The sequence below is a fragment of the Salmo salar genome, chromosome ssa19, assembly GCF_905237065.1.
Source record: "Salmo salar chromosome ssa19, Ssal_v3.1, whole genome shotgun sequence".
NCBI classification, from domain to species: Eukaryota; Metazoa; Chordata; class Actinopteri; order Salmoniformes; family Salmonidae; genus Salmo; species Salmo salar.
In genome coordinates this window covers 69,615,696-69,687,784 of record NC_059460.1, presented here as the reverse complement: position 1 = coordinate 69,687,784, position 72,089 = coordinate 69,615,696, and the positions used below count along the sequence as shown (strand labels likewise).

At 43.1% G+C, this 72,089-nt stretch overlaps 2 protein-coding genes across 2 annotated transcripts; both read left to right on the top strand.

Annotated features, from left to right (window-relative positions):
• The first annotated feature begins 4,145 nt into the window (after positions 1–4,145).
• Positions 4,146–10,199, top strand: chrnd (cholinergic receptor, nicotinic, delta (muscle)). The gene is made up of 12 exons (XM_014159423.2): positions 4,146–4,397; positions 5,096–5,241; positions 7,268–7,312; positions 7,439–7,548; positions 7,660–7,815; positions 7,912–8,021; positions 8,097–8,297; positions 8,405–8,516; positions 8,667–8,781; positions 8,934–9,144; positions 9,264–9,382; positions 9,648–10,199. Exons 1-12 carry the CDS (start codon positions 4,340–4,342, stop codon positions 9,828–9,830), a joined length of 1,566 nt encoding a protein of 521 aa, XP_014014898.1. The 5' UTR covers positions 4,146–4,339; the 3' UTR covers positions 9,831–10,199.
• Positions 10,200–58,075: 47,876 nt separating this feature from the next.
• LOC106579479 (gamma-aminobutyric acid receptor subunit rho-3) lies at positions 58,076–66,912 on the top strand. Its single transcript, XM_014159427.2, has 10 exons — positions 58,076–58,219; positions 60,943–61,010; positions 61,111–61,334; positions 61,426–61,508; positions 61,691–61,828; positions 63,828–63,980; positions 65,461–65,522; positions 65,761–65,892; positions 66,185–66,261; positions 66,304–66,912. The coding sequence occupies exons 1-10, from the start codon at positions 58,201–58,203 to the stop codon at positions 66,488–66,490; spliced, it is 1,143 nt and encodes a 380-aa protein (XP_014014902.1). The 5' UTR covers positions 58,076–58,200; the 3' UTR covers positions 66,491–66,912.
• The last annotated feature ends 5,177 nt before the right edge of the window (positions 66,913–72,089 follow it).

The following is a 72,089-nucleotide window of genomic DNA, read 5'->3' as shown; positions in this document are numbered from 1 at the left end:
ACTCTTGTAGTCTACATATGCCAATAAAAAAAAGATGACGTCAAATGAGAACCTCGGTAAATAACGGTAAATCTCTTATTTAGAAGTTATTTTCCCTGTAACAATTGCTTGTTTCTCCTTTCACATTTTTAAAACCCAAATCCTTCCATAGGCTTCCCTTACCCTAGGCCTACTATAATGAAGTCTGGTTTAACAGCAATACGTCATGTCTTTTTATCCTGGCGATTTTATTATATCATTACATTTTACGTGTATTTATTTATTGTTGTTGTTGATGGAAAAAAAGAACAGATTGCTTGTTTTTCGTCTATTAATAAAAATAAAACCAAACTGATTAGAATGATCCACACTGTCCTGGTTTTATGGTGAGAACGTCCATGGTACATATGCAATGCAACTTCTGGAGAAGTGGCAATGCGATCTCTACGATGGTTCCAATATATCATTGTTTTTATTTGGGAGCAGTATAAAGGTGAGTGGACATTCTCCCTTTCGCTTTATATTGGATCTGTCCAGCTACTGTGAAAAGTTTAGATGTGTTTAAAACCCTCCATGATGGCCCACAGGGAGCAGTTATGGTGCCAGTAAGTATATTTAGACAGCCTATTTAAAACAAGTTGTTTAGAATTTGATTAGAATGATTCTCTCTTTATCTTGCTTATTGACAATGTTTGGCATGTCCATGCTCAGCCATAATGTAATTTACAGTAGGCCTAGCCCCTATATCAGTGCTAATGCTATGTATATATTTCTACACTGAAGCCATGCAATTACTTCGAACAATATTGACTGCAAACAGGTTACATTTAACATATTTAGCAAAGATGGGATGGGTCTACATTTTTTAAAACTATAACAGAATAACATTGGAATTTGAGTTTGAGTTTTCCCAATACATAAAAGACCATAAATACACAACTTGAATCATCCACATGTACTGTATAGCTATGGAGCATGTTCTGATTGGCATGTGAGGGGCCAAGCCTCGACACACCCACAACTTGCTTATTCATCAAAACCCAGTCCTTTAGTGCCCCCCTGTGTAACAGTTGTTAAAATACTTTGTGAATTTCACCAGGTTCATATACACTGCCCAAAAAAATAAAGGCAACACTTAAACAACACATCCTAGATCTGAATGAAAGAAATAATCTTATTAAATACTTTTTTCTTTACATAGTTGAATGTGCTGACAACAAAATCACACAAAAATAATCAATGGAAATCCAATTTATCAACCCATGGAGGTCTGGATTTGGAGTCACACTCAAAATTAAAGTGGAAAACCACACTACAGGCTGATCCAACTTTGATGTAATGTCCTTAAAACAAGTGAAAATGAGGCTCAGTAGTGTGTGTGGCCTCCACGTGCCTGTATGACCTCCCTACAACGCCTGGGCATGCTCCTGATGAGGTGGCGGATGGTCTCCTGAGGGATCTCCTCCCAGACCTGGACTAAAGCATCCGCCAACTTCTGGACAGTCTGTGGTGCAACGTGGCGTTGGTGGATGGAGCGAGACATGATGTCCCAGATGTGCTCAATTGGATTCAGGTCTGGGGAACGGGCGGGCCAGTCCATAGCATCAATGCCTTCCTCTTGCAGGAACTGCTGACACACTCCAGCCACATGAGGTCTAGCATTGTCTTGCATTAGGAGGAACCCAGGGCCAACCGCACCAGCATATGGTCTCACAAGGGGTCTGAGGATCTCATCTCGGTACCTAATGGCAGTCAGGCTACCTCTGGCGAGCACATGGAGGGCTGTGTGGCCCCCCAAAGAAATGCCACCCCACACCATGACTGACCCACCGCCAAACCGGTCATGCTGGAGGATGTTGCAGGCAGCAGAACGTTCTCCACGGCGTCTCCAGACTGTCACATCTGTCACGTGCTCAGTGTGAACCTGCTTTCATCTGTGAAGAGCACAGGGCGCCGGTGGCGAATTTGACAATCTTGGTGTTCTCTGGCAAATGCCAAACGTCCTGCACGGTGTTGGGCTGTAAGCACAACCCCCACCTGTGGACGTCGGGCCCTCATACCACCCTCATGGAGTCTGTTTCTGACCGTTTGAGCAGACACATGCACACTTGTGGCCTGCTGGAGGTCATTTTGCAGGTCTCTGGCAGTGCTCCTCCTGCTCCTCCTTGCACAAAGGCGGAGGTAGCGGTCCTGCTGCTGGGTTGTTGCCCTCCTACGACCTCCTCCACGTCTCCTGATGTACTGGCCTGTCTCCTGGTAGCACCTCCATGCTCTGGACACTACGCTGACAGACACAGCAAACCTTCTTGCCACAGCTCGCATTGATGTGCCATCCTGGATGAGCTGCACTACCTGAGCCACTTGTGTGGGTTGTAGACTCCGTCTCATGCTACCACTAGAGTGAAAGCACCACCAGCATTCAAAAGTGACCAAAACATCAGCCAGGAAGCATAGGAACTGAGAAGTGGTCTGTGGTTACCACCTGCAGAACCACTCCTTTATTGGGGGTGTCTTGCTAATTGCCTATAATTTCCACCTCTTGTCTATTCCATTTGCACAACAGCATGTGAAATGTATTGTCAATCAGTGTTGCTTCCTAAGTGGACAGTTTGATTTCACAGAAGTGTGATTGACTTACATTGTGTTGTTTAAGTGTTCCCTTTATTTTTTTGAGCAGTGTATTAATATAGCATGTTGATTTGTTGTTACGCATGCCTGCATCCTGGGGAATAGGGGCGCGCGTACTTGCGTTTTGCCCTGTGTGCTCGGGTTCAAATCATTTTGATGCATTATGAGAGGTAGGCACGCTTTTTCTGTCTTCAGAAAAGTTAGATTTCTTTAAGCACAAAGTCATGACAGTGTTTTGTTCGTGAATTGTGTTGTACATTTAGTTTACTCATAAGGGGATGGTATTGTCAAGATTCAATTGTTATTGTACTTTTTAGGATGATATTGGCAGAATATATTTGTGCTCTACAAATGTTTCGTCATTTCGTTCGGAGGCTTTAGAGAGAACGCTGATACGTTAAAGCAACCTGATCTCCAAAGTCCACGTCTTTTGGTATCAATCACACACAAAGCAGAGCTACCGCGGTGCAGCACGGGTTACACCAGCACTGCGCTGATCATTATTGGTTGTGAAAATAGCTAAACATATTTCTGACACACCCCTAGCGCTACCGCCAGAGCTTAGATTTACTATTGCGTTAGGTTTGTTAATCGATTACAAATTACATGACCATCCAGTGGACTAAACAAAAAATACTAAACCATCCCCTGACTGAAATTTAAAAAAACATACATTTTCCTCTAGTAACAATTGTGTAAATTTCAACCACTCCCTGAATATCTTTGTTCAATGTCATGATTCCTCTCATCCCTCCCCAAATGTGTAGCTGTCTTTTTATTTATTTATTTTAAACTTTTGGGGGGATGGCCGTTAGGGGGCGATAACATCTTCTATGGGCAAGCACAGATTATTTTTCAGATCCCTCCTATGTACTTCACTCATTTTCAGTCACCCTTTTAGCCAATGGTGTTACATACCTTTTTTTCTTGTTGGGACAAGTGACTTCAGCTTTCGGCCAAGTAAAAAATCTGTCCTGCATGTCAGAGGGACAAGCGTCTAAAGAAGTTAATGTCAAGTCCTCCCACTGGGCACGGACATAAATTATATGTCTATTCCACTTTGGTTCAATGTAATTTCATTGGAATTACGTGGAAATAACATTGATTCAACCAGTGTGTGCCCAGTGGGCTGCCGCTGTTTTACTGTCCACTGTATTAATATTGACTGGTCAGATGATCAGTGTATTCATCATTTGATTGAAACTCCTACAGTCCTCCTGTAGTGGGAACAACTGGAGCGGGGTTTGAACCAGCAACCAGAACCTGACCCGTTATCCAAGTTCGAGACCTCTTTAGCAGAGTCTGTAGTAGACAAAGCTCACAGGGAGGTACATTAAAATGAGGGAGTTTTATACACATCCAACTTACCCATCCAAAACCTACAGTACTGTATAGGGACTCAGTAGGCCTGTAATTGCTCTTTATATTCTGCAGTCCTCAATGAATGTATCTGTAATGCAGGAACCATTTCTGTAAATGCATTGCCTGGAAGGCCACACATTAGTGAAGCAAAGCTCATACGTGTCCTGTGTCCCCTTACATACTTTCTGTCTCTCACACACCCTACCCCCTATCCTGTATCTCTGTGGCGGAAGTGGGGGATTGCGTGCCAATCCCGGCCTGTGTCTCCACCTGTTCCCGCCACTCACGGCTCCGGGGGTCACGTCACGAGCACAAGGAGAGAATGGATAACTTTTTCTAGGTTCCAGAGTCTGTCCGGTGCCGAACAGCCATGAACCGCCGTTTATTGGGACCGGGAGCTCTGGTTCTATTCGCGGTCCTTGTAACCGGTAAGTCCGTTGAAGTGTAACGTTTTATTTTTTTCTTGTGAGCATTTTGGATATATTGTTTTTGTTCAATTAGGACTATTTATTCCCAAAATAACGTTTATCCTCCAACATGTTCTATTGAAAGTAGACTATATTTTCTGTAGCCGATGCCTAATTGTAGCCTAAAAGTGAGTTATGACCAGTATTAGGCCAGTGATTTACTACACACACTGGTTCAATGCCCAAGACTTCTTAAAACCTTTTACTGCAGTGGGCTAAATCAGTCACAGTGTTTCTTGGTAGTATTAAACAAATCTACCATGAAACAAAAGTATACACCTCAAACACATGGTTATGGGCTTAAAAAAAAGAAGACACCTGTACCTTGTCAGATATACATTTTGAGTTTGCATCCCAATATTACACTTTATATACTGTATGTCACATAAGACTGAAATATAATAAAACTGACATAGAAACACTGGATTTTCATTATTTATTTGATTTATTTATGTTTATTAATTATGAAAAGTATGAATAACATTCGACCCATGAGGCCACTAGGTCATTTGACTGCAGGAAAGGGCTACTCGTCATTGGATTGAGGCTACTATGTGGGCTATTTAATACAAGTACCCTATTATTCAATCAAATGAATATTGCTGTTCGAAGCCTATAATGAATGTATCTGTGCATTGACTCCTGTGTGTGTGTGTCAGAGTGTTTGGCCAGGAATGAGGAAGAGCGGTTGATTCAACACCTGTTCAAGGAGAAGGCTTACAACAAGGACCTCCGGCCCGTAGAAAAACAGGGCGAAGCTGTCGTTGTGTACATCGCCCTCACACTCTCCAACCTCATCTCTCTGGTATGACCACTCTGTGTGTGTGTGTGTGTGTGTGTGTGTGTGTGTGTGTGTGTGTGTGTGTGTGTGTGTGTGTGTGTGTGTGTGTGTGTGTGTGTGTGTGTGTGTGTGTGTGTGTGTGTTATTAATAGCCCAGTCTGATCCTCAAGGATGTACAGTACCAGTCAAAAGTTTGGACATACCTACTCATTCAAGGGTTTTTTCTTTATTTTTACAATTTTCTACATTGTAGAATAATAGTGAAGACATCACAACTATGAAATAACTCATATAGAATCATGTAGTAACCAAAAAAGTGTTAAACAAATCAAAATATATTTTCTATTTTAGATTCTTCAAAGTAGCCACCCTTTGACTTGATGACAGCTTTGCACACTCTTGTCATTCTCTCAACCAGCTACACCCGGAATGCTTTTCCAACAGTCTTGAAGAAGTTCCCACTTATACCGAGCACTTGTTGGTTGCTTTTCCTTCGCTCTGCGGTCCAACTCATCCCAAACCATCTCAATTGGGTTGAGCTTGGGGGATTGCGGAGGCCAGGTCATCTGATGCAGCACTCCATCACTCTCCTTCTTGGTCAAATAGCCCTTACACGGCCTGGAGGTGTGTTGGGTCATTGTCCTGTTGAAAAATAAATGATAGTCCCACTAAGCGCAACCCAGATGGGATGGCGTATCGCTGCAGAATGCTGTAGTAGCCATGCTAGTTAAGAATGCCTTGAATTCTAAATAAACCACAGATAGTACATTTACATTTACATTTTAGTCATTTAGCAGACGCTCTTATCCAGAGAGACTTACAGTAGTGAATGCATACATTTCATACATTTTTTTTCTCCGTACTGTGTCTGTGTCACCAGCAAAGCACCCCCACACCATCACACCACCTCCTCCATGCTTCACGGTGGGAACCACATGTGCGGAGATCATCCGTTCACCTACTCTGCGTCTCACAAAGACACGGCAGTTGGAACCAGAAATCTCAAATTTGGACTCATCAGACCAAAGGAGAGATTTCCACCGGTCTAATGTCCATTGCTCGGGTTTCTTGGCCCAAGCAAGTCTCTTCTTCTTTTTGGTGTCCTTTAGCAGTGGTTTCTTTGCAGACATTTTACCATGAAGGCCTGATTCACACAGTCTCCTCTGAACAGTTGATGTTGAGATGTCTGTTACTTTTATTTCGGCTGCAATTTCTGAGGCTGGTAACTCTAATGAACTTATCCTCTGCAGCAGAGATAACTCTGGGTCTTCCTTTCCTGTGGCGGTCTTCATGAGAGCCAGTTTCATCATAGAGCTTGATGGTTTTTGCAACTGCACTTGAAGAAACCTTCAAAGTTCTTGAAATGCTCCGTATTGACTGGCCGTCATGTCTTAAAGTAATGATGGACTGTCGTTTCTCTTTGCCTATATAAGATGTTCTTGCCATAATATGTACTTGGTCTATTACCTATTAGGGCTATCTTCTGAAAACTACCCCTACCTTGTCACAACACAATTGATTGGCTCGAATGCATTGAGAAGGAAATAAATTCCACAAATTAACTTTTAGCAAGGCACATCTGTTATTTGAAATGCATTCCAGGTGACTACCTCATGAAGCTGGTTGAGAGAATGCCAAAGCTGTCATCAAGGCAAAGGGTGGCTACTTTGAGGAATCTCAAATATAAAATATATTTTGATTTGTTTAACACTTTCTTGGTTACTACATGATTCCATATGTGTTATTTCATAGTTTTGATGTCTTCACTATTATTCTACAATGTAGAAAATGGTAAAAAAGAAAGAAAAATCCTGTGTGTGTGTCCAAACTTTTGACTGGTACTGTGTGTCACAAAGAGGACCATGATGCAGTCAGCCTGAACAACCTGGAGAATGTAGAAAAACAGACACTGCCTGGTCTCTCTCTCGCACTCTCTCTCTCTCTCTCTCTCTCTCTCTCTCTCTCTCTCTCTCTCTCTCTCTCTCTCTCTCTCTCTCTCTCTCTCTCTCTCTCTCTCTCTCTCTCTCTCTCTCTCTCTCTCTCTCCGTAGAAAGAGGTAACTGAGACTCTGCTGACCAATGTGTGGATGGAACATGTAAGTATATTCTTCTGCTTTATATCATCCAGTTGGTCTTATCACTGTGTATCTTTATAAATATAATACATCTATAACAGTTTCCTATTCACATACACACTCACATTATTCACTGTGTGTGTCCAGGGCTGGTATGACACCAGGCTGTCTTGGAACACCACTGAGTTTGATGATATTGATGTCCTGCGCCTCCCACCCAGCATGGTGTGGCTGCCGGAGATCGTCCTAGAGAACAAGTAACACACACCCTCATCTTCTATGGGTCTGTTATCCTTTTCTCCCCTGTCTTACAATACCCAGTTCCAGACGGTTTCCTACTCTAATATATTTCTCTGGGTGTGTGTCAGTAACGATGCCCAGTTCCAGGTGGCGTACTACTGTAACGTGTTGATCTATCCGGATGGCTATGTGTACTGGCTGCCGCCAGCCATCTTCAGATCCTCCTGTGCCATCAACGTCAACTACTTCCCCTTCGACTGGCAGAACTGCACTCTCAAGTTCACGTAAGGAAGGGTCTGATCCCCTCCCCCCCCCACACACACACACACACAAATGCAGGCATGCACACCCACACATAAACTCTGTTTCCCATGATGCAGCTCCCTGACCTACAATGCTAAGGAGATCACCATGCAGCTGAAAGAGGAGCCAGAAAATGACAAGTCCTACAAGGTGGAGTGGATCATCATAGACCCTGCAGGGTTCACAGGTACTCTCTCTCTCTCTCTCTCTCTCTCTCTCTCTTTCACTACTCGCTCCCTCTCATCCCTCCCTCCCCTTATAGAGAATGGAGAGTGGGAGATCATCCATAAACCGGCCCGTAGGAACACCTATAAGAATATCCCTATAGAGAGCAACAAGCACCAGGACATCACCTTCTATCTCATCATCAAACGCAAACCTCTGTTCTATATCGTCAACATCATAATCCCCTCTGTCCTCATCTCCTTCATGGCTACACTGGTCTACTACTTACCAGCTGACAGTAAGTATACCCCTTAACCTCTTATCACTTACCTCTACCATGAACCCTGACCTTACTACCTAACTACCACACTACGTCCACAGTGATTACTGTGTGTGTGTGTCTAGGTGGGGAGAAGATGACTCTGTCCATCTCGGTGCTGCTGGCTCAGTCTGTGTTCCTGCTGCTGATCTCACAGAGACTGCCGGAGACCTCCATGGCTATACCACTTATTGTCAAGTAGGACACACACCCACCCTTTTGTATGTGTTTGTGTTTCATAGACACACTGTTTGTGTTGCAAACTGTCAGGTACCAGTTGTTTGATTTTGATAAGAATCCCCATGATGTTTGTGTCTGTGTCATTTGTCTGTGTGTGCATGCGTGTAGGTATCTGATGTTCATCATGGTTCTGGTTACGGTGGTGGTGTTGCACTGTGTGGTGGTCCTCAACCTGCACTTCAGGAGCCCCAGTACACACATCATGACAGAGTGGACTAGAGAGGTACACAGACTACACAAGGAGTAGAGCAGGCCTAATCGTTACTCCATGAATGCCTGCAACTGCAATTTAAACTAAAATGTGACATGGTTTTGTGTGTCTGTGTGTGTGTGTGTCTCTGTGTTCGTGTCTCTGTGTGTGTCTGTGTCCACTAGTTCTTCCTGGAGAGGTTGCCCCGCCTGCTGCGGATGTCCCGCCCTGCAGAGTCAGAGTCTAGCTGGGAGGGGGCGTTGCCAAGGCGATCTAGCTCCGTTGGTTACATTGCTAAGGCGGAGGAGTACTACAGTGTGAAGTCACGCAGCGAGCTGATGTTTGAGAAACAGTCTGAGAGACATGGGCTGGCCACACGGGCTACACCTGCAGCAGGTACACAGAGCAGACACACATATATAGGCACAGAGAACAGACACATGAAAATGCACAATCTTCTATAGTAAATGTTATGTACGGGAAGGTATATGATTCCTTACTTTGTGTGCGTATAGCTGTGAAGCCCCAGTCAGATGGAGAGGTGACAGAGCAGCTGTACTCTGAGATGAAGCCTGGTGTGGATGGAGCCAACTACATCGTCAAACACATGCATGACAAGAATGACTACAACGAGGTAAGACAGGAGGGGGGGAGATGGAGAGAAAGAGGGGGTGGGGGAGGGGCAGGGGAAAAGGAGGAGGGAGGCACAGAACATGAGCTATAATACAATATATTATCCTATTCATGTTAAACTCCCCAGTGGGACTTGGGTCTGTAACAAAGGCTTCAGTCACTAGTGTGTTAGTGTGTCATTACGGCTCAACAATGGTGATCATGACCTACATGAATGCACTGCTTGCTGACCCCCCCTCTCGCCTTCCCCCTGCTCCCCCCTGTAGGAGAAGGATAACTGGAGTGGTATAGCTCGTACGGTGGACCGTCTGTGTCTGTTCCTGGTCACCCCAGTCATGACAGCAGGCACCATCGTCATCTTCCTCATGGGTATCTACAACCACCCTCCGCCCCTGCCCTTCGAGGGAGACCCCTACAACTACCTGGAGGAGAACAAACGCTACGTCTGATACACACTAACGCTTACACACGCTCGCACACATGTGAAGTGCGGTTCTGCTGTTTGTTTACCTTCACTAACACATCCGCAACCGCCCAAATATAAAATCTGAGGCCTGCCCCCGACCCAACCCGCAAATATAGAAAATGCACTGTGGGCCTACAGTCATGTGGCGGAACTATTTTTGGACAGGCCTTTTTATATAGGCCTGTTTCTGCTTATCATTTCCAACATTTTGGTAGGTTATTTGTTAGTCAACTTGTTTGTAATTAGATAGGCCTATATGCAGCTTCTCTACTGTCATTACTAGTTGACCTAGAAGACTAAGTAAACCCTTTACCAAAATGTAATAAATCCATAGAATGAATGCTTCAATCTACTTGGCATCGGTAAAGTTTGTTTTGTCTTTCATCTCTGCTTCTTTCGCAGCAAAGACATTTAGGGCCAGGGGAGAAAATTCTATAACAAAAATAAAACTGGAAAGATTTTTTGCGAAAATTTCCAAATGACATCAGTTTGACCGGTTTTTAGAAAATTAAAAGCTATTAAAAAGACCCAACATGTTTTTGATAAGATTTCAGTTCGGCTTGGATGCATATTTTGTGATTGAAATGCTATCAGCTTTTATGATGCTGATAAAGATAGCACTGCCACCTTCACAGACGTTCCCTAACCGTGCATTTATTCTCTCAAGATCCTGAAAGAAATACAGTGCATTCGGAAAGTATTCTGACCCCTTGACTTTTTCCACATTTTGTTACAATACAGCCTTATTCTAAAATTGCTTAAATAGTTTTTTCCCTCATCAATCTACACAGACAATACCCTATAATGACAAAGCAAAAACAGGAAAAAAAATTATGAAATATCACATTTACATAAGTATTCAGACCTTTTACTCAGTACTTTGTTGAAGCACCTTTGGCAGCGATTACAGCCTCGAATCCTCTTGGGTATGACGGTACATGCTTGTCACACCTGTATTTGGAGAGTTTCTCCCATTCTTCTCTGCAGATCCGCTCAAGCTCTGTCAGGTTGGATGGGGTGCGTTGCTGGACAGCTATTTTACGGTCTCTCCAGAGGTTGAAGTCCGGGCTCTGGATAAGCCACTCAAAGACATTTAGAGACTTGTCCCAAAGCCACTCCTGCGTTGTCATGGCTGTGTGCTTAGGGTCATGGTCCTGTTTGAAGGTGAACCTTTGCCCCAGTCTGAGATCCTGAGAGCTCTGGAGCAGGTTTTCATCAAGGATCTCTCTGTACTTTGCTGCGTTCATCTTTGCCTCGATCCTGACTAGTCCCCCAGACCCTGCCCCTGAAAACAACAGTGGTATGCTTCACACACCATAGGGGGGGTGCCAGGTTTCCTACAGATGTGACGCTTGGCATTCAGGCCAAAGAGTTCAATCTTGGTTTCATCAGACCAGAGAATCTTGTTTCTCATGGTCTGTGAGTCCTTTAGGTGCCTTTTGGCAAACTCCAAGCGGCTGTCATGTGCCTTTTACTGAGGAGTGGCTTCCGTCTGGCCACTACCATAAAGGCCTGATTGGTGGAGTGTTGCAGAGGTGGCTGTTCTTCTGGAAGGTTCTCCCATCTCCACAGAGGTATTCTGGAGCTCTATCAGAGTGACCATTGGGTTCTTGGTCACCTCCTTGACCAAGGCCCTTCTCCCCCAATTGCTCAGTTTGGCCGGGTGGCCCGCTCTTGGTGGTTCCAAACTTCTACCATTTAATAATGACGGAGGCCACTGTGTTGTTGGGGACCTTCAATGCTGCAGACATTTTTTAATACCCTTCCCCAGATCGGTGCCTTGACACAATCCTGTCTCGGAGCTCTACAGACAATCCCTTCAATCTCATGTCTTGGTTTTTGCTCTGACATGCACTGTCAACTCTGGGACCTTATATAGACAGGTGTGTGTCTTTCCAAGTCATGTCCAATCAATTGAATTTACCTCAAGTGGACTCCAATCAAGTTGTAGAAACATCTCAAGGATGATCAATGGAAACAGCATGCACCTGAGCTCAATTTCGAGTCTCATAGCAAAGGGTCTGAATACTGAATGAATGAATGACAGGAATGAATGACATGAATGGATTACATTTTATTTTCGTGTCAAATCATCAGTTGGCAACCCATCCCTTATTGGATTAATTGACACAAACAAACATTACAATAATTCACTGAGATAATTCAGTGATAATCAGTGTGCATCGCATAAAGAGTGAAAAAATGTAAGATAGAAATCAATACATAATAGTAAATAAGGTTATCCAAACAATAATTATGTCCCTAGAGCAGTAAAAAATATATTGTACATACATACATACATACATACATACATACATACATACATACATACATAAAAAATACAGAAAATGAAACAGAAGGCATTTGAACGCAGTCAGGCACAAAGAGAAGATTCATGTGGGAGACAAGCCTATACACAATCTATATACACACGTGCCATTTACCACATAGAAGCTAAATATTTTTATCATTTAATTATAGATAGGCCTTTTTCTTTTATTCCAGGCTTTGTCTAAATATTCTGTAAAGTTAAATATACAACGGACAAAAACATTTCAATTTCTCCTCTTCACGCAGCCACATAATGCAAGGGTATATCTGGTGTGCTTTCTGGAATAAGATCAAGCATATATCGTGGTACAAAGGGCAATGGAGGATAAAATGAGTTTCATTCTCTATTTCTTCGAGGTCACAATAGTTACATTGTCTTTCCTCTTCCATTTCACCACAATACCGACATGTTTCAATATGCAGAGACAATATCCCTGATCTTACCTGTTTTAATATGCAGGGGCAATATCCCTGATCTTACCTGTTTTAATATGCAGGGGCAATATCCCTGATCTTACCTGTTTTAATATGCAGGGGCAATATCCCTGATCTTACCTGTTTTAATATGCAGGGGCAATATCCCTGATCTTACCTGTTTTAATATGCAGGGGCAATATCCCTGATCTTACCTGTGCACATAGCGAGCTCTTGCTTTTAGGTAGGTTATACATAATACATATCTCAGACACAAATTCACCCTTAAACAAAAGGTTCTCAATTTGGGTTTATGATTAATCTCCTCCACCCATTTTTTTCATATTGCATCAACAGTTTAAAAAAATAATATCTATATATAGGAAGCTGATGGGATCCTCACACAGTTGCATAGCTTATAGAAAGGTTGCGCAACATGAGCTCATGGGCTCTCATGAAGTGTTTGATTTGATTTTCAAAAATGTTTGCATTGATGTCAGAGTGATTAGAGAGACAACAGAGTGCTGAGTACCAGGCAGTTAGCAAGTTTGGTAGGCTACTAATGACCAGTAGCATCAGAGCTTGGAGAAGCCTAAACACCTTGACTAAACGGTCACGTGGAATTTGACTGCGGTCATGACTCGGGACCGCTGGTGTGCCGGAAATATGGTCACCATAACAGCCCTACTCCAGCCTCTGACCTGCTATCTCACCCTCTCACTTGTTGTGTTACTCTCTCTCTCTCTCTGACTGTCGCTCACTTGTTGTCTTCCCCAGAGAGAGCCTGTCTGGGAGTTCCAGATGGATCATGTTACATACAGGTATCTTTAGGTAGGCCTAGAGATGACGTGCGTTCAACAAGATGGTGTGATGGTACAGTAGATAAACTCGGTATCACAGTGTATTTATTATCAATTAGATTTCCTCACCTCCTGCGTCCTCTCAACACCAAATCTGATGGAAGAAGTTGGTGAATGACCTATGCTGCCCAGAGAGCAAAAGGTTATAAGCCAAGTAAAATAGTGTAACCACTTCCTGTAGAACACTGAGACACTTCCTCCCCAGTCATTCTCCATTTTCTGTCACTGCATCACCCTGCGCTACTTGTTGTCCCTCTGTCTTCCTCTCCTCCCCTCATTTATTCAGGGGCTCGTTGAGATGATTAACTTGATTATCTACACAAAGAGGGATTGTTAGTCAGTTACATGAACATGGTCTAATATATCACCCAAACAGATCTTAAAGTTGCACTATACAGAAATCGCTCCGCTATTTCCTGGTTTCTCAAACTAATATTTCACCCAATTTCAGTTTGTGACAAAATAAGCTAGTATAGTGTAGAGAATCATTGTACCATCTAAACCGCTATGAAATATATCTTCCATAACCAAAATTATTGTTGTTTCAGCTGTTTGAAACTGGTGTACAAAAGCAAAGTTAATAAAGAATCAAAAACAAAACTTAAGAATGGGAAGCATAGAAATAGCACACATAGAACATATATACTTGTTCTTAGACTTGCTTTCAAGTAGAATGATAAATCTATAACTCACATTTCTATGTGAATTTGGTTGGGTCGCCCAAAAAGTTACATATTGCCACTTGAAACTATCACTTGATGCAAATACACATAATAGTTAATCCTACTGTATCTGAAATGCCCTCTCCTTTTAAAGTCTCTTCCCAGCCTGCATAATACAATCAAATTCAACAATCACTGTCATCTCCTTGACTAGTACATACAGGATATGATGGTGTTAAATGGTTCAATAGAGGCTGATTATGGTGTCCATCTTACCTCTTTTTTTTAAGATACATGTATACCCCTGCTGCTGTTGCTACTGCTGCTATAGTGACCACCAACACTACAACAACGATGGTGCCTGAGACAGTGACAGGAGAGAGAATGTCTATCACTTTATTACAAATGATACTGTCAGTGCAAATGTATACCGATGACAACCATAAGCATGAGTATTTAGGGCTTGATTCAATCCGATCGCCCCTTTTCGCCTATGCACCTTTTAACAGCAATGTTTCTGCGTTCACAGAGACCACATTCACAGTAGATGCTGCATATTTCGGCTCAATCGGAAATTACCTTTAAATGTCAATCAAACTGTAATGCAAATCTTCTGTGGTAGGGTTCAAATCTAGCCCTTAGATAAATCAAGATGATATCAGGGCAGAACTGTAAGCAGAATCTGGTCTAAATGAATCTTATGTTTACAGTATATTACCAGCAGATAGTTTATCCGGTGTGATCTCTAGGTAAGTGAGGAACAGGTGTGTGTCTCTGGAAGTATAGAGTTCACAGCTGTAGATCCCCTGGTGGATCACGGTTAGCCTGTGGAGCTGAAGGCTGCCGGACTCTGACATGTCTTGAACCTGCTCCTTCCACTGGTCATTAATGTACATCTGAGGTGTGCCCTTGGTGTAGGTAGCAGTGAGGATATTGACTATCTGGTTAAACCTCCAGGTGAGGTTGAAGGTCAGGAGGTCAGACTGAGGGATCCTGCAGGGGATAGACACCTCACTGCTAGGAGAACACTGGACCGGATCTGAAATGATGTCATGAGAAAGTACCTTTTTAGCATGTTCTTTGTGTATACTGTCTCACAGTGTTTTTGTCAGTGGTGTAAAGTACTTAAGTAAAAATACTTTCAAGTATTACTTAAATCGTTTTTTGGGGGTATCCATACTTTACTTTACCATTTATATTTTTGACAACTTTTACTTCACTACATTCCTAAACAAAATAATGTACTTTTTACTCCACACATTTTCCCTGACACCCAGAAGTAGTCATTACATTTTGAATGCTTAGCAGGACAAAATAAATGTCAAATTCACGCACTTATCAAGAGAACAACCCTGGTCATCCCTACTGCCTCTGATCTGGCGGACTCTCTAAACACAAATGCTTAATTTGTAAATATGTCTGAGTGTTGGAGTGTGCCCCTGGCTATCTGTTAATTTAAAAAATCAAGAAAATGGTGTCATCTGGTTTACTTAATCTAAGGTTTTTTAATTGATTTATACTTTTACTTTTGATACTTAAGTATATTTTAAACCAAATACTTTTAGACTTTTACTCAAGTAGTATTTTACTGGGTGACTTTCACATTTACTTGAATCATTTTCTAATAAGGTATCTTTACTTTTACTCAAGTATGACAGTTGAGTACTTTTTCCACCACCGGTTTTTGTACAGTTCGCAGACAGATACATTTATGGAATTATTTTGTTGATTGATAAATTGTTTGATTAATTAGTTGATTGATTGATTGATTACCTTGCTGTCTCACGGTTGCTGTCTCCCCTCGTGTCCCAGAGGTCACAGTACAGATGTTGGTTCGGTCTCTGCTAAACTGTGTCGTGCTGGTGATGTCATAGAGGCCCCGGTCATCTACCTTGGTGTATATCAGGGGGGGCTTATCAGAGGGAAGGTTAGTGGACCAGGTGAGTTTAGGCTCGGGGTAGATACCTTTGGAACTGCAGGTGATGATGTCATCTGATAACTGTATGTTCACCAAGTGGACTGGAGCTGCAACAAAGTAGACATTACACATGGAGCAGCCATAAAGTGATCATCACAGACAGACAAACAGACAGACAGACAGACAGACAGACAGACAGACAGACAGACAGACAGACATTCCTTACCCTCCACTGATATGTTAATGAAGGACTCCTTGTTCCCTTTAATAGTGCTGGTGTAACACTTGTATCTACCCTGGTCCTGGAGTGTGATCGCGCTCAGCAGTAGTGATGCGTTTCCTTTGTGGATCTGGTCATTGAACAGGGCTGTTCTCCTTCTGTAACGCAGGCTCTGCTGTTGGAGCTGATCTGTACTGTAGTAGTAGGAGTGGACAGTCAGGTCCCCAACTGGTTTCAGCCAGTGGATGACTTCCTCTCTCCCAGGCTTAAAGCTGCAGGGCATGACACAATCCTCTGAGAACACACAGGTTACATAGACGTCTGTAAACAGAAACATACACACACAAGTTAAATGGGCATCTGAAGCAGAGTGGAACAAGCAGACCCACTTGTATACTGTAGTGTTTTTGTTGACTTTACTGTAGTATTCACTGCAGTGTACAGTAATATTTACTATAGTATAAGCGCTGTAGTAATATTAACTATAGTATAAACACTGTAGTAAAATAAAACTGTAGTATATACTATAGAGTGGTGAGGGAGAGGAGTCTATCTTGTCTGGAAACTACTTCACCATTCATTTTCTGGATTCAGGTTCACGCAAACGTCCATTTTAAGCTTTGTTTTATTATTGACACTTACAGCTGATTTCTGGATTGTAAATCGATTCGCTGTCCTTAAATATTTGTCATCTGATATATTCATTTCAGTCTCTGAATTGTTCAATCTAACTTTTCACCACCAGCTCCTTATATCAGGGCATTAAAACTACAATCTGTGTCCTGAATTAGCCTAGTGTGCATGTGTATAGGGCTGTTGCGGTGACTGTATTACCACCACACCTGCGGTCACGAGTCATGAAGGCAGTCAAATTCCACGTGACTGTTTAGTCATGTTAATTAGGCTTCTCCAAGCTCTGATGCTGCTGATGGTCACAGACTACAAAAGGAAAACCAGCTATGTCGCGGACACCAACGCCTTGCTTCCAGACAAGCTAAATACGTTCTTTGCCCTCTCTGAGGATAACACTGTGCAACCGACGTGGCCAGCTACCAAGGACTGTGGGCTCTCCTTCTCCGTGGCCAACGTGACTAAGAAATGTAAACGTGTTAACCCTCGCAAGGCTGCCGGCCCAGACGGCATCCCTAGCCGCGTCCTCAGAGCATGCGCAGACCAGCTGACTGGTGTGTTTAACGACATATTCAATCTCTCCCTATCCCAGTCTGCTGTCCCCACATGCTTCAAGATGGCCACCATTGTTCCTGTTCACAAGAATGCAAAGGTAACTGAACTAAATGACTATCGCCCGTAGCACTCGCTTCTGTCATCATGAAGTGCTTTGAGAGACTAGTCAAGGATCATATCACCTCCACCTTACCTGACACCCTAGACCCACTCCAATTTGCTTACCGCCCCAATAGGTCCACAGACGATGCAATCGCCATCACTCTGCACACTGCCCTATCCCATCTGGACAAGAGGAATACCTATGTAAGAATGCTGTTCATTGACTATAGCTCAGCATTCAACACCATAATACCCTCCAAGCTCATCATTAAGCTCGGGGCCCTGGGTCTAAACCTGTGCAATTGGGTCCTGGACATCCTGACGGGCCGCCCCCAGGTGGTGAAGGTAGGAAACAACACCTCCACTTCGCTGATCCTCAACACAGGGGCCCCACAATGGTGCGTGCTCAGCCCCCTCCTGTATTCCCTGTTCACCCATGACTGTGTGGCTATGCATGTCTCCAACTCAATCATCAAGTTTGCAGATGACACAACAGTAGTAGGCTTGATTACCAACAATGACAAGACAGCCTACAGGTGAGGGCTCTGGGAGTGTGGTGTAGGAAAATATCCTCTCACTCAACGTCAACAAAACAAAGGAGATGATCGTGGACTTCAGGAAACAGCAGAGGGAGCACCCCCCTATCCACATTGACAGGACACCAGTGGAGAAGGGCGAAAGTTTTAAGCTCCTCTGCGTACATATCACCGACAAACTGAAATGGTCCACCCACACAGACAGTGTGGTGAAGAAGGCGCAACAGCGCCTCTTCAACCTCAGGAGGCGGAAGAAATGTGGCTTTTATAGATGCACAATTGAGAGCATCCTGTCGGGCTGTATCACCGCCTGGTACTGCAATTGCACCGCCCACAACCGCAGGGCTCTCCAGAGGGTGGTGCGGTCTGCACAACGCATCACTCGGGGCAAACTACCTGCCCTCCAAGACACCTACACCACCCGATGTCACAGGAAGGCCAAAAAGATAATCAAGGACATCAACCACCTGAGCCATGGCCTGTTCACCCCGCTATCATCCAGAAGGCGAGGTCAGTACAGGTGCATCAAAGCTGGGACCGAGAGACTGAAAAACTGCTTCTATCTCAAGGCCATCAGACTGTTAAATAGCCATCACTAGCACAGAGAGGCTGCAGCGTACATACACAGACATGAAATCATTGAGACTTTAATAAATGGAACACTAGTCACTTTAATGTCACTTTAATAATTACATATCTTGCACTACTCATCTCATATGTATATACTGTATTCTATCCTATCAGCTGTATCTTAGTCTATGCCGCTCTGACATTGCTCATCCATATATTTATATATTCTTAATTGCATTCCTTTAACTTAGATTTGTGTGTATTAGGTATTTGTTGTGAAATTGTTAGATATTACTTGTTATATATTGCTGCACTGTCGGAACTAGGGGCGGCAGGTAGCCTAGTGGTTAGAGCGCTAGTAACCGATAGGTTGCAAGATCGAATCCCTGAGCTGACAAGGTAAAAATCTGTCGTTCTGCCCCTGAACAAGGCAGTTAACCCACTGTTCCTAGGCCGTCATTGTAAATAATACATTTGTTCTTAACTGACTTGCCTAGTTAAATAAAGGTAAAATAAATAAATTAGAAGCACAAGTATTTCACTACACCTGCAATAACACCTGCTAAACATGTGTATGTAACAAATAACATTTGATTTGATCATTAGTAGCCTAGCAAACTTGCTAACTGCCTGGTACTCAGCACTCTGTTGTCCCTCTAATCACTCTGACATCAATGCAAATATTATTGAAAATCTAATCTAACACTTAGGGGCGACAGCGTTGGGCCAGTAACCGAAAGGTTGCCGGATTGAATCCCTGAGCTGTCATTCTGTCATTCTGCCCCTGAACAAGGCAGTTAACCCGCTGTTCCCTGGATGCCGAAGATGTGGATGTTGATTAAGGCAGCCCCCCGCACCTCTCTGAATCAGAGGGGTTGGGATAAACGCGGAAGACACGTTTCAGTTGAAGGCATTCAGTTGTACAACTGACCCTTCAAGATGAGTAGGCCTAACATGTGAGCTCATGTTATCGTAACATTTCTATAGGCCATGCAATTGCGAGAGAAAACAGAGTGATAGCCTCTATTAAAAAGAGGAGGATCCAATCAGCTTTCTATAGGCTATGTCTACTAAATGTATCTATCAACTTTCCTAATATTAAGCACATTGCTTTGCTTTACAACAGGAGTATAGCCTACCTGGCTGGCATGAAAATGAACCACGAGTAAAGCGTTCTCTGCTATTCCCCCTGCCCCTGTTTCGAGACAGGTCCATGATAATGGTCCATTCTAAATAAAAACAAATGTCACATATATATATGCGTGACAATATTAGCCTATCACATGTGAAGTATATATTATCACTTGTGAATGATGCCCAGCATAAGGCAAGAAACAATGTCACTTTTTCTTGAATTTTTCAAATCTTAGTCGCACACCTCATGTAGCCGAGCCCATAGGAACAGTTGAAGTCGGAAGTTTACATACACCTTAGCCAAATACATTTAAACTAATTTTTTCACAATTCCTGACATTTAATCCTATGTAAATATTCCCTGTCTTAGGTCAGTTAGGATCACAACTTTATTTTAAGAATGTGAAATGTTAGAATAATAGTAGAGAGAAGGATTTATTTCAGCTTTTATTTCTTTCATCGCATTCCCAGTGGGTTAGAAGTTTACATACACTCAATTAGTATTTGGTAGCATTGCCTTTCAATTGTTTAACTTGGGTCAAACATTTCGGGTAGCCTTCCACAAGCTTCCCACAATAAGTTGGGTGAATTTTGGCCCATTCCTCCTGACAGAGCTGGTGTAACGGAGTCAGGTTTGTAGGCTTCTATGGGATTGAGGTCAGGTCTTTGTGATGGCCACGCCAATACCTTGACTTTGTTGTCCTTATGCCATTTTGCCACAACTTTGGAAGTATGCTTGGGGTCATTGTTCATTTGGAAGATCCATTTGTGACCAAGCTTTAACTTCCTGACTATTGTCTTGAGATGTTGCTTCAATATATCCACATCATTTTCCTCCCTCATGATGTCATCTATTTTGTGAAGTGCACCAGTCCCTCCTGCAGCAAAGCACCCCCACAACATGATGCTGCCAGCCCCGTGCTTCACAGTTGGCATGGTGTTCTTTGGCTTGCAAGCCTCCCACTTTTCCTCCAAACATAAAGATGGTCTTTATGGCAAAACAGTTCTATTTTTGTGCCATCAGACCAGAGGACATTTCTCCAAAAACTACGATCTTTGTCCCCATATGCAGATGCAAACTGTAGTCTGGCTATTTTATGTGGGTTTTGGAGCAGTGGCTTCTCCTTGCTGAGCGGCCTTTCAGGTTATGTCGATATAGGACTCATTTTACTGTGGATATAGATACTTTTGTACCTGTTTCCTCCAGCATCTTCACAAGGTCCTTTGCTGTTGTTCTGGGATTGATTTGCACTTTTCGCACCAAAGTACGTTAATCTCTAGGAGACAGAACGCGTCTCCTTCCTGAACAGTATGACAGCTGCGTGGTCCCATGGTGTTTATACTTGCATACCATTGTTTGTACAGATGAACGTGGTACCTTCAGGCATATGGAAATTGCTCCCAAGGATGATCCAGACTTGTGGAGGTCTACAATTCTTTTTCTGAGGTCTTGGCTGATTTCTTTTGATTTTCACATGATGTCAAGCAAAGAGGCACTGAGTTGGAAGGCAGGCCTTGAAATACATCCATAGGTACGCCTCCAATTGACTCAAATGATGTTAATTAGCCTATCAGAAGCTTCTAAAGCCATGCCATAATTTTCTGAAATTTTCCAAGCTGTTTAAGGCGCAGTCAACTTAGTGTATGTAAACTTCTGACCCACTGCAATTGTGATACAGTGAATTATAAGTAAAATAATCTGTCTGTAAACAATTGCTGGAACAATTACTTGTGTCATTCACAAAGTAGATGTCCTAACCGACTTGCCAAAACTATAGTTAGTTAACAAGAAATTTGTGGAGTGGTTGAAAATTTGTTTTAATGACTCCAACCTGAGTGTATGTAAACTTCCGACTTCAACTGTATATGCTTTGATAAGGTTTGTATCACAACTATAGTGGCCAATTAACTTCTTAAAATGAAACACATTCATCCGCTTTACAAGGGGTGTAGAGCCTAACTGGCATACATAAGCAGCGCGTGAGTTTCAAGTTTGGGGAAGTTCATTTTCACCATTTCAACCGGTTTTCCTTTGGGGTTTGTGGGTAGTTGTTTTCCGTTTTGTATACGTACCTGACAGAACTGTTGGCTGTCGTTTTGTTATTTTGTTGAAGTGTTATCATTAATAAAAGAAATATGAGCACTTTACACGCTGCGCCTTGGTCCCCTTTCAACGACCCCTGTGACAAATATAAAATAATGCCACAGAATTCTAACCAAATCTTGTCTGCTAAATTAACTAGTGTAGCCCATAGCTGTATGACATAGACAGATCAGGACATAACATAAGGACAACTCAGTGTATGCTATTCTGTTCTTCAGAAATAGACTACATTTTCTTCATATAATGTTTCTTTAGACATGTCTAAAATAAATAATGGTTTTATTGTGAATGTGTATACATTACATGGATTTATTTGACTTTTTAAAATGTAGATATTCCAAAGGTTTGCGTGTGTGGAAGCCAGGAAATGCTAAATGTGTTAATGTTAATTAACAGTCAATTACCGTGAGACTGACAGTCATTTGCTTGACAATCACAAGCTGACAAAATGTTGTGACTGCCACAGCCCTACATGTGCGCCCAGCTATATGCTGTCCCAAGCTTGTATTCCATGGCTTAACTAGCTGACTAGCTGAACTATGGTCATTTTCACCCTCATTGCCAAACTTCATAAATACTGCATCCTCAACTTCAAAACGCCTTCGCTAGTTATACAATCATGTAATCAAGAAATTCGCTGGAAAGAGACTTAGATGATTTATTGTTTCATTGAATAGTCATGGCTGGTTCGTTCCCTTACAAAAACGTACCATGGGAGTAAAATGAAAAAAATATCATGGCAGGAAAAAAACTGGTACTGGTGCAAATAGCATGGTATTTTCCTGCAATATTAACTACTCGCTCTGCAATGGCAAAGTGTAGGCCTAGTACCCTTTTAAACCCCTTAATCTCATAGTGAAAAACCACAACACAAATGGTCTAGTAGTGTACCCTCTAAAACCTTGGGACCCGGATAGGGTATGGTGAAAACAATGAAGGGAGTCTGAAACCTTGAAGATTTAAAATAGTTTATCTGGTGTGTCTCTCTTCAATACAGTTTGCAGCTGCCGCTCTCTCATTCGACTGACTTGGGTACTTTTATGGAATTCTAAATAGCCAACATACTTTTACTTTGTAAAAAGGTATTCAATATAATTTTTTCTCAGATACATTTTCATCATGTAAATCTCAACATATCCCTAAAAATAGCAAGTAACAATGTTTCCCTTTGTTTACACTCTGGGTGCGTTCGTAAATTCGCTCTGGCGATCTACTCTGATTTCAGAGCAAACTCGTCTGAATGTGCCAGAGCGCAGAATAACTGATGAATGTACGAACGCTCAACACCCGTTGAATATGGCCAGTGTCAGTAAACGTTGGCAAAAAAGCTTAATTAAAATGTTGCCAGCAGCACAGTTACAGTCACCAACGCTCTAGCTAACATGAAAACAGCCTAACCAGCTCTGCTAGGCCGAGTCAAATGGCCAGAGGGACGTGTTCTCTCAATTGTGTCTGGAAGTAGCTAGCAAGCTAGCCAATGTTAGCCAGTTAGCTTGGGTGCTTGACTGCCGTTGTGAGATCAGAACGCTCGGATCAACCCTGCTCCTTGGCCAGAGCATCATGTGTGCACTCTGAATTTATGAACGGACAATTTGACAGCGCTCTGGCACTCCAGATTAAATTTAGGAACACACCCTCTGTGTGAACATTCATTGGTCTTGTCGCCAAGACTACGACAGGCTAGCTTGACTGGAGCTAACTTTAGCCGACTTTAGCCGACTTTTAAATAATTTAATTAAACTATCAAAACATCATCAGAAAATAACAACAATTGTATAATTACACTCCGCTTAACTTGGTGTTTCATATCCTATGCTTTATAACTCGCTCACCGTGATGTTAACTTTTAAAATACTTAGTTTATCTGGTGCTTCTCTCTTCAGTTCTCAGTTAGCTTGGCTCTCTCATTCAACTGACAAGGTAGGCTAGAGCCACTGTAGAGTGAGAGCGTGTGAAACAACCACTAGTGACTAGAGCGAGCCAAAACAAGCACAACACCCCTTGACTATAAATACTGTAAATTATTTTCAAAATACCAAAGATTAGGCTACAATATACTGTATCTCAAATTCTCCCACATTTCAGGTTTGCAACACAGGGATCAGGTTTGCAACACAGGGAACCCAAGAATGAGCATTAAACGTTACTATTAATACAGAAAGTATTACCCTTTTTTCATAGTAACTATTTTCATTTTTCTTTGATGCTACAGACAAACTAGGGCCAACAATAGTACCCTGCCTCTGACTTTATCAGAAACTTGCCCATACTGGTATATAAATTCATCAATATAATACCAACCAACCTCTTTGATCTTGGGGGTTTATTTAATGCATTATGCTGCCATTGTACTATGGTAACGCACAATTAATAAAGTAGGTACCATATGATCATTTTTTGTACCATTTATCATAATTGTGCGTTATCATGGTAGAATGTATAATGCAGGTTAAAACCATGGTATTTCCATGATCTACATGTATACCATGGTAAAAATGATGCAATACCATGGTACTATTTAGTGGCATGACAGTACCATCATACTTCAAAGCTAAAACCATGGTCATTTCCATGATTCAGATCTATACCATGGTATAAATGATGCCACCGTGGTAATATTTAGGTACAAAGACAGTACCATGGTAGTACCATCATACTTCAAGGGCACAACCATGGTACATTTCCATGATTCAGATCTATACCATGGTGTAAGTGAAGTACCATAGTTGTACCATGGTATGAATGAAAGTACCATTGAGGTACCAGGTACATTTTTGTAATGGTAAGCAAAGGATATCATGCAACTTAACGTGGAACCAAGTTCAGTTTTGAGATCCACCGGTGGTCTTAACTGGTCTTGTAACTGTGACAATGGGCTATCTCTCTCCGCTTGGCTTGATGGAATATGTAGTGATTTTCACTTTTTTTTAAATTAAATGTATTTTGGCCAACAGATATTTACAACAAAATGCACAATGTGGACCTGAAAGTATTAATTAAAACGCTTATTTCCAAAGTGGTCCTCGATGGTAAAAATAAGTAACACATGATTAAAAGACAAGACAAAATTACAAACAACCATAAATACATTAATTTATATTGACATCCTAAAAAGTGCTCCTCGCAGTACTGTTTACTCTTTTGATTTTTTGCTCTGGTATTGCTACTGTGTTGGTTATAGACCATATCAATGTGGTTTTTCATGTAACGTGGGGCACGGTCATTTGAGATGTCAAACGTGATTAAGTTTAAGTTGGTCCACTCTGGACTTCAAAGGCAACAAACCCATCTCCCGGAACTCCTGTACACCTATGTGGGTCCTAGGGGGGACATTATTAAGCATATACCTGATAACATTATTTTGCATGACCTGCATTCTCCTTTTCAGCTTTTTTTTATAGCCCACTATACCAAGCAGAGCAGGCATAATCAAAATGGTTGAGACAAGTAATTTCTTAACTTTAATGTTAAAATATCTAGTGTTACGATATAAACATTTCAATTTGTTTGCCATTTTAGTGTCACGTCCTGACCAGTATAAGGGGTTTGTTGGGCTATGTTCATATTTAAGAGGGGTGTTTGTTTAGAGTGATTCGGGGTTTGTTGGGCTATGTTCTTTGTTAGTCTATTTCTATGTTAGTTCTAGTATATATATTTCTATGTGGTGTTTGTTGGGTTGACCTTCAATTGGAAGCAGCTGCTCCTAGTTGCTTCTAATTGAAGGTCCTATTTAAGAGGGGTGTTTTTCTATGGGATTTTGTGGGTAGTTGTTCCTTATTTAGTGTTTGTTGCACCTGACAGGACTGTTTCGGTTTGTTCTTTTTTGTATACGTATTTAGCTGTTTCTCCTTCAAATAAAAAGAAGATGAGTATACATATTCCCACTGCATTTTGGTCCAATCCTTACGACAACCGTGACATTTAGAAAGAATTTTAGCAGCAATCAGGTCTCCAGAAAGGGATTGATCTAGAGACACACCAAGATAAGATACACTTGTTTTAGATTCAATCTCCTTGCCTGCACAGTTTACTGTTATTTTGTCAGCGCTAAGCAATCTACATTTTGTTCCAAACAAAATCGATTCAGTTTTTCCCAAATGTAGTGACAATTTGTTATCAGATAACCAATCTCAAACAAAATGCAATTTCTTACTCAGGGTCTCCTCTATGTAAACTGTATCCTTCCCTGATACCAGTATGGCTGAATCATCAGCATAAAGCAAGAGTTTGCACTTTACTGTATCTGGCATATCATTAACATAATAAATAAGAGAGGCCCTAAAATGTATCCCTGCGGTACTCCACAGGATATTTCTTTGGCCTCTGACAGAACATCACCAACATTACATACTTGTGTTCACTTGGTCAGATAATACCTAAACCAATTCACTGCTACATCATTTAGACCCATGCATTTCAGTTTCATCAGGAGAATATCATGGTGCACAGTATCAAAAGCGTTCTGCAAGTCTAACATGACCATACCTGTATAGTTCCCCTTCTCACTTTCCTGCTTAATGTGGTAAAAAATGTGGTTAAGGCAAATATCAGTGGAATGAGCTGTTCTAAAGCCAGATTGTGGTTCATAAAGAAGTTTGTGCTCAAGAAGGTATCCCTCAAGTTGATTAAAAACGAATCTCTCAACTTTGGATAAGGTGCTGAGGATTGACACAGGCCTGTAGTTTCCTACATTTGTTTTACTTCTCTTCTTGTAGAGCGAAACCATACTGGGTGTTTTGAGATCCTTTAGAAATGTACCACTACTAATAGAAAGGTTTACAATATGTGTTATCATTTTAGCAGTGACACAAGCACTATCCTTTATGAATCTTGCAGGACGGTTATCCAGCCCAGTTGCTTTGTTTGTGCTCATTAAGCATAGTAGATTGTTTAACTTTGTCCTCTGTTACCATGCACAGCTCAAACAAATCATTTGTGATACCTGTGCTATGGTAAAAGTTGTTAATTTGTATTTTGACTCAGAAAGTGATCTTGAGGTCTGTTTCCTGTTTCCGGTCACAACTTGCAGACTTGTTTACGTGCTGCTGTGTGTTTTGTTGCCAATCTTACTTTGCTACCTGACAACTTCACGGTTTTTACTTTTTGATTACCGTATATTTTTAGTTTTCCCTCACTCAACTTTTTTCATTCAACTTTTTCACTCCGGAGGATTTATCTGGACATGGTTCGTCATGAGATCCAACAGCCGAAGCTAAGTAGTAACATTAACATGATGCCTTCTAATTGCAGCCGTTGTACTCATAATATACAGGAAAACGATCGCCTTATGGCGAGGATAGCTGTGCTGCAAGCCCAGCTTCAGACGCAATCGTTAGGCAAGGGCAATTTCAGTGTAGGAAAGGATGAAACAGCGTCTGTGCCACCAGTAAGTACAGATAGTAACGTTAGTATAAACCCCCTTGCACGGTCCCCGCAGCAGGACAACTTTCTCATGGCTTCTGGAGGGAAACGCTGTAGGAATGCTCAACCGGTGTCGCTTATTCAGCCGACAGAAACTTTCAATCGGTTCTCCCCATCAAGCGAGTCGGAGTCAGAGGCTGAGACTTCTCTGGTCTCTACTCCTCCCGTTATGGGGTCTGAGACGCCGAAGCCTCCCACCATTAGCTCTGACAAATTGAAAACCCTAGTCATTGGCGACTCCATTATCCGTAGTATTAGACTTAAAACGAATCATCCAGCGGTCATACACTGTTTACCAGGGGGCAGGGCTACCGACGTTAAGGCTAATCTGAAGATGGTGCTGGCTAAAGCTAAAACTGGCGAGTGTAGAGAGTATAACATGTCCAACATGTCCAACATGTCTCTGTACCTACTCACTGCCACAGTCATACTCTGGACCTAGTTTTGTCCCATGGAATAAATGTTGTGGATCTTAATGTTTTTCCTCATAATCCTGGACTATCGGACCACCATGTTATTACGTTTGTAATCGCAACAAATAATCTGCTCAGACCCCAACCAAGGAGCATTAAAAGTCGTGCTATAAATTCTCAGACAACCCAAAGATTCCTTGATGCCCTTCCAGGCTCCCTCTGCCTACCCAAGGACGTCAGAGGACAAAAATCAGTTAACCACCTAACTGAGGAACTCAATTTAATCTTGCGCAATACCCTAGATGCAGTTGCACCCCTAAAAACTAAAAACATTTGTCTTAAGAAACTAGCTCCCTGGTATACAGAAAATACACAAGCTCTGAAGCAAGCTTCCAGAAAATTGGAACGGAAATGGCGCCACACCAAACTGGAAGTCTTCCGACTAGCTTGGAAAGACAGTACCTTGCAGTATCGAAGAGCCCTCACTGCTGCTCGATCATCCTATTTTTCCAACTTAATTGAGGAAAATAAGAACAATCCGAAATTTCTTTTTGATACTGTCGCAAAGCTAACTAAAAAGCAGCATTCCCCAAGAGAGGATGGCTTTCACTTCAGCAGTAATGAATTCATGAACTTCTTTGAGGCTAAAGATCATGATCATTAGAAAGCAAATTACGGACTCCTCTTTAAATCTGCGTATTCCTCCAAAGCTCCGTTGTCCTGAGTCTGCACAACTCTGCCAGGACCTAGGATCAAGGGAGACACTAAAGTGTTTTAGTACTATATCTCTTGACACAATGATGAAAATAATCATGGCCTCTAAACCTTCAAGCTGCTTACTGGACCCTATTCCAACTAAACTATTGAAAGAGCTGCTTCCTGTGCTTGGCCCTCCTATGTTGAACATAATAAACGGCTTCCTATCCACCGGATGTGTACCAAACTCACTAAAAGTGGTAGTAATATAGCCTCTCTTGAAAAAGCCAAATCTTGACCCAGAAATTATAAAAAACTATCAGCCTATATCGAATCTTCCATTCCTCTCAAAAGTTTTAGAAAAAGCTGTTGCGCAGCAACTCACTGCCTTCCTGAAGACAAACAATCTATACGAAACGCTTCAGTCTGGTTTTAGACCCCATCATAGCACTGAGACTGCACTTGTGAAGGTGGTAAATGACCTTTTAATGACGTTAGACCGAGGCTCTGCATCTGTCCTCGTGCTCCTAGATCTTAGTGCTGCTTTTGATATCATCGATCACCACATTCTTTTGGAGAGATTGGAAACCCAAATTGGTCTACATGGACAAGTTCTGGCCTGGTTTAGATCTTATCTGTCGGAAAGATATCAGTTTGTCTCTGTGAATGGTTTGCCCTCTGACAAATCAACTGTAAATTTCGGTGTTCCTCAAGGTTCCGTTTTAGGACCACTATTGTTTTCACTATATATTTTACCTCTTGGGGATGTCATTCGAAAACATAATGTTAAATTTCACTGCTATGCATATGACACACAGCTGTACATTTCAATGAAACATGGTGAAGCCCCAAAATTGCCCTCGCTAGAAGCCTGTGTTTCAGACATAAGGAAGTGGATGGCTGCAAACTTTCAACTTTTAAACTCGGACAAAACAGAGATGCTTGTTCTAGGTCCCAAGAAACAAAGAGATCTTCTGTTGAATCTGACAATTAATCTGGATGGTTGTACAGTCGTCTCAAATAAAACTGTGAAGGACCTCGGCGTTACTCTCGGCCCTGATCTCTCTTTTGAAGAACATATCAAGACTGTTTCAAGGACAGATTTTTTCCATCTAAGTAACATTGCAAAAATCAGAAACCTTCTGTCCAAAAATTATGCAGAAAAATTAATCCATGCTTTTGTTACTTCTAAGTTGGACTACTGCAATGCTCTACTTTCCGGCTATCCGGATAAAGCACTAAATAAACTTCAGTTAGTGCTAAATACGGCTGCTAGAATCCTGACTAGAACCCAAAAATGTGATCATATTACTCCAGTGCTAGCCTCCCTACACTGCCTTCCTGTTAAGGCAAGGGCTGATTTCAAGGTATTACTGCTAACCTACAAAGCATTACATGGGCTTGCTCCTACCTATCTTTCCGATTTGGTCCTGCCGTACATACCTACACGTACGCTACGGTCACAAGACGCAGGCCTCCTAATTGTCCCTAGAATTTCTAAGCAAACAGCTGGAGGCAGGGCTTTCTCCTATAGAGCTCAATTTTTATGGAATGGTCTGCCTACCCATGTGAGAGACGCAGACTCAGTCTCAACCTTTAAGTCTTTACTGAAGACTCATCTCTTCAGTAGGTCCTATGATTAAGTGTAGTCTGGCCCAGGGGTGTGAAGGTGAACGGAAAGGCTGGAGCAACGAACCGCCCTTGCTGTCTCTGCCTGGCCGGTTCCACTCTCTCCACTGGGATTCTCTGCCTCTAACCCTATTACAGGGGCTGAGTCACTGGCTTACTGGTGTTCTTCCATGCCGTCCCTGGGAGGGGTGCGTCACTTGAGTGGGTTGAGTCACTGACGTGGTCTTCCTGTCTGGGTTGGCGCCCCCCCTTGGGTTGTGCCGTGGCGGAGATCTTTGTGGGCTATACTCGGCCTTGTCTCAGGATGGTAAGTTGGTGGTTGGAGATATCCCTCCAGTGGTGTGGGGGCTGTGCTTTGGTAAAGTGGGTGGAGTTGTATCCTGCCTGTTTGGCCCTGTCCGGGGGTTTCATCGGATGGGGCCACAGTGTCTCCTGACCCCTCCTGTCTCAGCCTCCAGTATTTATGCTGCAGTAGTTTATGTGTCGGGGGGCTAGGGTCAGTCTGTTGCATCTGGAGTATTTCTCTTGTCTTATCCGGTGTCCTGTGTGAATTTAAATATGCTCTCTCTAATTCTCTCTTTCTCTCTTTCTTTCTTTCTCTCTCTCAGAGGACCTGAGCCCTAGGACCATGCCTCAGGACTACCTGGCATGATGACTCCTTGCTGTCCCCAGTCCACCTGGCCGTGCTGCTGCTCCAGTTTCAACTGTTCTGCCTGCGGCTATGGAACCCTGACCTGTTCACCGGACGTGCTACCTGTCCCCGACCTGCTGTTCTCAACTCTCTAGAGACAGCAGGAGCGGTAGAGAAACTCTCAAAGATCGGCTATGAAAAAGCCAACTGACACTTACTCTTGAGTTGCTGACTTGTTGCACCCTCGACAACTACTATGATTATTATTATTTGACCATGCTGGTCATTTATGAACATTTTAACATCTTGACCATGTTCTGTTATAATATCCACCCGGCACAGCCAGAAGAGGACTGGCCACCCCTCATAGCCTGGTTCCTCTCTAGGTTTCTTCCTAGGTTTTGGCCTTTCTAGGGAGTTTTTCCTAGGGAGTTTTTCCTAGCCACCGTGCTTCTTTCACATGCATTGCTTGCTATTTGGGGTTTTAGGCTGGGTTTCTGTACAGCACTTTGAGATATCAGCTGATGTACGAAGGGCTATATAAATACATTTGATTTGATTTGATTCTGGAAACATTTTATGAGAACGTTGCAAGAACACATGCTAAACGCGGAACTAGAAAGAGCTCGGTTTGTTGTTTTTGTAAAGTTTCTGAAAACGTTTTTTCTTGGTTCTTGCTGGGACCGCTAAACCCTAAAGTCTGAAGAGCAGCTAGTCTAGCTGTTAGCTATCAAGCTAAACAGGTTTCCGCGACGCGGTTAGCCCTTGTGGCGGGACTGCGGATAGTCCCGGGATTGTGGCTGTTTAAATCTATACTGTTTGTTGCTGTTTCCATCGGCCCTGCAAGCTATGCTGGTTGGAATTGCATGGAGTTGAAAAGTGTTGTTTCTAAATACTGGTGGAGTCAATTAATAAAAGAATGGACAATCTGACCAGAGAAGTTCTCCCAGTGTCAGCTGGCTCGATAAGTTTAAACAGGAGAACAGCAAGATGACAGCAATCTGTAAGTCATTGAAAGAGGACATCAGTTCTGCATGTGAATCCATGATAACAATGATTGAGAAATCAGATTATGTCGAGGGACAATCAAGGCGGAACAACATTGTTGTGGAAGGAATTGCAGAATTTCCACATGACACCTGGATGGAGTCTGAGGACATAGTGAGGGAAATGATCACTGAGAAACTGAAGATGGACCACAAGACGATTGAGGTAGAGAGTGCGTCCACTGGACTGGAAACCCAACACCGGCCCAGGTGACAGGCCCAGGCCGATAGTGGTCAAGTTCCTAAGGTTCAAGGACAAGGTAGCTGTTCTGGACAGAGCCAAGAACTTAAGAGAAACGTACATCTTCCTCAACAAGGACTATCCTGAAGCTGTGCGCCAGAAGAGGAAAGAACTTATCCCAGCCATGAAAGCTGCCAGAGCATGTGGGGACCTTGCTTACATCTGCTATGATAGGCTCATTGTCCACCCTACCTCCCAAAAGCCTGGAAGAGATGAGAGAGCCAAGCCTGTGGGTTTTTAGCTTCAACCCCACAGCACACACACACACACACACACCAACTGGTTGCTGGACTGCCGAATAATGTTGTTTTTGTTAGTTTTCTCTTGTTTTGTTTGTTCTTTTCCATAGTATGTCTATCTCTGATAAGCTACCCAGGAAATGGCAAAAAAATCCCATATTAATATATGCAGCCTTAGAAATAAGGTTTATGAAAACAATAGCATGTTAACTAACATGAGATAACATTGATATATTAACCATTTCTTTGACTCACTTAGATAATTCATTTGATGACACCGCATTAGCAATACAAGGATATAACATCTACAGAAGAGACAGGAATGCCTATGGGGAGGTGTTGCTGTACATATTCAGAGTCATATCCCTGTAATGCCTAGAGAAGATCTCATGTCAAGTGTTACAAGTATTGTGGTTGCAGGTTTACCTGCCAAATCTAAAGCCTATTACTTTAGGGTGTTGCTATAGGTCACCAAGTGCAGACAGTCAATATCTAGATAATGTGTGTGAAATGCTTGATAGTGTGTGTGATGTTAATAACGTAGGTCTATTTCCTGGGTGACCTGAACATTGACTGGTTAGCAACTAGCTGTCCTCTCAAGAGGAAGCTTCTAACTGTGGCTAATGCCTGTAATATGACCCAGGTTATCACTCAACCAACTAAAGTGTATACCAATAATGTTGGATCTGTGACATCCACTTGTATTGATCATATCTTCACTAATGCTGCAGAGCTTTGCTCCAAAGCAATATCAGTTCCCATTGGCTGTAGTGACCATAACATTGTGACAATAACAAGGAAAGCCAAAGTGGCAAAGGTTGGGCCTAAATGTTTTCTCAGGGCTCTTCTGTTGAAGATGTAAAAATAAACATATTTATACTGAACAAAAACATAAATGCAAAATGTAAAGTGTTGGTCCCATGTTTCATGAGCTGAAATAAAAGATCCCAGAAATGTTCCAAATGTACAAAAAGTGTATTTCAAAAATTGTCTGTGAACAAATTTGTTTACATTCCTGTTAGTGAGCATTTCTCCTTTGCTAAATAATCCATCCACCTGACAGGTGTGGCATATCAAGAAGCTGATTAAACAGCATGATCATTACAAAGGTGCACCTTGTGCTGGGGACAATAAAAGGCCACTGTAAAATGTGCAGTTTTGTCATACAACACAATGCCACAGATGTTTTGAGAGAGTGTGCAATTGGCATGCTGACCTCTGGAATGTCCACCAGAGCTGTTGACAGAGAATTGAATGTTAATTTCTCTACCATAAACTGCCTCCAACATTGTTTTATAGAATTTGGTAGTACATCCAACCAGCCTCACAACCGCAGACCACGTGTATGACATTGTGTGGGCAAGCGGTTTGCTGATGTCAACATTGTGAACAGAGTGCCCCATTGGTGGAGGTGGGGTTATGATATGGGCAGGCATAAGAATTTTATCGATGGCAATTTGAATTCACATAGATACCGTGATGAGATCCTGAGACGCATTGTTATGCCATTCATCCGCCGACATCATCTGTACACAATTCTTGGAAGCTGAAAATGTCCCAGTTCTTCCATGGCCTGCATACTCACCAGACATGTCTCCACCCATTGAGCATGTTTGGGGTGCTCTGGATTGACGTGTATGACAGCGTGTTCCAGTTCTTGCCAATATCCAGAAACTTCGCACAGCCATTGAAGAGGAGTGGCACAACATTCCACAGGCTACAATCAACAGCCTGATCAACTTTATGCGAAGGAGATGTGTCGCGCGGCATAAGGCAAAATAGTGGTCACACCAGATACTGACTGCTTTTCTGATCCATGCCCGTACCTTTTTTTTTATAGGTATCTGTGACCAAGAGATGCATATCTGTATTCCCAGTCATGTAAATGCATAGATTAGGGCCTAATGAATTTATTTCAATTGACTGATTTCATTATATCAACTGTAACGCAGTAAAATCTTTGAAATTGTTGCATGTTGTGTTTTATATTTTTATTCAGTATATAAACATGATTACATACTGTATTATAGTCAACTATTGCTGTACATATACTATTCTATCCTACGTATTCTTCAGATATAAAACATATTCTATCCACATACGCTCTATAATGTCTATACATCCCATCACATACAGCATCAGTCAAAAGTTTGGACACACCTACTCATTCAAGTGTTTTTCTTTATTTTCACTATATTCTACATTGTAGAATATAATATGGACTTGGTCTTTTATCAAATATCTTCTGTATACCAACCCTACCTTGTCACAACACAACTAATTGTCTCAAACGCATTGGCTCCACAAATGAACGTTTAACAAGGCACACCTGTTAATTGAAATGCATTCCAGGTGACTACCTTATGAAGCTGGTTGAGAGAATGCCAAGAGTGTGCAAAGCTGTCATAAAGGCAAAGAGTGGCTACTTTGAAGAATCTCAAATACAACATATATTTTGATTTGTTTAACACTTTTTTGGTTACTACATGATTCCATTGTTATTTCATAGTTTTGATGTCTTCACTGTTATTCTGCAAATAAAGAAAAACCCTGGAATGAGTAGGTGTGTCCAACCTTTTGACTGGTACTGTATGTGATGGGATGTATAGACATTGTAGACCATATGTGGATAGAATATGCTTTATATCTGAAGAGTACATAGGATAGAATAGTATATGTACAGCAATAGCTGTTTCTAGGCCGTCATTGAAAATAAGAATTTGTTCTTAAATGACTTGCCTAGTTAAATAAAGGTAAAATAAAAATGTTAAATAAAAATAGTTGCCTAGAATACACTATGTAATAATGTTTACATACTGGAAAAAACAGTATGCAAACATTATTAAAGTGACCAGTGTTTCATGATTAAAGTAACCAGTGTACATAGGGCAGTAGCCTCTAAGGTGCAGGGTTGAATAACCGGGTGGTAGCCAGCTAGTGACAGTGACTAAGTTCAGGGCAGTGTACTGGATGGAGTCCGGCTATAGAGTATCACAGTATGAGTCATAATACCCATAAAACCTAGATGTCAAACAGGAAAATAGTTCAAATTGTTTTTCCCCCATTCATTTTTCCCAAACTTTTTTTTTAAACTTAAAATGGCGTTTTGATAACCATGTAAATCTCTTTAGGACAAGGTGACTTTTATCAATATATTCACCTGTATTTATCCCCCAGCAGCCCAACCTTAATGAGCTTTGTGGGTATTATGGTGTTGAAGGCTGAGCTGTAGTCAATGAAAAGCATTCTTACGTAGGTATTCCTCTTGTCAAGATGGGATAGGGCAGTGTGCAGTGCGATGGCGAATGCATCATCCATGGATCTATTGGGCCATATGCAAATTGCAGTGTCGGGTAAGGGTGTCGGGTAAGTTGGCAGTGATATGATCTTTAACTAGCCTCTCAAAGTACTTCATGATGACAGAAGTGAATGCTAAGGGACAACAGGTATTTAGTTCAGTTACCTTTGCTTTCCTTGTTACAGTAAGAATGGTGGACATCTTGAAGTAAGTGGGGACAGCAGACTAGGATAGGGAGAGATTGAAAATGTCCTAAAACACTCCAGCCAGCTGGTCTGTGCATGCTCTGAGGACGCGGCTAGGGATGCCGTCTGGGCCTGCATCCTTGTGAGGGTTAACACGTTTAAATGTCTAACTTCGGCCACGGAGAATGACAGCCCACATTCCTTAGGAGCCGGCCGCGTCGGTGGCACTTTGTTATCCTCAAAGCGGGCGAAGAAGGTGTTTAGCTTGTCTGGGAGCAAGACGACCCCTGTTCGCTATGTGGCTGGTTTTCCCTTTGTAATCCGTGACCGTCTGTAGACCCTGCCACATACGTCTCGTGTCTGAGCCGTTCAATTGCGACTCCACTTTGTACTGATGTTTTGCCTGTTTGATTGCCTTATGGAGGGAATAACTACACTGTTTGTATTAAACCATATTCCCAGTCACCTTGCCATGGTTAAATGCGGTGGTTCGCGCTTTCAGTTTTGTGCGAATGCTGCCATCTATCCACGGTTTCTGATTTGGGTAGGTTTTAATAGTCACAGTGGGAACAACAACTCAGTCACCGTGTCAGTGTATACGTCGATGTTATTCTCAGAGGCTAACTAGTCCGCGTGATCAAAACAATCTTGAAACATGGATTCCGATTGGTCAGACCAGCGTTGAATAGACCCTAGCATGGGTACTTCCTGTTTGAGTTTCTGCCTATAGGAAGGGATGAAAGTCATAATCTAATTTGCCGAAGGCAGGGTGGGGAGGGCCTTGTAGGCATCCCGGAAGTTGGAGTAGCAGTGGTCGATTGTTTTAGCAGCGCGAGTACGACAGTCAATGTGTTGATAGAACTTTGGTAGCGTTTTCCTCCAATTTGCTTTGTTAAAATCCCCAGCTACAATAAATGTGGCCTCAGGATATGTGGTTTCCAGTTTGCACAAAGTCCAGTGTAGTTCCTTGAGGGCTGTCGTGGTGTCAGCTTGAGGGGGAATATACATGGCTGTGACTATAACCGAAGAGAATTCTCTTGGGAGGTAATATGGTCTGCATTTGATTGTGAGGTATTCCAGGTCGGGTGAACTAAAGGACTTGAGTTTCTGTATGTTATCATAATCACACCATGAGTAGTTAATCATGAAATACACCACCCCCCCTTTCTTCTTCACGGAGAGTTCTTCATTCCTGTCTGTGCGATGTACTGAACCCAGCTGGCTGTATGGATGGAGACACTATATCCGGAGAGAGCCATGATTCTGTGAAACAGAGTATTTTACAATGAATCCTCGCCCTGAGCTCGTCTACTTTATTGTCCAGAGACTGAACATTAGCGAGTAATATACTCGGAAGCGGTGGGTGGTGTGCACCACCTCCTGAGTTGGACTAGACTAGTTCCACTCCGAATACCTTTTCTCCGCCAGCGGCATTTTGGAGCAGCCTCCAAAAGTTCAACAAAGGATCCAATTTGAGGAAAGTCGTATTCCTGGTCGTAATGCTAATGAGTTACTGCCGCTCTGATATCCAAAAGTTATTTCCGGCTGTATGTAATAACACAAAAAACTTTCTGGGCTAATAATGTAAGAAATAACACACAAAAAAACTAAATACTGCAAAGTTTCTTAGGAGCTAGAAGCAGAGCTGCCATGTCTGTCGGTGCCATCTTTGTCCTTAACTGCACATACAGATCTAACATAAACAACATACATTCCAGTCTTTCCTGGTTGAGGGCTGACAAGAGATTACTGCATCAATTCTTGTTTTTGTGAGAAATATTATTGTGGAAATTTCCAAATTGTCTGTATAATCAACTTACATATAGCTCTAACAGACTTTTTCCACATTTTGTTTACGTTATAGCCTTATTCTAAAATGTATTAAATATTTTATTCCTGATCAATCTACACACAATACCCCATAGTGACAAACAGGTTTTCAGAAATGTTTGTAAATTTATACAATTTTTAAAATGAAAATACCTTATTTATATAAGTATTCAGACTCTTTGCTATGAGGCTCGAAATTGAGCTCAGGTGAATCCTGTTTCCATTGATCAATCTTGAGATGTTTCTACAACTTGATTGGAGTCCACCTGTGGTAAATTCAATTGATTGCACATGTTTTGGGAAGGCACACACCTGTCTATATAAGGTCCCACAGTTGACAGTGCATGTCAGAGCAAACACCAAGCCATAAGGTCGTATTGTCCATAGAGCTCCGAGACAGGATTGTGTCGAGGCACAGATCTGGGGAAGGGTACTGAAACATTTCTGCATCATTGAAGGTCCCCAAGAACACAGTGGACTCCATCATTCTTAAATGGAAGTTTGGAACCACCAAGACTCTTCCTTAAGTTGGTCGCCCGGCCAAACTGAGCAATTGGGGGAGAAGGGCCTTGGTAAGGGAGGTGACCATGAACCCGATGGTCATTCTGACAGAGCTCCAGAGTTCCTCTGTGGAGATGGGAGAACCTTACAGATGGATAACCATCTCTGCAGAACTCCACCAATCAGGCCTTTATGGTAGAGTTGCCAGACGGAAGCCACTCCTCAGTAAAAGACACATGACAGCCCGCGTGGAGTTTGCTTAAAACCTCTTTGGGCTAGGTGGGATGCTAGCACGAAATACAAAATACAAAAATCGTAATATTAAACATTCATGAAAATACAAGTGTCTTACATCGTTTAAAAGCTTAACTTCTTGTTAATCCAACCGCGTTGTAAGATTTAAAAAAGGCTTTACGGCAAAAGCATACCATGTGATTATCTCAGGACAGTGCCCCATATACACCAGCATTAAAAACATTTTCCCAAACCAGCAGAGGTGTCACAAAAATCATAAATAGCAATAAAATAAATCACTTACCTTTGAAGATCTCCCTCTGTTTGCAATCCCAAGGTTCCCAGCTCACAACAAATGGTCGTTTTGTTCGATAAAGTCCTTCTTTATATCCCCAAAAAATCAGTTTAGTTGGCACGTTTGATTCAGTAATCCACCCATTTCACTCGTTCAACATGCAGACAAAGGAATACCAAAGTTACTGGTAAACTTCGTCCAAACAAGTCAAACAACGTTTCTAATCAATCCTGAGGTACCCTAATATGTAAATAAACGATTAAATTTAAGACACAATGTAGTATGTTCAATACCTGAGATAAATAACGAAGTGCGCGCCACAAGACTACAGTCCTAATAAGAGACACCTTGAAAAACTACTAGCTCAAAAAACAAGCCTGAAACCCTTTCTAAAGACTGTTGAAATCTAATGGAAGCCATAGGAACTGCAATCTGGGAGGAATTCCTTTGAATATCCCATAGACAAGCATTGGAATGGCCTGTGACCTCAAAAATAAAGAATTCCGGATGGATTCTCCTCATGTTGTCACCTGCCATATCAGTTCTGTTATACTCACAGACATTATTTCAACGGTTTTAGAAACTTCAGGGTGTTTTCTATCCAATGCTACCAATTATATGCATATCCTAGCTTCTGAGCCTGAGTAACAGGCAGTTTACTTTGGGCATGTCAGTCATCTGAACTTCCGAATACTGCCCCCTAGCCTTAAGAAGTTGAGAGCACCTAAAGGACTCTCAGACCATGAGAAACAAGATTCTCTGGTCTGATGTAACCAAGATTGAACTCTTTGGCCTGATTGCCAAGCGTCACATCTGGAGGAAACCTGGCACCATCCCTACGGTGAAGCATGGTGGTGGCGGCATTATGCTGTGGGGATGTTTTTCAGCATCAAGGACTAGGAGACTAGTCAATTTCGATGGAAAGATGAACGGAGCAAAGTACAGAGAGATCCTTGATGAAAACCTGCTCCAGAGCACTCAGGACCTGAGACTCGGGCGAGAGTTCACCTTCCAATAGGACAACGACCCTAAACACACAGCCAAAACAACTTAGGGGTGGCTTCGGGACAAGTCTTTGAATGTCCTTGAGTGGCCCAGCCAGAGACTTGAACTCGATCGAACATCTCTGGAGAAACCTGAAAATAGCTGTGCAGCGACGCTCCCCATCCAACGTGACAGAGCTTGAGAGGATCTGCTGAACAGAATTGGAGAAACACCCCAAATACAGGTGTGCCAGGTGTGTGTAGCGTCATACCCAAGAAGACTTGAGGCTGTAATTAGGGAGTTTTTCCTAGCCACCGTGCTTCTACACCTGCATTGCTTGCTGTTTGGGGTTTTAGGCTGGGTTTCTGTACAGCACTTTGAGATATCAGCTGATGTAAGAAGGGCTATATAAATACATTTGATTTGATTTGATTTGTAATTGCTACCAAAGGTGCTTCAACAAAGTACTCAGTAAAGGGTCTGAATACTTATGTAAATGTGATATTTAAGTTTTTTTTGTATCAATTTGCTAAAACTTCAATAAATATGTTTTTGCTTCGTCATTATGGGGTATTGTGTGTAGATTGATGAGAGGGGGAAATAAGGCTGTAACGTAACAAAATGTGGAAAAAGTCAAGGGGTCTGAATATTTTCCGAATGCACTGTACGTACCCCACCAGACATGCCACCAGGGTTCTCTTCACAGTCCCCAAATCCAGAACAAATTCAGTATAATAGTTTTATTACAGTTTTATATAGAGCCATGATCACTTTGTACTCCCTTCTCAAATTACTCAAGCAAACAGCAAAGTGAGCTTTAAAAAAACAAATAAAACAATAACGCCTCTCTCCTATCTGACTTAGACATTACAACTATGTTAATATTTTTAAATTTATGTAAATTGTAAAGTATTTTTGTCTGGAATGTATTTTTCGTTATGTGTCGGGCCCCAGGAAGATTAATTGTTGCCATTGGATCCCAACAACAAAAAACATTCCTGTGTCCAGTTTTCTTAGGGTTAGGAGAATATTCCATCAATGTCACTACACAGAACATGGTTGCCATGTTCTCAGAAAATGTGATATTAACATTCAAAACACGTTTCATGGAACGTTGCAAGAAAATGTATGTGTCCAGTTTCCTTAGGATTAGGAGAATATTCCATCAACGTTCCACCAAACATACAGACATGGATATAGAACTAGACCATAATGTTCTAGACACGTTTCATGGGAACATTGTAAGAACATTTCTGTGTATCAGTTATCAGGACGTCGCCTGATGATTCTAAAGAAACGTTGCACCCCCATTTTTTTTAATTACACCTTGTTAGTTGCCAAGCCCATGACTGGTGAACAGCTGATGCCTTCACAGCTCTTTTTTGTTTGTTGGCAAGGTTACACGCACACAGTGCTTTTAACATGTTTTCAACTTACATATTTAACACATGTGATTACATCGGGCATGTTAATTTATACAGTAATTATTATTCAACATGTCATCACCTGGGATTTGAACTCACAACCTTTTGGTTCACTGCATTCAGATATTCATTCTACACTACCATGTGTGTGGTAGTTATCAGTTACTTTGACTATTCTCTCATCATTGCTTTGATAGTTGTCTAATGTTTGTGGGGCATATTTAACCTTTTTTAATGATACTCCTGAATCACTACGATCAATAAAGTTTTTCTTGAGTGTACTTTTACCAGAGCTGATAGTTACTTCAAAGTGCATTGACCCTATTGCTTACACCTATCAAGTTGTTTCAGATCTACACAAGTGCCTAGGGAGGAGGGGGTTAGGGTTTCTTCTGGACAGAGCCTAACTACACTGGTCAAATATGAACAAGCACTAGAGATATCCCTTATTTGGACAGTGGTTAGGGTGTTTGTCATTGGTGCTGGTGGCCTGGGTTTGAGACGTGCTAGTGGAGTCACCATGCTCTCACATTCCTACTCTCCCCTATCGGGTCTCAAGCCCAGATCACCAGCACCAATGACTAACTCCGATATCACTGTCCCATAAGGGATATCTCTAGGGCATGTGCTTATTGGACCAGTATAGTATAGGGTGAATGCACTTTGAACTAAATCTCAGCTCTGTTAAAGGTAGGCTCAAGAAAATATTTTATTGATCATGGTGATTCAGGAGTATCATTAAAAAAGGTTAATATGCCCCACCAACATTAGTCAACTATACAGAAAGCCCTTAAGTTGCTGAAATACGTGAAGAAAATCAATGATGAGAGAATAGTCAGATAAACTGATACCTGACATGGTGGCGTAGCAGGAAGATTGGAGTACCGTGAACCAAGAGGTTGGACTTCAAAATCCCAGGTTAGGACACGTTGAATAATAATTACTGCAACGTTCTAATTTAACGTGTGTAGAACATTAATAGTGTATATTCTGAGAACATGGTCAGGACGTGTGTTGTTGGTGGGACATTGATGGAATATTCTCCTAAACCATAGAAAACTGGACACGAATGTTCTTGCACCATTCTCTTTAACGCGTCTAGAACATTAATATTTTATGTTCTCAGAACATGGTAACCACATTCTGGGTATGTTTTATTTAACATTACGAGAATGGTCTCTTGGTGATGGGTTCTGACTTCTAAACTTGAAATATGAAATATCCTTGTTCATGGTACGGAGGGAGTGAGGTGAATGCGAGGGGAATGTGTTCTGTCAGAACACATTATTGTTAGACATCAGGTATCCTATGGAAAGGAGAAGGGCCACAGTCTGGTTGCTACACAAGAAGTTCATGATTATCTGTAGGAGGAATTTATATGGTGGAGTCAATGTGCATATGTGCCATGGGCTCGGAATGTTACTGAGTAAGGGAAAGTCAATCCCATGGTTGCTGTCACTGATAAGGGTGGTGTCACGTCCTGACCAGTAAAAGGGGTTATTTGTCATTGTAGTTTGGTCAGGGCGTGGCAGGGGGTGTTTGTTTTGTGTGTTTCGGTGTTTTTGGTTTAGGTTCTATGTTTTCTATTTCTATGTTTAAATCTAGTTCTATTTCTATGTTGGGTTTTTGGTAGGACCTCCAATTAAAGGCAGCTGGTTGTCGTTGCCTCTAATTGGAGGCCATATTTAGTTGAGGTTTGTTTCACTTGTGTTTTGTGGGTGGTTATTTTCTGTATAGCCTGGGAGCCTTATGGAACTGTTTTTCGTCGCTTGTTTATTTTGCTGCGCCTTGGTCCAATCCTCACGATGTCCATGACAGAACCACCCACCAAACAAGGACCAAGCGGCGGGGATTGGAGCACCGAGGAGAAGGATGGACGTGGGAGGCAGAACGACGTTTCTGGGAGAGGAAATTAAGGGAGCTACATGAGGCCGAGAGACATCCCCCCCCAAAAAATGGGGGGGGCACACGGGGAGTTGGGCAGAGTCTGGATGGAGTCCTGAACCAACTCCCCGTGCTTACCGTGGGGAGCGGGTGACAAGGAGAGCACCGAGCTATGCAGAAATGCGCACGGTGTCGCCCATATGCACGCACAGTCCGGTGCGGCCAGTAAGGGCTCCGCAGCATTGCCGGGCGAGAGTTGGCCGGCAGCCAGGGAGAAGTGCGCCGGCGCAGCGCATCTGGCCACCAGTGCGTCTCCTCGGTCCAGCTTACCCTGCGCCTGCTCTACTCACGGCAGCCCTCATTCTCCAGCATAGCCCAGTTCGCCCTGTGCCAGCGCTCCGCCTGTGCCGGGCTACAGTGACCACTCAGCCAGGACGGGGTGTGCCAGCCCTGAGTTCCAGACCGCTGGTGCACCTCCACGGCCCAGTGTGCCCCGTGCCCGCTCTGCGCACCCAATCTCCTGTAAGTCTCACCAGTCCGGGGAGACCGGTACCAGCTCCACGCAGGAGGCCTCCAGCGACGCTCCTCAGCCCTGAACCTCCAGCGACGCTCCTCAGCCCTGAGCCTCCAGCGACGCTCCCCAGCCCGGAGCCTCCAGCGACGCTCCCCAGCCCGGAGCCTCCAGCGACGCTCCCCAGCCCGGAGCCTCCAGCGACGCTCCCCAGCCCGGAGTCTCCAGCGACGCTCCCCAGCCCGGAGCCTCCAGCGACGCTCCCCAGCCAGGAGGCTCCAGCGACGCTCCCCAGCCAGTAGGCTCCAGCGACGCTCCCCAGCCTAGAGTCTCCTGAACGGGAGCTACGCCCAGGGCCAGAGCCACCTCCGAAGTGGGAGGATTGGGAAGGGGGGGTGTAGCACAGGGACAGTCATTGACGGTGGCCACCCTCCCTTCACTCCCTTTAAGTTTGGGGTTGTTTTTGTGGGGTTTTTGTTTTTGAGGTGCATTCGGGGTCTGCACCTTTGGGGGGGGGGGGTACTGTCACGTCCTGACCAGTAAAAGGGGTTATTTGTCATTGTAGATTGGTCAGGGCGTGGCAGGGGATGTTTGTTTTGTGTGTTTTTGGTTTAGGTTCTATGTTTTCTATTTCTATGTTTAAATCTAGTTTTCTATTTCTATGTTGGGTTTTTGGTAGGACCTTCAATTAGAGGCAGCTGGTTGTCGTTGTCTCTAATTGGAGGCCATATTTAGTTGAGGTTTGTTTCACTTGTGTTTTGTGGTGGTTATTTTCTGTATAGCCTGGGAGCCTTATGGAACTGTTTTTCGTTGTTTGTTTATTTTGTTTAAGTGTTTTCTTTAAATAAATTAAGAAGATGAGCACTTTACCCGCTGCGCCTTGGTCCAATCCTTATGACGTCCATGACAGGTGGATAGCGGTGGATTAGTGAGGAATGGGGGCCGAGGAGGAGACTCAACATAGGAGGAAGGTTTAAATACCAGTGCTTGTATCAACATGTCTTTGTCTGTTCTGTTGTCTGACCCATTGGGTGAACAAGCTTTTCATAGTTGTCAGCCAGTTTTTACCCTGTTATTTAGAACCTAACATTGGAAACAGGAACATTCCTATTAAAACGTTATTTAATTACCTAATGAGACTCTTGGGTGGGGAATAGGCAGGGTGTATGCTAATTAAATACTGTAGCATTTACTATAGTTAACAAAAATTACTTTTGTGCTTTTGCGGACATTACTGCAGTATTTAGTAGAGTTCTGTTATACAGTGAGGGAAAAAAGTATTTGATCCCCTGCTGATTTTGTATGTTTGCCCACTGACAAAGACATGATCAGTCTATAATTTTAATGGTAGGTTTATTTGAACAGTGAGAGACAGAATAACAACAAAAAAATCCAGAAAAACGCATGTCAAATGTTATAAATTGATTTGCATTTTAATGAGGGAAATAAGTATTTGACCCCCTCTCAATCAGAAAGATTTCTGGCTCCCAGGTGTCTTTTAAACAAGTAACGAGCTGAGATTAGGAGCACACTCTTAAAGGGAGTGCTCCAAATCTCAGCTTGTTACCTGTATAAAAGACACCTGTCCACAGAAGCAATCAATCAATCAGATTCCAAACTCTCCACCATGGCCAAGACCAAAGAGCTCTCCAAGGATGTCAGGGACAAGATTGTAGACCTACACAAGGCTGAAATGGGCTACAAGACCATTGCCAAGCAGCTTGGTGAGAAGGTGACAACAGTTGGTGCGATTATTCGCAAATGGAAGAAACACAAAAGAACTGTCAATCTCCCTCGGCCTGGGGCTCCATGCAAGATCTCACCTCGTGGAGTTGCAATGATCATGAGAACGGTGAAGAATCAGCCCAGAACTACACGGAAGGATCTTGTCAATGATCTCAAGGCAGCTGGGACCATAGTCACCAAGAAAACAATTGATTACACACTACGCCGTGAATGACTGAAATCCTGCAGTGCCCGCAAGGTCTCCCTGCTCAAGAAAGCACACATATATGCCCGTCTGAAGTTTGCCAATGAACATCTGAATGATTCAGAGGACAACTGGGTGAAAGTGTTGTGATCAGATGAGACCAAAATGGAGCTCTTTGGCATCAACTCAACTCGCCGTGTTTGGAGGAGGAGGAATGCTGCCTATGACCCCAAGAACACCATCCCCACCGTCAAACATGGAGGTGGAAACATTATGCTTTGGGGTTGTTTTTCTGCTAAGGGGACAGGACAACTTCACCGCATCAAAGGGACGATGGACGGGGCCATGTACCGTCAAATCTTGGGTGAGAACCTCCTTCCCTCAGCCAGGGCATTGAAAATGGGTCATGGATGGGTATTCCAGCATGACAATGACCCAAAACACAGAGCCAAGGCAACAAAGGAGTGGCTCAAGAAGAAGCACATTAAGGTCCTGGAGTGGCCTAGCCAGTCTCCAGACCTTAATCCCATAGAAAATCTGTGGAGGGAGCTGAAGGTTCGAGTTGCCAAACTTCAGCCTCGAAACCTTAATGACTTGGAGAAGATCTGCAAAGAGGAGTGGGACAAAATCCCTCCTGAGATGTGTGCAAACCTGATGGCCAACTACAGGAAACGTCTGACCTCTGTGATTGCCAACAAGGGTTTTGCCACCAAGTACTAAGTCATGTTTTGCAGATGGGTCAAATACTTATTTCCCTCATTAAAATGCAAATCAATTTATACAATTTTTGACAAGGGTTTTTCTGGATTTTTGTTATTGTTATTCTGTCTCTCACTGTTCAAATAAACCTACCATTAAAATTATAGACTGATCATTTCTTTGTCAGTGGGCAAACGTACAAAATCAGCAGGGGATCAAATACTTTTTTCCCTCACTGTAGATAGTATTGTAGTATTTACTATAGCATTCTAGAGTATACTACAACATTCTATAATAAGTACTGCACATGATCGAGGGATACTTCCTTGGGCAGAATAGTATACTACAGTTTAATACAGAATTCTATAGTATTATAGTATTCTATAGAAAAGTGTTGTATTTTTTCATGTGAGTGTAATACACAAAAAAACTCAGGTAAATACTCTTGGATTTTGTATGGGTATTTGTTAATGGCAATCTTTGATACTGTAACTTACTCTGCCTTTACTACTGACTCCTTTACTCCTGAGTCAAAAACTCAGTTATCCTGTCTGCATCACATCCGGCCGTGATTGGGAGTCCTATAGGGCGGCGCACAATTGGCCCAGCGTCATCCGGGTTTGGCCCGGGGTAGGCCGTCATTATAAATAAGAATTTGTTCTTAACTGACTTGCCTAGTTAAATAAAAGTTAAATAAAATAATTTACTTGACACGGGTGTCGTAGAGTTTAGACCAAAACACAGCGGGAAAATGTATACTCATCTTCTTTTATTAAAGGACAAAGAAGGAAAAACCAAAACAAATACGTATACAAAAAAAACACGACGACAAAGAACAGGCCGGTAAGGCATAAAGCTATACACAGCAACAATCTCCCACAAAAATCCCATGACAAACACACACCTATTTATAGGACCTTCAATCAGAGGCAACGATAGGCAGCTGCCTCCAACTGAAGGCCCCAACACCAATTAACTAAACATAGAAATACAAACGACTAGACTGAACATAGAACTAAACTAACATAGAACAATAACCAAAACCCTGGACTAATAAATCAAATACCCCTCTACATACATAACCACCCCGAACCATATAAATCAAATACCCCCTTTACATGAATGTAACAGTGTAGGTTCCGTCCCTCTCTTCGCCCCAACCCGGGCTCGAACCAGGGACCCTTGCACACATCAACAACTGACACCCCACGAAGCATCGTTACCCATCGCGCCACAAAAGCCGCGGCCCTTGCAACGCAAGGGGCAACCCTACTTCAAGTCTCAGAGCGAGTGACGTCACCGATTGAAACGCTATTAGCGCGCACCACCGCTAACTAACTAGCCATTTCACATCGGTTACATGAACACATACACAAACACACCCTGAACCACATAAAACAAATACACCCTGCCACGTCCTGACCAAACTATAAGAACAAATAACCCCAGGACGTGGTCAGGACGTGACATTACTCTGACAGTCAACAGCAAAACTGTCTTGATTTGGCTACCTGGCTCTTTAGACAAAGGCTTGGCATAGTACATGTAGATAGACACACCACGCTCCATTCTGGTGTATGTTTGGTCAGACAGTCAGGAGAAACCACTGCCACCTCACCCTGGCACAGCCACACTCTGACCTGAAGAAAGACTACTGCACCTTATTCCCCCCTCTTACTCATAGCACAGCACCACCTATTCCAGGAAACTCAGAGAATTATCTGTACTGTATATTAAATAGCTGTGTCACGTTCCTTGGGTATGAAGAGAATGTGACCACTAAGTAGCTGTGCCAAGTTCCTTGGGTATGAAGAGAATGTGACCATTCAGGCTGTGCACTCATAAAATAATAACTTGTACCTTTACCATGCTCCTTTTCTGAACATCAAACATTTTCACAATAATCATAATAATGCAGTCTCCACCACACTGTAAATGTTTTTTTATGTTGATTCAATGTACAATTATAAGGCAATCAGCTGCAATAGGATTGTGAGTTTGCTCAACATAATTTCTACACACAAACTTTTTGTTGTGAGTTTGCTCAACAACATTTCTGTTTGAGCACAATCTCATTGCAGCTGGTTGCCTTATAATTGTACGTTGAATCAACATACTTTTTTCCAGTACAAAGTCTGTGCGTAAATGGTTTTGCTTTGACAAATAAAACACTTATTCCTGAAGATCACATTCATTTCTCTGTGCTGTGGGTGAGCTGGCCAAAGTAAACAATGATAAGATGCAGTAATAATGAGCAATAAAAACAACATGTCTTATATTGATTTGTTTATAACCAAAATGTTTTCAAATTATACATTTTCTGAATTACCATGTTTCACCCTCAACCCTTAACCAGATGGAGAGAGGTTTACAGATGTTCTGGAGATAACAGACGGACTGTGATGGCTATTGTCACTCACCTCCCCCGTCTGTGAGACTGACGCTCAACAGTAGAATCACCATGGCTAGACCTTTTGACTTCATGGTGACCTGACTCCAGCACGTTGTCTCTGTGTTTCAAATTGTTGTAAATCCAAAACACAACTCAGTTGTTAACATCTCACCTGTCACTCCATTACCAAGTAAGATTGTATCAGTAGTACCTGTTCAGGTTGGGCGTGGAAATGAGTCAGAGTTATGTTGTATTTTTAGAGTTAAGTTAACCCATTCATTGACCCATGCCCTTCTGAAAGTGGTAGTTTAAAGAGTGAGTACACACATACACACACACAGTACCAGTCAAAAGTTTGGACACACCTACACATTCAGGTGTTTTTCTTTATTTTCACTATTGTCTACATCGTAGAATAATAGTGAAGACATCCAAACTATGAAATAACACATATGAAATCATGTAGTAACCAAAGAAGTGTTAAACAAACCAACATATATTTTACATTTTAGATTCTTCAAAGTAGCCACCCTTTGCCTTGATGACAGCTTTGCACACTCTTGGCATTCTCTCAACTAGCTTCATGAGGTAGTCACCTGGAATGCATTTCAATTATCAGGTGTGCCTTGTTAAAAGTTAAGAAGGAAATAAATTCCATAAATGAATGTGTTTGAGCCAATCAATTGTGTTGTGACCAGGTAGGGATGGTATACAGAAGATAGCCCTATTTGGTAAAAGAACAAGTCCATATTATGGCAAGAACAGCTCAAATAGGCAAAGAGAAACGACAGTCCATCATTACTTTAAGACATGAATGTCAGTCAATGTGGGAAATTTCAAGAACTTAGACATTCTCTTCAGGTGCATTCGCAAAAGCCATCGAGCGCTATGATAAAACTGTCTCCCATAAGGACCGCCACAGGAAAGGAAGACCCAGAGTTACCTCTGCTACAGAGGAAAAGCTCATTGGAGTTACCAGCCTCAGAAATAATGCAGCCCAAATAAATGCTTCACATAGTTCAAGAAACAAACACATCTCAACATCAACTGTTCAGAGGAGACTGCATGAATCAGGCCTTCATGGTCGAATTGCTGCAAAGAAACCACTATTAAAGGACACCAATAAGAAGAAGAGACTTGCTTGGGCCAAGAAACACAAGCAATGGACATTAGACTGGTGGAAATTTGTCCTTTGGTCTTATGAGTCCAAATTTGAATCTCTTTGTGAGAGGCAGAGTTGGTAAACGGATGATCTCAGCATATGTGTGGTTCCCACCGTGAAGCATGGAGGAGGAGGTGTGATATGGGGTGCTTTGCTGGTGACACTGTCAGTGATTTATGTAGAGTTCAAGGCACACTTAACCAGCATGGCTACCACAGCATTCTGCAGTGATACGCCATCCCATTTCGTTTGTGCTTAGTGGGGCAGTCATTTGTTTTTCAACAGGACAATGACCCAACACACCTCCAGGCTGTGTAAGGGCTATTTGACCAAGAAGGAGAGTGCTACATCAGATGTCCTGGCCTCCAAAATCCCCTGACTTCAATCCAATTGAGATGGTTTGGGATGAGTTGGACCGCAGAGTGAAGGAAAAGCAGCCAACAAGTGCTCAGCGTATGTGAGAACTCCTTTAAGCCATTTGGAAAAGCATTCCAGGTGAAGCTGGTTGAGAGAATGCCAAGAGTGTGCAAAGCTCTCATGGAGGCAAAGGGTGGCTACTTTGAAGAATCTAAAATCTAAAATCTATTTTGATTTGTTTAACACTTTTTTGGTTACTACTTGATTCCATATTTGTTATTTAATAGTTTTGATGTCTTCACTGTTATTCAACAATTTAGAAAGTAGTCAAAATAAAGAAAAACCATTGAATAATTAGGTGTGTCCAAACTTTTGACTGGTACTGTATATCCCTCATTGGCCTATCCCTCTGTTCTTTCACATATCTACTATTCACAAAGAACCTGTCAGAATCCCTCAACCTTGATCCAACCTCCTCTACTGTCTTTAGTACCTGAGCATATGACATCTTCTGCACTACTCTGACCCTGGCCACCTCAACCTGCCTCTCTGACCCTGGTCACCTCAACCTGCCTCTCTGACCCTGGCCACCTCAACCTGCCCCTCTCGTACTGGACACCTCCGATCCCCAGCAACATGGGCAACCCTACAGTTGGCAAACATACATTTTTCCACTGAAACTACACAGTCCACTGTCCCATGTCCTCCTGCACACTTCCCAAATCTTGGATTCTCCCTCCCACACGCAGCTGCGACATGCCCATAAACGTGACACCTATAACACCTCAGTGTATTCGGCACAAAAGCTCTAACGGCATAACTCATATATACAAACATTAGTTTGTCAGTTAAAGACTCTGAATCAAAGCTCAAAAGAACAGACTGTGTCACCTCTGTTTCACCACGCTCCCCACCAGGTCTGCATCGCACCAAACGTTGGGCGTCACAAACACCAGGAATCTTCTACTTAAATTGCTCCACCTCCACACTTAACGCTACCCCAGAAATGACTCACTTCAATGGTGCCCTAAACCTAAGAGAAAAGAAAGATACAGGTCTTTCCCCAAGTTACGTCACACGGAGTGCCTGCTCCCTCTGATCTGAGGAAACACAAACAAACATTACAAGTCCACTTCAAGTTGCCTTCACCGGCTCAATAGCACCCACCACCTTTTCCACGCAACCTGAAACCACTCATGGATCAGCCAAAAGGCCTGGTTCCATCCTCTTCAAAAATCTCACTCCCATTGAACCAAATGTATCTTTACCATAAACCATATCCATCAATGCAAGGCTCGGGCTCCGGACTCCTCACAACACCTTCTACCCCTTCCATTTCACTTCCAGAACTCGAACTGGCGTCCGGGTCACTCTGTTTGAACTTGATACCAATCTTCCTCGACATACTATCTCCTTTGTTATTGCTAGCTTCAAAAGATTCAAACTCATCCTCTGCCTCACTCAGTCTTTTCAACCTCCTCTCTCTTTCCCTCTAATCCTCCTCCCTTAACCAATTATCTGACTCCTTCTGAAAATAGTCCTCACCTGGCAGCTTCATTAAATAGTACCCGCAAAACACCAGTCTCAACGTCAACAGTGAAGAGGTGACTCCGGGATGCTTGACAGTTGAGGACTTGTGAGGTGTCTGTTTCTCAAACTAGACACTCTAATGTACTTGTCCTCTTGCTCAGTTGTGCACCGGGGCCTCCCACTCCTCTTTCTATTCTGGTTAGAGCCAGTTTGCGCTGTTCTGTGAAGGGAGTAGTACACAACATTGTACCAGATCTTCAGTTTCTTGGCAATTTCTCGCATGGAATAACCTTCATTTCTCAGAACAAGAATAGACTGTTGAGTTTCGGGAGAAAGTTCTTTGCTTCTGGCCATTTTGAGCCTGTAATCGAACCGACAAATGCTGATGCTCCAGATACTCAACTAGTCTAAAGAAGGCCAGTTTTATTTTATCTTTAATCAGCACAACAGTTTTCAGCTGTGCTAACATAATTGCAAAAGGGTTTTCTAATGATCAATTAGCCTTTTAAAATGATAAACATGGATTAGCTAACACAATGTGCCATTGGAACACAGGAGTGATGGTTGCTAATAATGGGCCTCTGTACGCCTATGTAGATATTCCATAAAAAAATCTGCCGTTTCCAGCTACAATAGTCATTTACAACATTAACAATGTCTACATTGTATTCCTGATCAATTTGATGTTATTTTAATGGACAAAAAATTTGCTTTTCTTTCAAAAACAAGGACATTTCTAAGTGACCCCAACCTTTTTATCAGTAGTGTAGGTGACAGCCACATGGTGGTACCACAGATAGGACAATGAGACAGATATTTCACTGGTTGTATACTAAGCAAAAATATAAACGCAATATGTAAAGTGTTGGTCCCACGTTTCATGAGCTGAAATAAAAGATCAGAGAATTTTTGATAGCCACAAAAACTGGATTATTTGGGCACAAATTGGTCTACATCCCTGTTAGTGAGCATTTCTCCTTCGTCAACACACGCACGCACGCACACACACACACACACACACACACACACACACACACACACACACACACACACACACACACACACACACACACACACACACACACACACACACACACACACACACACACACACACACACACACACACACACACAGAGAGAGAGAGAGAGAGAGCGGAATACATCAGATAAGAGGGTGGAGAAATCACAGGACAGGATGGAGCAGCACATAGAATCAGAGAGAATCAGAACCAGGTTAGACATGGAACACATCTCCAGGATAATCACACACACTTGTTGAGTCATTACCCTCTGGTGCAGTGTTTCTCTTCTCTGTTCTAGCCTCCCACATGGGCACATGATTCAACTAATCAAGTGCTTGATGATTCATTAACTAAATCAGGTATGCTAGTGAAGGGCTAGAACAGAATTATGATCTGGTGTATACCCATGCAGAAATAATAATGTTTCCCAGTTCATAAAAGCAGAAACACTTAACATGATCACACTTAATGATACCAACAAGTATTCTGCTGTTCTTTACTTCTTTATATCTTTTATTTTACTTTCACCTTTATTTTTGCAGAGAGTCCCACTGAGACCAAGGTAGAGACCAAGGGAAGCCTGCATGACCAACTGCAATTACATGTACACATTAAATACTTCCATCAAAAGTATAAAGTTATGATCAGAGTTATCTGGCTAACTTATTGATTCTGGTGTGTAAAAAAACTCCCTGGTGTTATTGTGTATAGCTCTGTAGTGACTAAGCCACTTCCTATAAAAAAGAGAGAAGGAGAGAATAAAAAGCAGACTTGCGTGAGATAGTTACTACCCTGGTCCGTGTTAAGAGAACATTAGGGAGGAAGAGGGAAGAGAGGAGTCCAAAGAGAGAACTGCTCCCCACTTCTTTTGAGAGTGAGGAGTTTGACTGGACTGAACCAACTGGTTACTTGGAGAACAAACACACACAGAAAAGTCCCTGTGCTTTGAGGGAGAGTCAGGGGGGTAATTAGTTAGGGGGTGAGTGTGACCAGTGGTGGAAAAAGTACCCAATTATCTTACTTGAGTAAAAGTAAAGATACATTCATAGAAACTGACTCAAGTAAAAATCAAAGTCACCTAGTAAAATTCTACTTGAGTAAAAGTCTAAAAGTATTTGGTTTTAAATATACTTAAGTATCAAAAGTAAATCTAATTGCTAAAACATACTTAAGTATCAATAGTAAAAGTAAAAGTATAAATAATTTCAAATTCTTTATATTAAGCAAACAAGACAACACCATTTTCTTGTTTTTTACATTTCCGGATAGCCAGGGGCCCGCTCCCACACTTAGACATCAGTTACAAACAAAGCATGTGTTTAGTGAGTCCGCCAGATCAGAGGCAGTAGAGATGACCAGGGATGTTCTCTTGATAAGTGTGCAAATTAGACTATTTTCCTGTCCTGCTAAGCATTCAAAATGTAACAAGTACTTTTGGGTGTCAAGGAAAATGTATGGAGGAAAAAAGTAAAAGATGTCAAAAATATAAATAGTAAAGTAAAGTACAGATACCCCCCAAAAAGTTGTACTTTTAAGTATTTTTACTTAAGTACTTGACAACACACACACACACACACACACACACACACACACACACACACACACACACACACACACACACACACACACACACACACACACACACACACACACACACACACACACACACACACACACACACACACACACATATTAGAGAGAACTCAAATACTGATAGATATGTGGATTTTCAAAGACACACACTAATGCGCACACACCTGGACGTAGAGGTTAATCCTGTGTAATTACAGTATATGCCATATTTGTATTAATTTGCAAGTGGAGTACAGCCTGATTACTGAAGGGAGTGTGTGTGTATTTGTGTATGTGTGTGTATGTGCTTGTGCATGTGTGTGTGTGTGTGTGTGTGTGCCCTCCCTCAGTTAGTAGGTTAGTGAGAGATTGCCAGGGCTGCAAATAAGAGGATTTGAGTGGAATTTGTGTCATTCTATTGGCGGGGGAATAGATTTATATTGATTTTAATCAGAGAGAGACAGATTCACTGAACCACAGATAATATAGATGGGGGAGAGATAGAGAGAGGCAGAGAAGGTGTCAGAGGTAAACACAGAAAGAGAGAGCAAGTAACTGACGAGAGGAGAGAGAATATTAGAGAGAATATAGATGTTCTCCAAAACACACAACACGCTGGCCAGGTGTTTCTACACTTGGAGAGAGAGTGAAAAAAAGAAGGATTCACCTACCATGGAACTGAAAGATCAACGGAACATCAGGACACTTTTATGAGGAGGAAGAGCTAACAACACACTCATCACATCATATCTTGGAGTATTTGAAGAAATGCAGCTGTGTGGTGAGTGATCATCGACCACAACCATCAACACTGCAACCACAACCACAACCATCAACACTGCAACAAGGACCACAACCATCATCACTGCAACAAGGACCACAACCATCAACACTGCAACAAGGACCACAACCATCATCACTGCAACAAGGACCACACCCATCAACACTGCAACAAGGACCACAACCATCATCACTGCAACAAGGACCACAACCATCATCACTGCAACAAGGACCACAACCATCATCACTGCAACAAGGACCACAACCATCATCACTGCAACAAGGACCACAACCATCATCACTGCAACAAGGACCACAACCATCATCACTGCAACAAGGACCACAACCATCAACACTGCAACAAGGACCACAACCATCATCACTGCAACAAGGACCACAACCATCATCACTGCAACAAGGACCACAACCATCATCACTGCAACAAGGACCACAACCATCATCACTGCAACAAGGACCACACCCATCAACAAGGACCACAACCATCATCACTGCAACAAGGACCACAACCATCAACACTGCAACAAGGACCACAACCATCAACACTGCAGCAAGGACCACAACCATCATCACTGCAACAAGGACCACAACCATCAACACTGCAACAAGGACCACAACCATCAACACTGCAACAAGGACCACAACCATCATCACTGCAACAAGGACCACAACCATCATCACTGCAACAAGGACCACAACCATCAACACTGCAACAAGGACCACAACCATCAACACTGCAACAAGGACCACAACCATCAACAAGGACCACAACCATCAACACTGCAACAAGGACCACAACCATCAACACTGCCACAAGGACCACAACCATCAACACTGCAACAAGGACCACAACCATCAACACTGCAACAAGGACCACAACCATCAACACTGCAACAAGGACCACAACCATCAACACTGCCACAAGGACCACAACCATCAACACTGCAACAAGGACCACAACCATCATCACTGCAACAAGGACCACAACCATCAACAAGGACCACAACCATCATCACTGCAACAAGGACCACAACCATCAACACTGCAACAAGGACCACAACCATCAACACTGCAACAAGGACCACAACCATCAACACTGCAACAAGGACCACAACCATCATCACTGCAACAAGGACCACACCAATCAACAAGGACCACAACCATCATCACTGCAACAAGGACCACACCAATCAACAAGGACCACAACCATCATCACTGCAACAAGGACCACACCAATCAACAAGGACCACAACCACAACCATCAACACTGCAACAAGGACCACAACCATCATCACTGCAACAAGGACCACAACCATCAACACTGCAACAAGGACCACAACCATCATCACTGCAACAAGGACCACACCCATCAACACTGCAACAAGGACCACAACCATCATCACTGCAACAAGGACCACACCAATCAACAAGGACCACAACCATCATCACTGCAACAAGGACCACACCAATCAACAAGGACCACAACCATCAACACTGCAACAAGGACCACAACCATCATCACTGCAACAAGGACCACAACCATCATCACTGCAACAAGGACCACAACCATCATCACTGCAACAAGGACCACAACCATCATCACTGCAACAAGGACCACAACCATCATCACTGCAACAAGGACCACAACCATCATCACTGCAACAAGGACCACAACCATCAACACTGCAACAAGGACCACAACCATCATCACTGCAACAAGGACCACAACCATCAACACTGCAACAAGGACCACAACCATCAACACTGCAACAAGGACCACACCCATCAACAAGGACCACAACCATCAACACTGCAACAAGGACCACAACCATCAACACTGCAACAAGGACCACACCAATCAACACTGCAACAAGGACCACAACCATCAACAAGGACCACACCAATCAACAAGGACCACAACCATCAACACTGCAACAAGGACCACAACCATCAACACTGCAACAAGGACCACAACCATCAACACTGCAACAAGGACCACAACCATCATCACTGCAACAAGGACCACACCCATCAACACTGCAACAAGGACCACAACCATCATCACTGCAACAAGGACCACAACCATCAACACTGCAACAAGGACCACAACCATCATCACTGCAACAAGGACCACAACCATCAACACTGCAACCACAACCACAACCATCAACACTGCAACAAGGACCACAACCATCAACACTGCAACAAGGACCACAACCATCAACACTGCAACAAGGACCACAACCATCAACAAGGACCACAACCATCAACACTGCAACCACGACCACAACCATCAACAAGGACCACAACCATCAACCTCAACCCCTGACTGTGATCGGAGCGATCATAGTTCTATTGGAGTCCCTGCTTTAAGTGACCGTCATTTCTTTTTCTAATATGCTTTTATTAGTTAATGTTTCCCTGGGAAAACAGTGACACATGTTATTTCTCTGTGGACTATACTGAACTCCTGACCTCTAACTCCAACCCTGACCACATCATGAACGCTGTCCTTCTGGCCGTGAAGTGGCTGTGCTTGGTTTGGGCCGTGACGTGGCCTGTAACCATGGTGACAGGGATCCGTAACCCGGGACGACGGAGGCACAAAGACGTTTACGTGGGGGAGCACAGCAAGAACAAACACAGAGGGTAGGAGGACACATACTATGGGCACGCATGCATCAGGGTTGGGGTCAATTCCTTTTGAATTCCAGTCAATTCAGAAAGTACACTGAAATTCAAATTCTCTCCAATGTTTGGAATTGTAATTTGGTTAACTTTCTGAATTGACTGGAATTGAAATGGAACTGACCCCATCCCTGGCATGCACACACATAACTCCATAACCCTGTAAACCCCATACCTCCATAACCCTATACATCCTGTAATTCAGGGGTTCTCAAACCTCTCCTGGGGACACACAACCATTCCATGTACTTGATCTATTCAGTACTACAACAAAATGGTGACATGTCTGGCAGTCCCAAGGAGAGGTTTGAGAACCATTGCTGTTATTTTCTCATTGCTCTTACTCCCTGACCTGGGGTCCACCTTGGCTTCCAGCTATATCAGTCTTCATCAAGTTACGGAGTGCCGGCCCGGAAGAAGTCTGGAGTGATTCCAGGGAGTAGCTAATTACCAGATTTGGCAGTGTGTGTATGTGGGAGGGCTGTTGTGAAAACCGCAGGCTGTGTTTCTTCTATCAAACCCTACAATTACAGTCTTATTAAAGAAACATATTGCTCAACTATTGCAGGGTGTTGGGGTGTCTGGGTTTATAATGTGTGTTGTCTTTCCAGGCGTATAGACCATAAACTGACGAGGCAGGACAGCACCAAGTCTCTACTCATTAAGACTGAACAGCTGCTGAGAATCGAGGAGCACGACTTCGCTATGAGACCTGGCTTTGGAGGTGAGAAACACGCATGTCCACCATACACAGGAAACACTAAAACAAATCCTATCAGTCACTCTCTGTCCCCCTTTAATGATGCGTACGATGGCTGTGCTATGAGAGGATCTGCAGGACACTGGGTTTCCCTGAACACATCGCTCCCAAACCAACACTGACCCATATTACACTGTGTGTGTGTGTGTGTGTGTGTGTGTGTGTGTGTGTGTGTGTGTGTGTGTGTGTGTGTGTGTGTGTGTGTGTGTGTGTGTGTGTGTGTGTGTGTGTGTGTGTGTGTGTGTGTGTGTGTGTTGGGGGGGATTCATAAACAGTAATCTGGATTATAATCCAGGTCTGTTGAAACAGATAGAGGGGTGGGAAACAGGGATGGAAACAGCCCAGTTCAACCAAGGGTGGACAACAGGCCTTCATACCACCCAAACAGGTAATTGACAGTGAGAGAGAGAATTGACTGGTTAATAAGGCTTTAACTTTAATATAGAGATGTTTATTCTGGTGGTTTATGAGTCACTCTGTGTAACGGGAGGAAGCAGAGGCTTAATTAGAAGATGTGGTGAGTGTGTGGTTTGTTTAATTGTGAGGGAGGTTCATTTAATACGATGTTTATTGGGCTGAAAGGCTGCTAACATTCAGAGAACATCAACATACTTCACACCCATAAAAAAATGATCAATAAAAACACACACATATAATAATGGCAGCACCGGGGATGGCTGCCGTTTTACCTAACCAATTGTGCTATTATGTTTTTGCATTGTTTGTAACTCATTTTGTACATAATGTTGCAGCTACCGTCTCTTATGACTGAACATAGTTTCTGGTCATCACAACAGCGATTACTCACCTCGAACTGGACTAAGATGTTTTATTTAATGAGTCTGATGTGAAGGATATACTGGTTTGTCAAGACAAGGCCCAAATCCTCATCATCAGCCTGAAGAAAAGACGGAGAAAAAGGGGGTGGAGAAAAAGGGAGTGCCTTGTAAGAATTCGCAGATGAGTAGGTAAACCACCACTACCCTCCGTATTATGGGCCGACGTGCAATCATTGGAAAACAAACTGGACGATCTACGATTAAGACTATCCTACCAACAGGACATTAAAAACTGTAATATCTTATGTTTCACGAGACGTGACCGAATGATGACACGGAAAATATAGAGCTGGCTGGCTTCTCCGTGCATCAGCAGGACAGAGCTGCTACGTCGGGTAAGATGAGGGGCGGGGGTGTGTCTATTTGTCAATAACTGCTGGTGCGCGATGTCTAATATTAAAGAAGTCTAAAGGTATTGCTCGCCTGAGGTAGAATACCTTATGATAATCTGTAGATCACACTATCTACCAAGAGAATTCTCATCTATATTATTCATAGCTGTCTATTTACCACCACAAACCGATGCTGGCACTAAGACTGCACTCAACGAGCTGTATAAGGCCATAAGTGTCACGCCCTGGCCATAGAGAGGGTTTTGTTCTCTATTTCGGTTAGGCCAGGGTGTGACTAGGGTGGGCATTCCATGTCCTTTTTTCTATGTTTTGTATTTCTTTGTTTAGGCTGGGTATGGTTCTCAATCCGTGACAGCTGTATATCGTTGTCTCTGATTGGGAGCCATACTTCGGCAGCCTGTTTTCCTTTGGGTTTTGTGGGTGGTTACTTTCTGTTTAGTTGATGTTCCTGACATAACTGTTTGGCTGTCATTCATTTTCTTGTTTTGTTTAAAGTGTTCTATTAAAATTATATGATGAGCACTCAACACGCTGCGCCTTGGTCTACTCCCTTCGACGGCCGTTACAATAAGCAAACAAGAAAATGCTCATCCAGAAGTGACGTTCCTAGTGGCTGGGGACTTTAATGCAGGCAAACTTAAATCCGTTTTACCTCAATTCTACCAGCATGTCACATGCAACCAGAGGAAAAAAATACTCTAGACCCCCTTTACTCCACACACAGAGACGCATACAATGCTCTCCCTCGCCTTCCATTTGGCAAATCTGACTATAACTCTATCCTCCTGATTCCTGCTTACAAGCAAAAACTAAAGCAAGAAGTATTTTTTAAATTTTTTAATTTTACTTTTATTTAACTAGGCAAGTCAGTTAAGAACAAATTCTTATTTTCAATGACTCGCGCAATACGGAAGTGTTCAGATGACGCGAATGCTACACTACAGGACTGTTTTGCTAGCACAGACTGGAATATGTTCCGGGATCCATCCAATGGCATTGAGGAGTTTACCACCTCAGTCACTGGCTTCATCAATAAGTGTATCAATGACGTCGTCACCACATTGACCATACGTACATTTCCCAACCGGAAGCCATGGATTACAGGCAACATCCGCACCTAGCTAAAGGCTAGAGCTGTCACTTTCAAGGAGCGGGACACTAATCCGGACGCTTATAAGAAATCCTGCTATGCCCTCCAATGAACCATCAAACAGGCAAAGCGTCAATACAGGACTAAGATTGAATCCTACTACACCGGCTACACATGCTCGTCGGATGTGGCAGGGCTTGAAAAATATTATGGTCTACAAAGGGAAACCCAGCTGCGAGCTGCCCAGTGATGCGAGCCTACCAGACGAGCTAAATGTCTTTAATGCTTGCTTCGAGGAAAGCAACACTGAAGCAAGAGGGTGTTGGTGTTTGTTTCTCTGGTTTGGTGGTTTGGGTGAGGAGCTCTGCCGGTCCTGACGAGATGTGTGTGCGTGTGTGTTCTCAGGTGCAGCCATCCCTGTAGGCATTGATGTTCAGGTGGAGAGCATCGACAGCATTTCAGAGGTCAACATGGTATGAGCCTGTGTACCCTTGGTGTATAATCTATACACGTGTGTGTATAATCCTCACACGTGTCTGAGTGTCTTTAATCATGAGTGTGTGTTCTGCTCAGGACTTCACCATGACTCTATACCTGCGTCACTACTGGAAGGATGAGCGGCTGGCGTTTCCATCTCATAGTAACGTGAGCAGGACGTTTGATGGGCGTCTGGTGAAGAAGATGTGGGTTCCTGACGTGTTCTTCGTCCACTCCAAGAGGTCCTTCATCCATGACACCACCATGGAGAACATCATGATCAGGGTCTATCCTGACGGAAGCATACTCTACAGCGTCAGGTAGAGCATCAGTGTGTGTGTGTGAGTGTTACTATATATAGGTTTACTGTATCTTATCTATTGGCATATGATTATTATGTGGGTGTTATAGGATCACAGTGACTGCTCTCTGCTCCATGGACTTCAGCAGCTTCCCTCTGGACACACAGAACTGTTCACTGGAACTAGAGAGCTGTGAGTCACACTGACATACACACATCACGCAGCAGCACACATGCACACACACATATTTCCCTAAATATAAACCTGCACCCACACTAACAATCTGATTGCTGATTGATTGGTTAGACAAATACCCACCAAACTCTCTCTCTCTCCCCCTCCTCCCTCTCTCCCTCTCTCCATCCAATTTCTAGATGCGTACAATGAGAATGATCTGATGTTGTATTGGAAGAATGGCAACGACTCTCTGAGGACAGATGAGATGGTTCTCTCTCAGTTCTTCATCAAGAAGTTCCACCCTTCCAGTGGGCTCGCCTTCTACAGCAGCACAGGTCTGTCTGGATATTTGTGTGTGTGTGTTCTGCGTTCCATGTGTCTTATGACTCATTCCATTTAGACCAGGGGTACTCAACTACTATTTGAGAAGGTCCGGTCACACAAATTTCCTAGGTGGCAAGGGTCCGGATGGATATTCATCGGCATAGTAACAAACCCCCACCCAGTTTTAAAGAACATTTCTTGCAATACTACACATTTTGCCATGTCTTATGTGTTTTCATATGATACCTGAGTGACTCAACAAAATCAATAGGGCCCCCCTGGGGGTCGAGGCCCCTGGGCACGTAATCTGGCCATGATAAATACAAGATTTAGATTGGTACGTTAGGCTAACCAGCTATCTAGCTAACATGGGCTAGTTGATCAACTGGACATTTCTGACAGGTTATAAATAGCTGTCAAGTCCTGATCCTAGTAAGATGTCATTTTCTATAGTAGAGTAGGTCAGGGCGTGACAGGGGGTGTTTTGGGTTGTTCTATGTTTTCTATTTCTATGTTTTAGTTCTAGTTTTTCTATTTCTATGTTGGGATTGTTTGGGTTGATCTCTAATTGGAGGCAGCTGATCCTCGTTGCCTCTGATTAGAGACCATATTTAAGTAGGGGTTTTTCTTCCTGGGTTTTGTGGGTAGTTGTTTTCGGTTTAGTGTATGTCACCTGACGGAACTGTTGTGGTAAAATATTCCAAAACATGCATCCTGTTTAGAAATAAGGCACTAAAGTAAAATTGCAAAAATGTGGAAAGAATTTAACTTCATGTCATGAATCCAAAGCGTTATGTTTGGGACAAATTTAACAGAACACATCACTGAGTACCATTCTTCATATTTTCAAGCATGGTGGTGGCTGCATCATTTTATGGGTATGCTTGTCATCGGCAAGGACTAGGGATTTTTTGGTGGATAAAAATAAATGGAATAGAGCTGAGCACAGGCAAAATCCTAGAGGAAAACATGGTTCAATCTGCTTTCCAACAGACACTGGGAGATGAATTCACCTTTCAGTAGGACAACAACCTAAAACACTAGTGCAAATATACACTGGAGTTGCTTACCAAGATGACATTGAATGTTCCTGAGTGGCCTAGTTAGAGTATTGACTTAAATTGACTTAAATTGGCTTGAAAATCTATGGCAAGACTTAAAAATGGCTGTCTAACAATGATCAACAATCAATTCGACAGAGCTTGAAGAATTTTTTAAAGGATAATTAGCAAATTGTCATAAGGCTGGGTGAAGCTGGTGTATGCAGTCACGTGCAGGAGAGCAGAGAATTGGGAGCAACGTTACTTTACTCAGAATAATGAATGGTGCAAGGTAAAACACTACACAAACACAAACACACGAACATCAACTTTTACGCACGGGCAAAAAACAGCACCCGTCGAAATAACCAGTCACCAAAATTACCGAACATGAAATAAAACAATCCCGCACAACACCATGGGGGAAACAGAGGGTTAAATACATGAACAATAATTAGGGGAATGAAAAACAGGTGTGTAGAAACAAAGACAAAACAAATGGAAAATGAAAAGTGGATCAGTGATGGCTAGTAGACCGGCGATGCCGACCGCCGAGCGCCGCCCGAACAAGGAGAGGAACCGACTTCGGCTGAAGTCGTGACACAAATATTGGAACAATCTCGGTGTGTAGAGCTCTTAGAGACTTACCCAGAAAGACTTACAGCTGTAATCGCTGCCAAAGGTGATTCTAACATGTATTGACTCAGGAGTGTGAATACTTATCTAAATTAGATATGTCTGTATTAAATGTTCAATCAATTTGCAAACATTTCTAAAAACAGGCTTTCGCTTTGTCATTATGGGGTATTGTGTGTAGATCGGTGAGAAAACAAATATAGTTATTCCATTTTGAATTCAGGCTGTAACACAACAAAATGTGGAATAAGGGTATGTATGTAAGGGATTTAGTCTCTTTGTCTCAATCTCTCACGCTCTCTCTCTCTCTCTCTCTCTCTCTCTCTCTCTCTAGGTTGGTATAACAGGTTGTATATAAACTTCATCCTGAGGAGACATATCTTCTTCTTCATGCTGCAGACATATTTCCCCACCATGCTGATGGTTCTGCTGTCCTGGGTCTCCTTCTGGATTGACAGGAGGGCTGTGCCTGCACGTGTCTCCCTAGGTAAACACAAACACACACACAAGGAAACACACCCCTGAAAACACCTGGCTACATACCCAAGTTCACATGATTATACTTCTACATAAAATACCTACCATAAGTTATACGCACACTCCTCTCCCTTTAGAACTCTACAGCCCTAACACGTCTGCTGTCCTCTCGATTTAGAGCTCCACAGCCCTGACATGCCTGCTGTCCCCTCCATTTAGAGCTCTACAGCCGTAACACGCCTGCCGTCCTCTCGATTTAGAGCTCTACAGCCGTAACACGCCTGCTGTCCTCTCGATTTAGAGCTCAACAGCCCTAACACGCCTGCCGTCCTCTCCCTTTAGAGCTCTACAGCCCTAACACGCCTGCCGTCCTCTCCATTTAGAGCTCTACAGCCCTAACACGCCTGCTGTCCTCTTCCTTTAGAGCTCTACAGACCTAACACGCCTGCTGTCCTCTCCCTTTAGAGCTCTACAGCCCTAACACGACTGCCGTCCTCTCCGTTTAGAGCTCCACAGCCCTAACACGCCTGCCGTCCTCTCCCTTTAGAGCTCCACAGCCCTAACACGCCTGCTGTCCTCTCCCTTTAGAGCTCCACAGCCCTAACACGCCTGCCGTCCTCTCCATTTAGAGCTCTACAGCCCTAACACGCCTGCCGTCCTCTCCATTTAGAGCTCTACAGCCCTAACACGCCTGCCGTCCTCTCCCTTTAGAGCTCCACAGCCCTAACACGCCTGCTGTCCTCTTCCTTTAGAGCTCTACAGACCTAACACGCCTGCCGTCCTCTCCGTTTAGAGCTCCACAGCCCTAACACGCCTGCCGTCCACCCCCTTTAGAGCTCCACAGCCCTAACACGCCTGCTGTCCTCTCCCTTTAGAGCTCCACAGCCTTAACAAGCCTGCCGTCCTCTCGATTTAGAGCTCTACAGCCATAACACGCCTGCCGTCCTCTCGATTTAGAGCTCTACAGCCCTAACACGCCTGCCGTCCTCTCGATTTAGAGCTCTACAGCCCTAACACGCCTGCCGTCCTCTCGATTTAGAGCTCCACAGCCCTAACACGCCTGCCGTCCTCGCGCTTCAGAACTCTACAGCCCTAACACGCCTGCTGTCCTCTCCCTTTAGAGCTCCACAGCCCTAACACGCCTGCCGTCCTCTCGATTTAGAGCTCTACAGCCCTAACTCGCCTGCCGTCCTCTCGATTTAGAGCTCTACAGCCCTAACACGCCTGCCGTCCTCTCGATTTAGAGCTCCACAGCCCTAACACGCCTGCCGTCCTCGCGCTTCAGAACTCTACAGCCCTAACACGCCTGCCGTCCTCTCCCTTTAGAGCTCCACAGCCCTAACACGCCTGCCGTCCTCTCGATTTAGAGCTCCACAGCCCTAACACGCCTGCCGTCCTCGCGCTTCAGAGCTCTACAGCCCTAACACGCCTGCCGTCCTCGCGCTTCAGAGCTCTACAGCCCTAACACGCCTGCCGTCCTCTCCCTTCAGGTATCACTACAGTACTGACCATGTCCACCATCATCACTGGGGTGTCCTCCTCCATGCCACAGGTAAGTGACTGTGTGTGTGTGTGTGTGTGGGTGGGTGAGGAACTAGCGAGTTTTCTTGAGTGTTTAATTCTTACTCTGTGTGTGTGTGTGTGTGTGTGTGTGTGTGTGTGTGTGTGTGTGTGTGTGTGTGTGTGTGTGTGTGTGTGTGTGTGTGTGTGTGTGTGTGTGTGTGTGTGTGTGTGTGTGTGTGTGTGTGTGTGTGTGTGTGTGTGTGTGTGTGTGTGTGTGTGTTTTCCAGGTGTCCTATGTGAAGGCAGTGGACATCTACCTGTGGACCAGCTTCCTGTTTGTGTTCCTGTCAGTGATAGAATATGCTGCTGTCAACTACTGCTCTACGCTGGAGGAGATGAGACGACTGAAGAGAGGAAAGGTCAGAGGTCATCCATATTATACCTGGAGCAGAGAGCGCCTGTCCCTGACAGGATATTTGTTGAGAGAGTATTCTCTCTGCACAACACTGCTCTCTAGTGGTTAGATAGAGAAAGGACGCCAAGATATCGGCACTCCCAGAAATCATCACAAGTTACTCTCTAACTTTGTCCCCAGGTTGGAGACGATATTAGTTTATCTCCTAATCTATGTGTCTACATCTATAGATACACAGTATATCTATATGGAGATGTTATATATCTGTATGTGTGTCTGTCTGTCCCCCCATTCAGCTCCCAACCTCGTACAACGCCAGCAAAGCCATGGCCTTCGACGGCTGTTTCCATGACAGTGACATTGAGCTGACCCCGTTCCCCCATCTGCCAACCTCCATGACCTCCAACCATCACAGAACTACACTCCAGAACCCTGAGGACCCGCCCACTGAGGGGACACGTCTCCGCCGGCAACGGTCGGTGCAGGAGAACGTGGATCTGCTACTTAGCAACAGCTACTTGATCGACTCGTACTCCCGCATGGCCTTCCCTCTGTCCTACCTCCTATTCAATACCATCTACTGGAGTATGTACTCCTCCTAAGGGACCCTACTGAGTATAGTGCTGGGACCCTACTGACTATAACTCCTTCTGAGGGACGGTCCTACTGAGTACTGGGACCCTACTGAGTATGTACTCCTCCTGAGGGACCCTGCTAAGTATAGGGACCTTACAGAGTATTGACCACCTAAGGGAGGGACCTCAGATGGACTCCTCCTGTGGGAATCTACTGAGGATACTACTGGCACCCTACGGAGTATGGACTCCTACTCTGGGGAAGTATATAATACTGGCACCCTACGGAGTATGGACTCCTACTCTGGGGAAGTGTATAATACTGGAACCCTACCAAATTCCAAAGGGCACTTTTCTGTGTGTGATCCAATAATAATGTATGTAGCCCTTATTCTGCCCAGACTGAAACAATAAATGGTGGTCACGGCCAATTAAGGAATATTAACAGAGGGGAACCTTTACTATAGCTAATTGTTGAGTGATTTATGATTTTCAGTTTGTTTAAATTCTGTGGTGAATTAATGGTGTATCTTATGTCCTTTATCCACAGATCCAGTCATATAAACTCAGCAAAAAAAGAAACGTCCTCTCACTGTCAACTGCGTTTATTTTCAGCAAACTTAACATGTGTAAATATTTGTATGAACATAACAAGGTTCAACAACTGATACATAAACTGAACAAGTTCCACAGTCATGTGACTAACAGAAATTGAATAACGTGTCCCTGAACAAAGGGGGGGTCAAAATCAAAAGTAACAGTCAGTATCTGGTGTGGCCACCAGCTGCATTAAGTACAGCAGTGCATCTCCTCCTCATGGACTGCACCAGATTTGCCAGTTCTTGCTGTGAGATGTTACCCCACTCTTCCACCAAGGCACCTGCAAGTTCCCGGACATTTCTGGGGGGAATGGCCCTAGCCCTCACCCTCTGATCCAACAGGTCCTAGACGTGCTCAATGGGATTGAGAGCCAGGCTCTTCGCTGGCCATGGCAGAACACTGACATTCCTGTCTTGCAGGAAATCATGCACAGAACGAGCAGTATGGCTGGTAGCGTTGTCATGCTGGAGGGTCATGTCAGGATGAGCCTGCAGGAATGGTACCACATGAGGAAGGAGTATGTCTTCCCTGTAACGCACAGTTTTGAGATTGCCTGCAATGACAACAAGCTCAGTCCGATGATGCTGTGACACACCGCCCCAGACCATGACGGACCCTCCACCTCCACAAAACTGCGTCTCGTCAGTGAAGAGCACTTTTGGCCAGTCCTGTCTGGTCCAGCGGCGGTGGGTTTGTGCCTATAGTTGCCAGTGATGTCTGGTGAGGACCTGCCTTACAACAGGCCTACAAGCCCTCAGTCCAGCCTCTCTCAGCCTAATGCGGACAGTCTGAGCACTGATAGAGGGATTGTGCGTTCCTGGTGTAACTCGGGCAGTTGTTGTTGCCATCCTGTACCTGTCCCGTAGGTGTGATGTTCGGATGTACTGATCCTGTGCAGGTGTTGTTACACGTGGTCTGCTGCTGCGAGGACGATCAGCTGTCCGTCCTGTCTCCCTGTTGCACTGTCTTAGGCGTCTCACAGTACGGACATTGCAATTTATTGCCCTGGCCACATCTGCAGTCCTCGTGCCTCCTTTCAGCATGCTTAAGGCACGTTCACGCAGATGAGCAGGGACCCTGGGCATCTTTCTTTTGGTGTTTTTCAGTCATTAGAACGGCCTCTTTAGTGTCCTGAGTTTTCATAACTGTGATCTTCATAACTGTGGCCCGCCTACCGTCTGTAAGTTGTTAGTGTCTTATTGACCGTTCCACAGGTGTATGTTCATAAATTGTTTATGGTTCATTGAACAAGCATGGGAAACATTGTTTAAACCCTTTACAATGAAGATCTGTGAAGTTATTTGGATTTTTACGAATTATCTTTGAAAGACAGGGTCCTGAAAAAGGGCCGTTTCTTTTTTGCTGAGTTTATCATATCCAAGGAGCCTGAAATCTGACATTTTCATTCAAATCAGTTGCCATGTAGTTGAAAGATTTTTTGAATAATAATTGTTGATTTAAACATAAACATTTTTAAATGTCTTTTATTTTTTGTTAATTACAAAAGTAGCTACATATACACACTACCAGTCAAAAGTTTTAGAACATGTTACGTTCGTCGATTGAAGAATTAGACCAAGGTGCAGCGTGGTAAGCGTACATCTTTCTTTATTAGATGAACACCAACAAAACAACAAAATACAAAACCGACCGTAACGTTCTGCGGGGCTAGACAGCACAATGCAAAAACAAGATCCCCAATCTCAGGTGGGAAAAAGGGCTGCCTAAGTATGATCCCCAATCAGAGACAACGACAAACAGCTGCCTCTGATTGGGAACCATACTGGGCCAACAAAGAAATAGAAACATAGATTTCCCACCCTAGTCACACCCTGACCTAACCAAATAAAGAATAAAAGGGATCTCTAAGGTCAGGGCGTGACAGAACAACTACTCATTCAAGGGTTTTTATTTATTTTTACTATTTTCTACATTGTATAATAATAGTGAAGACATCAAAACTATGAAATAGCACATAAAGAATCAAGTAGTAACCCAAAAAGTTTTAAACAAATCTAAATATATTTTAGATTTCAGATTCTTCAAATAGCCACCCTTTGACTTGATGACAGCTTTTGGCATTCTCTCATCCAGCTTCACCTGGAATGCTTTTCCAACAGTCTTGAGGGAGTTCCCACATATGCTGAGCACTTGTTGGCTGCTTTTCCTTCATTCTGCGGTCCAACTCATCCCAAACCATCTCAATTTAGTTGAGGTCGGGGGACTGTGGAGGCCAGGTCAGCTGATGCAGCACTCCATCACTCTCCTTCTTGGTCAAATAGTCCCGTACACTGCCTGGAAGTGTGTTGGGTCATTGTCCTGTTGAAAAACAAATCATAGTCCCACTAAGCCCAAACCAGATGGGATGGTGTATCGCTGCAGAATGCTGTGGTAGCCATGCTGGTTAAGTGTGCCTTGAATTCTAAATAAATTACAGACAGTGTTACCAGCAAAGAACCCCCACACCATAACACCTCCTCCTCCATGCTTTACGGTGGGAAATACACATATGCGGAGATCATCCGTTCACCCACACCGCGTCGCACAAGGAAACATCAGTTGGAACCAAAAAAAGAATATTTGGACTCCAGACCAAAGGACAGATTTCCACTGGTCTAATGTCCATTGCTCGTGTTTCTTGGCCCGAGCAAGTCTCTTCTTCTTATTTGTGTATTTTAGTAGTGGTTTCTTTGCAGCAATTCAACCATGAAGGCCTGATTCACACAGTCTCCTCTGAAAAGTTGATGTAGAGATGTGTCTGTTGAACTCTGTAAAGAATTTATTTAGGCTGCAATTTCTGAGGCTGGTAACTCTAATGAACTTCTCCTCTGCAGTAGAGATAACTCTGGGTCTTCCATTCCTGTGGTGGTCCTTATGAGAGCCAGTTTTATCATAGCGCTTGATGATTTTTGCGACTGCACTTGAAGAAACTGTCAAAGTTCTTCACATTTTCTGTATTGACTGACCTTCATGTCTTAAAGTAACGATGTTTCTCTTTGCTTATTTGAGCTGTTCTTGCTATAATGTGGACTTGGTCTATTACCAAATAGGGCCATCTTATGTATACCCCCTACCTCGTCACAACACAACTGATTGTCTCAAACGCATTAAGAAGGAAAGAAATTCCACAAATTAACTTTTAAGAAGGCACACCTGTTAATTGAAATGCATTCCATGTGACTACCTCATGAAGCTGGTTGAGAGAATGCCAAGAGTGTGCAAAGCTGTCATCAAGTCAAAGGGTGGCTATTTGAAGAATCTCAAATATAAAATATATTTTGATTTGTTTAACACATTTTTGGGTACTACATGATTCCATATGTGTTATTTAATAGTTTTGATGTCTTCACTATTATTCTACAATGTAGAAAATAGTAAAAATAAAGAAAAACCCTTGAATGAGAAGTTGTTCTCAAACTTTTGCCCGGTAGTATATATATAATATGTTTTTTGTCTCAGTTGTGGTGGTGCTGCCCATGGTAACAGAAACATTTTGCTAGCTACATTACATCATGTCCTTTTGTTGGAGGTAGACGGTCTGAACATCAACAGTCACTGCTAGACATATGCAGAGGAGATGAAGTTAGCCAGGTGAGTTGCTTTCTGTATGTAGCTAACGAAATAAACTCTTTCAGTAAATGATTTGGTCAGCGACTGTGAAAGCAACAGTTAGCTAATACATTGTCACCATGGCTAACCTTGTGTCGGGAACCTATAAACAAAACGTGTTCACTGGTTTATTGTGTTAGTTAACTAGCTAACATTAGCAATATGACTATGTCTAGCTTGATGGATGCTTACCTACCTAGCTAGCTAACTTTGCCAAACGTAGCAACGGCCATTGGCACTTGGAACGGACTTTAGTCAGCTAAATTTGGCTAGATAACGCGTTAGCGGTTTTACTTTGAATGAAGGCGAATCAGGTAATTGAGTCAGGTGGCTGGCAAGTGGCAACTCACCGATTTACAGCTGGCCAGTTGTTGACATGCACATTTTCGAGGTTAAGTTGACTAGCTAGCTAGCTAGCTTAAGTTATGTATGCTCGCTAAAAAAACATCCCAAAATAACTAACTTTATTAGTTAAGCTAAGTTAGTCTAAAACATGAATGCTCTCACAAAGCCAGCTGACTGATCTTTTAAACTCTTGTCTGCCAATGTGGTGAAACAAGCCACATACTGGACAGAGGTGATAGTCAGCTGTCATCGTCTCTCTGGTAAGTTGCTGTCAGATGTCCAGAGTCTGAAGCAGTAGATTGTGTCTACGTCCTGCACCAGTTAAGCATGCACATTCTCTTCTCTATCTATATATGTCTTGCTATATATACACACACACTACATTACCAAAAGTATGTGGACATGTGCTCGTCGAAAAACAAGTAATTCCAAAATCATGGGCATTAATATGGAGTTGGTCCCCCCACTTTGCTGCTATAATAGCCTACAGTTTTCTGGGAAGGCTTTCCACTAGCTGTTGGAACATTGCTGCTGGGACTTGCTTCCATTCAGCCACAAGAGCATTAGTGATGTTGGTCGATTAGGCCTGGCTCGTAGTCTGCGTTCCAATTCATCCCAAAGGTGTTCAATGGTGTTGAGGTCAGGGCTCTGTGCAGGCTAGTCAAGTTCTTCCACGCCGAACTCGACAAACCATTCCTGTATGGACCTCGCTTTGTGCACAGGGCATTGTCATGCTGAAACAGGAAAGGGCCTTTCCCCAAACTGTTGCCACAGAGTTGGAAACACAGAATCGTCTAGAGTGACATTGTATGCTGTAGCATTAAGATTTCCCTTCACTGGAACTAAGAGGCCTAGCCTGAACGCGGTCCCGTTCTGTGAACTTGTGTGGTCTACCACTTTTCGGCTGAGCCGTTGTTGCTCCTAGATGTTTCCACTTCATAATAACTGAACTTACATTTGACCGGAGTAGCTCTAGCAGAGCAGACATTTTTTAGAAAGGGGGCATCCTATGACGGTGCCACGTTGATAGTCACTGAGTTCTTCAGTAAGGCCATTCTACTGCCAATGTTTT

Excerpts from the sequence above, each read along its gene's own strand:
- chrnd (XM_014159423.2), top strand. The coding sequence starts at position 4,340 with ATGAACCGCCGTTTATTGGGACCGGGAGCTCTGGTTCTATTCGCGGTC. Across the intron at positions 7,313-7,438 it reads CCAATGTGTGGATGGAACAT|GGCTGGTATGACACCAGGCT; the intron begins GTAAGTATATTC and ends GTGTGTGTCCAG. Across the intron at positions 9,383-9,647 it reads ACAAGAATGACTACAACGAG|GAGAAGGATAACTGGAGTGG; the intron begins GTAAGACAGGAG and ends TCCCCCCTGTAG.
- LOC106579479 (XM_014159427.2), top strand. Across the intron at positions 63,981-65,460 it reads GCCTGCACGTGTCTCCCTAG|GTATCACTACAGTACTGACC; the intron begins GTAAACACAAAC and ends CTCTCCCTTCAG. Across the intron at positions 65,893-66,184 it reads GACGACTGAAGAGAGGAAAG|CTCCCAACCTCGTACAACGC; the intron begins GTCAGAGGTCAT and ends CCCCCCATTCAG.